This window comes from Saccopteryx bilineata, chromosome 1 (genome assembly GCF_036850765.1).
Source record: "Saccopteryx bilineata isolate mSacBil1 chromosome 1, mSacBil1_pri_phased_curated, whole genome shotgun sequence".
NCBI lineage: Eukaryota > Metazoa > Chordata > Mammalia > Chiroptera > Emballonuridae > Saccopteryx > Saccopteryx bilineata.
The window spans coordinates 128,659,977-128,718,812 of NC_089490.1; the positions used below are offsets into that span (position 1 = coordinate 128,659,977).

Consider the following 58,836-nt stretch of genomic DNA (forward strand, 5'->3'; position numbering starts at 1 on the left):
CTGACAAAATTCACACAAGACTATTGGGCATTCTTTGCCTACAACAGGGGTCCCCAAACTTTTTACACAGGGGGCCAGTTCACTGTCCCTCAGACCATTGGAGGGCCAGACTATAAAAAAACTATGAACAAATCCTTAAGCACACTGCACATATCTTATTTTAAAGTAAGAAAACAAAATGGGAACAAATACAATATTTAAAATAAAGAACAAGTAAATTTAAATCAACAAGCTGACCAGTATTCCTATTTATTTACTTTTTTAGATTTTATTTATTCATTTTTATTAGAGAGAGAGGGGAGAGAGAGAGAGGAAGAGATAAAGAGAGGACAGGGGGAGGAGCAGGAAGCATCAACTCCCATATGTGCCTTGACCAGGCAAGCCCAGGGTTTTGAACCGGTGACCTCAGCATTCCAGGTCGAAGTTTTACCCACTGCGCCACCACAGGTCAGGCTTTTTAAAAGTTATTTTTATTTATTTATTTACTTTTTTAGATTTTATTTATTCATTTTTATTAGAGAGAGAGGGGAGAGAGAGAGAGGAAGAGATAAAGAGAGGACGGGGGAGGAGCAGGAAGCATCAACTCCCATAAATTTCAATGGGAACTATGCTCCTGTCACTGACCACCAATAAAAGAGGTGCCCCTTCCAGAAGTGCAGCGGGGGCCGGATAAATGGCCTCAGGGGGCCACATGTGGCCTGCGGGCCATAGTTTGGGGACCCCTGGCCTACAGTGTCTATCTGTAGCACTTTTGCTTAGAAAGACTGACATTTATGGAGCGTTAGCTTTGTTTGAGACACTGTGTTCAGTACTCCTCTATATGGAGTCATTTGTCTTTCAAACTACACTTGTGTGCCAGTAGTTTATTGATGGTGGTGTGACACTTTGCACGTCACAGCTGAAGAAACTGAGGTAGAGATGACTCTGGTCTGGGAGGCAGCTGTCATCTCCGCTTCTGGTTATGACTCCGCCACCACCAGTACCATGACCTTCAGCCTCCCAGTTGTAGACTGGTGGTTTCTCATCTGTAGAATGGGACCCTCTACCATATTGTCTTGAAGAACTCTTCTTCCTCTGAAATACCTTGATTTTGTGCTTCTTTGTCTTGTTCCCAGAGAGCTAGATTTTGGAATTCCTAAAGCATTTTTTTTGTTTTGTTTCCTCTTTCATGGAAAACAAGTATGGCTATTATGATGAAAACCTCAGCATTTGTCTCAAGGGGCAGGACTGGCTTGCCTGCAGAATCTTTCTTGGGAGTTTATTTTTCTTTATTTTTTTAAGATTTTATTTAGAAAATTAACTTTAACAGAGTGACATTGATCAGTAAGAGTACACAGGTTTCAGATAAACTTTTCTATAGCATTTGAACTGTTGCTTATGTTGTGTACCCATCACCCAAAGTCAAATAATTTTCCATCACCTTATATTTGCTCCTGTTTACACCCTTCCTCATACCACTTTCCCCTTCCCCCCCATATCCCCTTCCCCTGGTAACCACTTCACCTTTATCTGTGTCCATGAGTTTCAGTTTTATATCCCACCTATGTGAGAAATCATACAGTTCTTAGCTTTTTCTGATTTACTTATTTCACTCAGTATAATGTTCTCAAGATCCATCTATGTTGTCGTAAATGTTACTATGTCATCATTTCTTATGGCTGAGTAGTATTCCATTGTATATATGTACCACATCTTCTTTATTCAGTCCTCTATTGAGGGACATTTTGGTTGTTAACATGTCTTGGTCACTGTGAATAATGCTGTGATGAACGTGGGGGTGCATGTGTCTTTATGTAACAACGTTTTTGAGTTTGGGGGGTAGATACCCAGTAGAGGGATTGCTGGGTCATATGGTAGTTCTATTCTTAATTTTTTGAGGAACCACCATACTTTATTCCTGTATGTTTTCTTTGAAGAAAGGTCCATTAAAGTCCTTTGCTCATTTTTTAAATTAGGTTTTTGTCTTTTTGTTTTTGAGTGGTAAGTGTTCTCTATATATTTTGGACTCTAGACCCTTATCAAAGACATAATTTTCAAATATATTCTCACTCTACAGGTGTAATATCTAAGAATCCTTTACCAAATTTAAGATCATGAAGATTTAGCCTTATGTTTTCTTCTAAGTGTATTACAGTTTTAGCTCTTATATTTAAGTTGTTGATCTATTCTGAGTTAATTTTTGTTTGAAAGTCAGGGTTCAACTTTATACTTCAGCATGACGGTATCCAATTGTCCCAAAATCATTTGTTGAAGAAACTGTTCTTTCCTCCACTGAATGCTTTTGGCACCCTTGTCAAATGATCATAGATGTATGGGTTTTACCTCCTCCCCTCAGTAAAACCATTTTTAAATACATTGTGCTGGAAAAGAAGGATGGTCCTAGGGACCTTATCTTCTTGGTGTCTCTGTTGGGGGAAGCTTCTGTAAGCATCTACTAATTGCTAAGACCAGCAGAGAATGAAGTCAATCCTTGTCCTTGGGGACCCTAGGTCTGGTGGTGATGGAGCCAATCACACACAGAGATCATCTCAATCACATGTGCAGATATCACAGTGGAGGTGAGCATTAGGCACTACAAGGTCCTAGACCCCTGATGGCGAACCTTTTTATAAAAATAGCCCACTTTTGCAGTGCTGGTCAACCTGGTCCCTCCCGCCCACTAGTGGGCGTTCCAGCTTTCATGGTGGGCCAATCGCGGCGCCATTAGGTTGCTCTGCTACCGCCCACCATGAAATATCAGGCTGCTATCCTGGCTGGAGCACTGACTGGGATGCTTTTGCCTTGAGAGTCCCTGGAGTCTTACCCTCTTGCCCATCTGGTCCTAGTCTTCTCATTCTGGGTGCTGCTGGAGCTTCCTGTCACAGTGCCGGCATGGAGGGCAGTGCTAGAGGAGGAGCTGAGGTGGTAGCTGCTTACACTGCTGCTGACGGCTAAGGAGGAAGAGCCAAGAGCAGGGAAGAGGGCAGCGGGGTCAGTCAGCAAGTGAGCCAGCCCCCTTCACCCCACAGCAACCCTCAGCATCAAGAAACACCACAAAGATAAATGAGAATTTATTGTGATTCCAGCTTTGTGTGAGGTGAGAATCTCCTGGATATTCTAGGACCATCGGTTTCCAAGGCCGTTTTCTCAATCCTTTCTCTCAATGACAGTGCCCCAGGGAGAGCTAGAAATGACATGGGTGGGCATGACTTCAGTCACTGGTTCCATAGAACAAAAGAGGACTAGGTTTCCTTTGAAGCCAGAGAACTCTCACAAGACAGTGGCAGAAACTCCCAGCTTGGGGGTGACTTCTTCTTATCCTGAGCTCCCCAGCTTTCTCATCCAGCAGAATCCCTACCCAGCCCATCTTTCAGGGATACTTACAGGTGCTCACAGAGGATGGATTCTCACCCATTCTCACCTGACATCCTGAAGGATGAGTGTTAGAGAAAGAGATAACCCCAGGGATGTGCCTAGATTCAGCTAAGCCTTGATGGACTCCTACTTTTATATGCATATTATCTCAATTTGTTCTCATAACAACCCATAAAATGGAGCTCATAATCCTTATTTTATAGATGATAAAACAGAGACACAGGGACGTTAAATGATTGACCAGAACCAAACAGCTAGTATGTGGCAAAGCTAGTAATTAAACCCAGGTCTGACTTATCCCACTGGCTCTTTCCACAGCACCACCAACCACCTGTGCTCCATGCCTTACACCTGACCCTTCCTTGCAGGAAGATCCCAAATGGCACTTCATCCCAGTGGGGAGCCACTCACAGCCCCTTCTCCCTTGGCACCATGACATCCCCATCACTCCCTCACCCCCTCACCGGCACTCCTCGCCCTCCAGCAGCTTGCGGTAGGTGGCGATCTCCACGTCCAGGGCCAGCTTCAGGCTCATCAGTTCCTGGTACTCGCGCAGCATCCGGGCCAGCTCCTCCTTTGCCTGGTGCAGGGCAGCCTCCAGCTCGTCCAGCTTGGCCCGGGCGTCCTTCAGGGCACAGTCGCCCCGCTGCTCAGCATCAGATTGATGCACTGGCCATCTCCAGATTGATGCACTGAATGACAAAGAACAGGGAGATCATCAGAACACAAAATAATTTTTAGATCTTACAGGTTAGGTGACCTAACCCCTTCACTTTACAGATGAGGCCCAAGGTGGCAACGGATAATAGCTACAGAGCCAACGCCAGAAACCTGGCCTCCTCTATCTTCTATTGCAGGTGGATATCTAATGTTGTCATGAAAAACCGTCAGAGCAGTTGCATTTCTGGAATGCTAGCAGACACTTCAATGTTTGAAAAGTTGTCTAGTGCCTGGGGTTGGAGGCCACCAACAGCTGTAGGCTACGAGTACGTCAGGTCCAGCAGAATCATGCAGAGACCCCAGCCAGGATGCCTCTGAGGATCAGGTAGCATGACAAGTACCCTTATAATAGGATTTCTGCCTGTAGGATGTCTCCCAGCAAGAACCCTACCTACCCGTTAGCACCAAGAGTGAGTGCTTCTGGACTATTCCAGCACTCGGTGAGGATGGTCTGTCTAGATGCTCCCCAAGTCTAGTATGAATGGGTCAGGGAGTCTCTCCTTAGAGCAGGAGGTTAAGGGCCAGAACTTAGACCCATGGCCACAGAAACCGGGCTCTGACAAACACCTCACAGCCCTGTGAGGACACACACTACCAAAGGAGACACAGTCCTCATGGCGCCTGTGAAGCAGTCTTATGCAGAGTCAGGAAGCTGTCCCGGTGTTTTCAACATTGCTCAGCCTGGAGGTTGTGAAGTGCAGGGAGGAAAGTCGACTCTGACTCTTCAGTTTGTTAATACTGCCACCAGAAGCGCTGAGCTGGTTCTTTGGGGAGAATACAGGAAAGATTCTCCACCCTTTAAAATGATTTCCCCACTGACACAGGGTTTAAGGTTTGCTGCTTCCAGATAAGACAGGATCCCTCAGGTGCAACCGACATGGGGCTGCAGCATAAGGCAGGGCACCCGGAGGCTTCATCTTCTGTCATTTGCTCTCGGTCACCGAGACCATTGCCACCCAGAGGGAACGTCGACGCACATGCCACACACACCACATGTATTGAGTGTTCAGTAGGAAGAGGAGGCGTAGGGCCTGCCCTCAGAGGGTCGTACCTGAAGGGAACATGGGCAGCTTCATTGCACACAGAAAACATCTGAGAAAGAGGGAGCAAGAAAGAGGCAACCTGGCTTCTAATCCTGGCTCTGTTAACAGCCAGCTGGGGACCCCGGGCCGGTTACTTCCCCTCTCCAGCCCACTTTCCTTAACTAAACTGTGGCGTCAGAAGAAATAAGTTTGAGGTCCCTCCCAATTGTGAAAAGGGTGCCTGCTCTGACCACAGGGGGACTGAGCAAGGGGGACATATGGACTGTGGATGGCCAAGGTGCTCCCAAGCCCAAGAGAGGACTATTTTCTTCTACTAAAGGGTAGGTTTTAATTTCTCCATCACAGAGGGCAAAATGGGCCCTGGTGTTCTCTGTAGAGTTGCTGCTCCTCTGCTTCCTCACATTGGTAGTCTCACACCGGATCCTCTGGAGGAGCCAGTGCAGCTCTGGCATCTTGTTCTTGGTCTTCTTAAGGTCGTCACTGTGCCAGCCGGCAGCCAGCTGCAGCTCCTGGATCTGGTTTCTCAGAGATAGGAAGTTGGTGATGAGACAGGACTGCGCCACCTCACATTCAAGATAGGGGGAACGTTCTGAGCAAACACCTCCGAAAAGAGCCAGGGAAGGAGGCTCCGGAGCAGAAAGTGATGAGGCCAGGACCTGGTATCCTTCTAGCTGTTGGATGGTGGTTCTGACCAAGAAGTTCACCTGCTTCTTTAAGCAGAACCTGTTTTCTGGGCCTCTCACTCCTTTCTCATCACCTGCCGGTAGTCTTTCCTGGGCTAGATAAAGGAAAGCGGCAGTTGGCATTTACTAAGCACTTCCAAAAGATAAGAAGAGCTCTGACCCTTTCCACTCACTTAGTACTTCTTTGTAGAGGCATCTTTTAAAGGCCAGGTTCTGTTCAGGTACTGGGTTACAGCTGTGAACAGGATAAGGGAGGTCCCTGCCCCCACAAAATGTACATTGTCTTGCAGCCCTATTATATGGACAGACAGAGGGCCAAGGAAGCCGAGGGCAGCACATAACCTTGGGGGAGTAGGATTTTTGGCTCAGGACTTGTAGCTCAAATCTTTCCCTTTCTGCTTGACCAGTGCTTCAGAGAACAGAGGCTGACATGGTCATAGATGGAGACAAGAACCTGTATCCTTGCTGTCTTCGGCTTTAACAAACAGGAAATGGCGTATTAGAATTGGCAGGACTGGAGTCCTGGAGAGCCCCAGGTAAAGGTCTTCTCAGTGATAGACCTTTATATCTATTCAGAATAAGAACTGAATAGGTTTTATTCCAAAGCATAACACCTCTTACCCAGAAGGCTCCTACAACCCTACTTTCTCCTCTTGGAAATCCTCCCACACTGATCAGAAAACATCTCCTGGCCTTTCGGCTCTCTGAGCAGCACCATGGCAGTCCACAAGAGCAAGCACCTTATGAAAGGCGGCAAAAAGGGAGCCAAGAAGAAAGTTTGATCCAGCTCTGGCTGGTTAGCTCAGTTGGTTAAGAGCATCATCCCAAAACAACAAGGTTGTGGGTTCAATCCCTGCTCAGGGCACACATGGGAAGCAGCCAAAAAAAAGAAAAAAAATGTGCATGACTGAGTGGAACAACAAATGCTTCCCTTCCCCTTCTCCTCTCTCTCTTCCTCTCCTTGTGTCTCAAAAAAAAAAAAAAAAAAAAAGTTTAGCCCTGGCTGGACACCTTGGTTGGTTTGAACATCATCCTGGAGTGTGGAGGTTGCCAGTTCGATTCCTCAGTCAGGGCACATACAGGAGCAGTTTTATGTTCTTATGACTCTCTCACTTTGCCTCACTTAACCCCCCCCCCCAAAAACTGCTCCATTTTGTAAGAAAGATTGGTGTGATGTAAAGGCTGTGTCCATTATGACATGTTAGAACAATACTAGTCACAAAGACTCAAGAAACCAAAACCACATCTGATGGTCTTAAGGACATGCTTTTGAAGTACCCCTAGCTGATCCGCAGAACGATGAAGTTGCATTTAGAAAATGTAAGCTAATTACTGAGGATATTCAGGGTAAAAACTACCTGGCTAATTTCTGTAACAAAACATACTCCATGGTCAAAAATGGCAGAACATGACTGAAGCTCATGTTGATGTCAATACTGCCCATGGGCATTTGCTTCATCTACTCTTGTTGCTTCTACTAGAAACACCACAGTCAGATTGGGAAGACCTCTGATGCTCAGTGTCTCCAGGTCCGCCAAGTCCTGGAGAAGACGATGGAACTCATGACCCGAGACGTGCAGACGGAGGAGTGGAAAGAAGTGGTCAATAAGTCGATTCCAGAGAGCATTGGAAAAGACATAGGAAAGGCTTGCCAATCTATTTATCTGTTCCATGATGTCTTTGTTAGAAAAGTCAAAATGCTGAAGAAGCCCAGGTCTGAACTGGGAAAACTCACGGTGCTTCACAGTGAAGGCAGCAGTTCTGGGAGAGCTACTCAGGATGAGACAGGTGGTAAAGGTGAACTGCCTGATAAATTGAGCCCATAATCCAAGATTCCATTTAAAATGAACACTTTTAATGGTGACAAATAAAAAATCCTATTTGTGATTTAAAAAAAAAAAGAGAGAAAAGAAAGAGCTCCTGGCATCCTCTTCCTCACCTCTAGCTACTAGCGCAGGCCACTGTCCTTTACAGCTGTTGCCTCCTCCTGCTCAATGGCAGCATGCTCCAGACCCTGGAAATACTTGGTTTTATAACAAGAACACCTCCACCAGAGATTCCCTGTCCTTCTCTGTTGGATATGCCCATTCATACCAGTTTTATGATTTATCCGTGATAATGGTCTCTGCCAAAGATTGTTTTTGGGTAGAATGTTGTTACACCATTAATATAACTGCTTTTTCATTAAGCACATCTACAAAGGTATCTCTCACATTACTGACTGGTGGAGATGTCCTCTTCCCAAGAAAGGAGGGGCTGGTGGAGGAGGAAGATCCCCACCTCACATGCCCACCTTGCTCTGGTGTAAGACCTCAGCCTCTGCCTTGCTCTTCAGGATGATCTTTTCATACTGGAGGGGAACCTCAGCAAGGATGCTGTCCAGGTCCAGGTTCTGGTTGTTGTCCATGGACAGGATGACAGAGGTCTCACTGGCATGAGTCTGGATCTGAGCCATCTCCTGAGTTGAGAAGTGAAGACAGAGTCAGGGTCCCAGGCTTCCCTCCTGTGCCCATCAGTCTTCTGGGCCTGCATTCCCTGGCAGAATGGGCTAACATGGAGGCAAGGAGTGCCTGCTGGAGATCTGTCTGTGGGAGCCGAGGGAGGAGCCTTACATTAGCAGGACACAACCTGTATGGGCAACAGGCGGTGGAAGGCATTTCCCACAATTTACAGAATCAAGAATTTGTGTTTTAGTAGAACTTCATGGGGTCATTTTCTCCTGCCTGTGAGTAAGGTCACTGTCATGGCTCAGACAAGGTTGTTGTCTATGTATATGGTCTTTGGGGACCAGGGCCTTACCCTGTCATGGCCTCCCAGTGCAGGGTTTTGCACTTTCCCATCAAAACAGGCTTTATGCTTATTTTAAATCCATCCTATTGGCATCTCCCTAAAAGAGCCAGGTGAAGTTCTCAGCTGGTAAGAGGCAGGATGGGGAGGGGGAGGAATGCCCTCACCGCGTCGTACAGATACTTGAGGAACTTGAGATCTTCCTCCAGAGAGTCTACTTTGGCCTGGAGCTGCACTTTGACAGCATAGGCCACATCTGCATCCTGCTGAGAGGCACTCAGAGCCATCAGTCAATATTACCCGCATCCCATCAGCTGTCCTGTCCTTGCCCCCAAAACATCTGATTTCCTATGTTTTGCCCAGAAAGGGAAGCATGTTGATGAGTAAAATCATTCAATGTTTCTTTTCTCTCAGACTCACTGAATCTTTAGGAAGAGGGAAAGGAGAATGAGGTCTGTTCTTTCTCTGTTACACCTGGAGAAAACAAAGCCCAGATAAATGGACTGAGTTTCCTCAAATCACACAAGAAGGCTGAGCTGAACCAGAGTTTCCCAATTCCTAGACCAGAATTCTCTCCTGTCTTCTATATCAGATAGGTGTATATCCTGCCTCTTCAACTTGCTGAAGACCTGATGGAGTCATAATTCCATCCCCATTCGGGCACCAGACCCCTTCAGAAAGCCTGGGTGGAAGTGCCGAGCAAAGTTAGCCAGGATGGAGGTGAAAGAGAGACCAGAATCCATAGGCTCTTCTCTCTCACCTTTTGAGCACCACAAACTCGTTCTCAGCTGCTATGCATTGGTTAATCTCCACCTCATACCTGCGAGCCAGGAAAGAAGACAGCAGAGGCCTTGGTCACAACGGCCAAGCAACCTTGACTTCCCTCTGGTCAGGCCACACTGCTCTAGATATAGTTTCCTCAAGACCTCCTAGAGGTGAGTCCTGCAGAGGCTGGTGGTGGCCGTGCTGTGTCCTGGAGTTAGCTCATTTTCATCCTACTTGCTGGATCCTAGGAAAATATTCAGGTGTCTATTAGGCTCCCCAAACTGGCCACTGAACCAGTCAGTGGATAATAATCTTAGGAACTTCTTCCTTTCAACCAGATAGGAAATTTTGAAACAAGGTAGGTCTTTCCTCCACAGCCAGAGAAGGGGTGTGAGCCCCTGACCCAAGGACTTGCTTCCTCCCCTTCTAAAGTGGCTCAAAAATTGGATACCCTCAGGAGCCTCTGTGAACACTACCCTGACCTTTGGTGGCCCATTCCCACCTCTTCTTGTAGTCCTCCACCACTTCCCATACATTCTGCAGCTCTGAGTCCAGCCGCACCCTGTCCCCCCACAGCATCTCCAGCTGCTTCCGCAGGGTGCTGATGTAGCCCTCGTACATGGGCTCCAGGTGGTTCCTGCAGTTGTTCAGGTCCAGCTGCTGCAGCAGCTCCCACTTGGTCTCCAGCATCTGGTTCTTCTGCTCCAGGAACCGCACCTGGAGCCATGGTGGATGGTGCCATGTCCCGTGGACATACACCATTGACTCCCCAGGTTATATATATTTTTCCTAAAGTTACTTGACTCAAGTCCTAACTCTCTTCATGGAATTCCATATAAACTAGACCCTTTGCACATGCTCATTCCACAGCTTCCTGGACAAAATCAATCACTGGAAAAGGAGAGCCCACAGCTTTCTTCTGTCTCCTGACCCAGCACCCAAGAGATGCTCTTCCTTGTGTCTGTACATGTTTCTTCTTTACCATGAGCCCTTCCCTTTAAACAGTGCTGCTTCTATTAACTCTTGTCTTCTTTAAACAGCTGGAGCTTCATTGACCCCCAAACTGGCCACTGAACCAGAAGACCTGTCCTCCAGAAACCCATCACTTCTTTCTTAGCCCTTTGAGTAGTAAGTTTTTTCATGCTTGCTGACCCCTGGGACTGAGTTTTTTTGAAAAATTGAAATTAGAGAGTGACATCAGAGAAATGGCGCCGTGAGGAGTGCTACTGATAAATCTCCCCCAAATTTCAACAAATTCTTCAATCAGAGACAGAAAAATCTATCCTTGGAGTGTCTGGAAGTCCCATACACTGAAAACGAAGTGCTATCAATGAAACCACCCTCAGATGCCATTATGGAAAAGGAAATTGAATATTATGGATACAAAAGAGAGAGATGTAGCACAGATAGATGTGGAAAAATCTATGGAGAAAAAATTTAATATATTGGAAACCTTGGAGCTAAATGACAGATAATTTAAAATAGAAATCCTAAAAATACTCAGAGATATACAAGAAAACACAGAAAGGCAATTTAAGGAGCTCAAAAAACAACTCAATGAACATAAAGAATATATTACCAAGGATACTGAAACTATAAAAACAAATCAAACAGAGATGAAAAACTCAATTCATGAACTGAAAAATGAGGTAACAAGCTTAGCTAATAGAACAGGCCAGATAGAAGGTAGAATTAGTGACATAGAAGACAGGCAACTTGAGGCACAACAGAGAGAAGAAGAGAGAGACTCAAAAATTAAAAAAAAAATGAGAAAGCCCTACAGGAACTGTCTGACTCCATTAAAAAGACTAACATAAGAATAATAGGTTTATCAGAAGAGAGAGAAAATGGAATGGAGAACATATTCAAACAAATAATAGACGAGAATACATCATAATGAAACTGGCACAAACCAAAGACAAAGAAAAAATTCTCAAGGCAGCCAGGGAAAAGAAGAATACAACATATAAAGGAAGGCCTATTAGATTATCATCGGATTTCTCAGCAGAAACTATACAAGCTAGAAGAGAGTGGACCCCAATATTTAAAGTCCTGAAAGAGAGGAACTTTCAGCCAAGAATACTATACCCATCAAAACTATCCTTCAAATATGAAGGAGAAATAAAAACATTCATAGATATAGAAAAGATGAGGGAATTTATCATAAGAAAACCCCCACTCCAGGAAATACTAAAGGGGGTTTTCCAACCAGATACAAAGAACAAAACAAAACAAAACCACAAGTAAAAGCTCCACCAAAAACACAATAAAACCAAATTTAAACTGTGACTACAAAAAAAAAAAAAAAGAGGGGGAGAGGATAGAGATTAATAGTAGCAAAGGATGATGGAAAGCAGAAGCACTCATAAGATAGTGTACTACAATGAACATGGTAGGTACCCTTTTCATTACTTAATGGTAACCACCCTTGAAAAAACCACCACAGAAGCACATGACTTAGAAAAGGTAGCAACAGAGGAAAGAGGTATGAAATACAACCAAACAAAAACAAATGATAGAAAAACAAAAGAGAAGAATCAAACAAGATACAAAACTAACAGAAAGCAATTTATAAAATGGCAATAGGGAACTCACAAGTGTCAATAATTACACTAAATGTAAATGGATTAAACTCACCAATAAAAAGACACAGAGTAGCAGAATGGATTAAAAGAGAAAATCCAACTGTATGCTGCCTACAAGAAACACATCTAAGCAACAAGGATAAAAACAAATTCAAAGTGAAAGGCTGGAAAACAATACTCCAAGCAAATAACATCCAAAAAAAAAAAAAAGCAGGTGTAGCAATAATCATATCTAATAATGCTCCCTACAAGACAGCAAAAGTACTCAGAGACAAAAATGGTCATTTCATAATGATTAAGGGGACACTGAATCAAGAAGACATAACAATTCTTAATGTATATGCACCAAACCAAGGAGCACCAAAATATATAAGACAGCGACTTATTGACCTAAAAACAAAAACTGACAAAAATACAATCATACTTGGAAACCTAAATACACTGCTGACAGCTCTAGATCGTTCATCAAGCAGAGAATCAATAAAGATATATTGGCCTTAAATGAAACACTAGAGCACCTGGATATGATAGACATCTACAGGGCATTTCATCCCAAAGCGACAGAGTATACATTTTTCTCTAGTGTACATGGAACATTCTCAAGAATTGACCATTTGTTGGGTCTCCTGGGCCACATTTGCACCTCTGCTGTGTGGCTCAACCTGAGCCCTATCTGCTAAGGGAGTTGAACCTCTTAGTAGGGGCCTTAACAACGGAACATTTACAATGTAGAAAAGGTACAAAGTGAGATTGTCAAGGCTGGAGAAGACTTGTGATAAATAAAAAACAAGGAAATACTACAGAATGAACTGAGCCTATGCATATTCCAAAGTGATGGGCTAGGGAGAGCACAGACTAGGGATGGGGTCCTGGCACCCTTCTGTGTGTGTCCCACACACACTCAATGAGTGCCTCTCCGTGCCCAGGTCTAGAGATGGTGATGATGATGGTGCAGGTGACAGTTGTGATGCAGAAGGAAGAAGAGGAGATAGAATGGGATTTCCAGACAACAGTGCTGTTGTGATGGCCACACACAAGTGCCTGCCCCTCCCAGCTGGTTCCTAGGGAATGCAATTGCACAGAATTTTCTTTGGCCTACACAGTAGGATCTCTGACAGTCCCCATCTTCATCTTGCTGGCTACCTTTTAGTGAGTACACTTCATACCCCAGTCTTTGAGTTCACTGGACTAATCAGTGTTCCAAGGCCCAAGGTTCCAAGGCTCTGTAAAGTGGGGGTTGAGAACTGGATGGTGGGCCAAACTGAACAGGTGCACTGTGCATCTGAGAGGCAGTGAGCAGCCCAGCGGGACTGTAGGGGAAGGTTTGACTTGGGGAGCGGAGGCTAGTGGGAGAAAGATGGTGGCTAAGCCAGTGCCCTTCTTCTTGCAGACAGTGTGGAATCATATGAGGGTTGTGAAGGGAAGAAATATCACTGAGCTAGTGCAGTGCTTTAGGTTAAAGTACAGGCTCCATGTTACAAGAGGAGACCTGTGCGAGAGACAGGACCCCAGGAGCCCTGAAGGATCTGAGTCCATTTGCACCATAATCTTCTACCACTGTGGTTGAGGATATTCTTGGAAGGTAAAAGTCCTGCTCCTCGAACACACTACATTGGAGATAAATAGAAAGCAGTGTGTAAATAATCCCAAGAGGACATGTCCAAAGTCATGTCTGCTTGGTTGGAGAATGGATCGTGAAGGTCATTTTTCTCTAGTCCATTGTTTGTTTGTTTTTTACTATTCTTGGGCCTAGTCAAGGGTATCAGCATTCTGTAGATCAAGGTCATCAATGAGAAGAGGAAGAAACTTGAAGGACTTTTGAACTAACTTTGGGGTGACAAGATTTGAGGACAAACCACAGTACTTTAGAATTGGAAAGGACTTGAAACTGAGTTCCCTGGAAATGAGCTCAGTGCGGAAGGCTAATGCTTTCTGCCTGTCTGAACCAGTCTGAAAGAAGCCTGTTTTTTTATCCTCATCCGAAGGTAGGTAGCTCAGGCAATAGATTCATCTGCCTTTCTCTCATTCCAACCCCTCCCCTCTCAGCGCTGTTCACCTTCCAGACAAGAAATTGTCTGGGTCTTGGAATATTGAGTCCCATGGTAAGTGGGGTTTGCACCCGCGCGGTAGGCCAGAGTCCGTTTCCGGTCTGGAGCCCTAGACTGACAGACTGTCCAGTTTCCCAGGATGACGGTTTGTCCAGTGCTACAACCTGGGCTGTTCTGGAAAACCTGGACAGCCAGCTGCCCTAACATCACACATTATATCACAGAGGAACAGAGTACCAGACTCCCCAGTATTTTGTAGGGGTCATTGAAATGACATCTTTCCAAGTGTGTAAAACTTAGTCGAGCAATTCACTGGTCACTCTTCATCGCTACTAGTCCCTCTTCCCTCAGCCCTGCCCCTACACACATTAACAAGAATTCTCCAGATTATTAAGAAAACAGGTAGCTGGATCACAATAATTTAAATTCAGTTTCACTTTCATGTAGATGCTGTGCTGAGTGAAATCCTAGACAGGCAGTCAGCATGCTCCACATCCCCCCTGGTGCCACGTTAGTGTGGAAGACGTTGCACAGTAAGCCTCTATTTGTGAACACTTATGAGAAGATGTTCAGTGACCTGACACCTGGTGGTGGTTTCCTCAGCACAGCTAGTCATAAAACTTTCTAGCGGCACTCCTTGGCATCTTCCTGCAAACACCCTTTCTGAGTCTAAGGGCTTCCCAGTCCTCTCGTCAGCATTAACAACTCCTTCCTCTGTCTCAGGAAGGGGCATGTCCACATTCTTCCTGCCTCAAGAGAGAAGCGTCACAGCAGTTTAACCAGCAGGCTGCAGGGCCCTCAGGGTGCTTCTGTGCTGGTTAGAAAGAGGCAGCCTTAGCCTGAGTGCAAAGCTGAATTTCTGGCTCCACTCACTTTTCACCCGGCCTAATGTTGGGCACAGCCCGCAGCAGCCCTGGGCGGCCGGCCTGAGTCTCAAGGACAGGCTCAGATTATACAGGTGAGCTGAGCTTTTGGCCAGAATTCTGCTGCTTTCTAGAGGAGGATCATAGAGTCCCCTGGCTTCCCCACTGAGCTCCTCCCTACTCCTCCAGGGCTGGCTGAGCTCCGTCCTTTGGTCCCCTGGGTCCTTTCCTCTCTGGGGAAAGCGGTAGTCCCCAGTTCTCTGCTCTGTCCACTGTTTACTGCCCTGCCCTGATTCCCTCTGGCTTAAGGACTTGCAGATTCTTTGCTGAGTGTCCTGTTGCCTCCAGCATATCTTGGCCTGTGCTCACTAAGCTCCTCCATGCTCTCTTCTCTCCCCATGCCGCCCACATTGGCTTCTCAGGCTTTATGATTTGACAGGTCCCTATTCCTTTAGTGTCAATCAAGCAGTCTTTTTCCCTCTTTTTTAAAATATAAGCTCTCTGGACTCTTTACAATCTCCACCCCTACCACCTGCCTCTAAGCTCAAATGCACAGAGGCGTGTCAGACAAGCTCAGTCTTGCTCTAGGAAGGACATGTTTGCTTCCATTTGCTTTTTTTTTTTCAAAATACCATCAGGCTCCTATTTCTGTATTATTTCATCCAACTCTTTACCTCAGACGCTTCCAGCCCAGGTCATTTTTGGAAGAAATTTGTAAGATATTTTCTGACCCTCCAACCCCCTTTGTTGCATGAATCCATTAAAAAAAAAAAAAAAAAAAAAAAAAAAAAAACAGAACAGAGAGGCAGGGGGAAGTGCCTTAATCTTTTCATCATGACTGTGAAGTTTGAAGCTTGATTCACCTCTTCCTTTAGCCATTTCCAAGGGAAATAAGCGGGCTGCACGAAGGATGGCAATTAAGTCAGTCATCACTAATGACATGCTCTCTATCTCCCATCAGAGCACCGTGCAGGGCCCTGTCCAAACAGGAGGGGGAGGTCATTCCCGCCCAACCCTGTCCCCTGGGCCTGGGGCGCGGGAACTCCTGCCTCAGCTCTGGGGGACCGGCCACCCCTCCTTCTTGTGCCCACATGAAAACGGAGCCTGCTAGACCCTGGTGACAGGATTAGGAGGGAGACTTAAACACTCAGGCTGGGCAGAAGCACGGAAGGGCCTGAGTGACCACAGGCAAGGTAAAAACTGTGAGGAAAACTTTAAAGTAGGAGGATGTCAAGAGAGAAATATAAAAAATAGGTGAATATTTTAGGAAAAGGGAGCTAGAAAAGACTGGATCAGTGAGGAGGGATGGATTTGTTCCAAGGGGAGTAGCTAAGAACAGAGCCGGTGGAGGATGAGTCCAGCAGGCTGGAGGCAGGGGCTTAGAGCGAGGACTTTCCAGTTCCACTACAGCCTGTGTGGAAGGAATGAGCCGCCTACTGACTGCAAGGAACCCCCTACTGCTGTGCTGAGGGGTCCTAAGTACCACCCTCCAGGATGTAAGCCTGCTATGCTTGGATGAAGAGGCTCAGGCCAGTGGGGCTTAAGCGACACTCGATGCTGGCACCTGAGGCTGGGATCAAAGTGTGAGCACTTCCATCCAGAGCTGAGACCATAGTCAACCCCTTTGAAAAGTTCTGTCTACCTTTCCCGTAGAGAAGAATGCCTTCAGACCAAGTCCCCATCTCCAGTGTCATGGGCCCCCACTGAGGCAAGTGGGACTTGGCTGCCATGCTATGAGACGTGACATGTGGCTCTCAGTTCAGAATTCTGGTTGTAAAATGAGCCTGCAGACCCGAGAGCGGGGGAGAATGATGAGCACCAGGATGCAAGCGGCGTGTCGGTGGAAGCCAGTGGGCACAGGGGCCTGGGGCACACCAGTGAACACAGGGAAGGAATCGCGGAGCAGCGTGCAGCAAGGGCAGGAGCTGCATGTCACAGCAGAGAGCCAAAGGAGAAGGTCTGTGAGGGACCAGCAGACATGGGAGAGAAACTTCTGAAAATGGGTGTAGGCTGGGAGGGCCAAGGAGAATTCAATGGGGGGAGAGCCTCTGGCCTGGGATTGGAATCGGGTGGGAAGCTAGCTTGTCAGCTGAGTCTCAAGTATAGACGTGGAGAGATCACTTGTTGAGAGTTTGCTTGGTATATTTTAACTTCACACCAATCCTGTGAGGAAAATATCACCCCCCCCCCATACACACTTTACAAATAAGGAAACATGGAAACAAGGAGACTGAGTGCCCAAGTCATGGTTATAAGTGGCAAAAGAAACAAGCCAACAGTGGGATTCAGATTCCCAACTGACTGAGTACAAAGTGTGTCTCCTTGTGCAGCGTGACTTCATGCCCCTTTTACCTCCTCCAAGAAGCCTTCCCAGGTTGTCAGTATTCAGCTCTGATCCCTTCCTTCCTCTGTAACCCCTTGGCTGTGCCTCTATGCCTGGATTGTCTGGAGAGAAAGATTGATCTCAGAGCCCTCCCACCCCAATACAACCAGGACAAGGCTTTACACACAGTGCGGGTGGGGTTGGGAATATTAATGAGGGATGAGGGTTCGAATTCCCAGGACCTCTGGATCAGCACCAACATCAACATCCTCAAGCACCCATTGAGGAAGAGTTGTCTGAAGGCCCCAAGTTTTCTGACTAGGGGTGAAGAGGTTCAGATGGTAGTAGCACCATCACCACCACCCCACCTGCCTCCTGTGAGAGGAGGGGTCAGAGAGGAGAAGGAGGGGAGATAGGAGCCCAGTCCTGGGCAATAGAGACACTAGGACTAGCCTGGGCATGCTAGGGAGTGAAACTGCTTCTCCTCCAGCTGGCAGCTTCGTGATGGGCACAGAGCCTGTCCAAAATCACCCCACACCTTCTCTATTGTGGAGAAGTCTCCTAGCAGTCAACACAGACAGAAGGTGCAGTACCTGGGTCTAATGGCAGAGGGCAGTGTATGAACAAAATACAGACACCATGGAGTTATTTTACCTCTTGGAAATAAGCAGTTGGTGACTAGATGGGAATGTATATCAATGAGCAGACCCAGTGCCCTCCGCCCTGCACTTAGCCCATCTCAGCCAGGTCTCTGGGCACAGTCCTGCTGTGGATTGACTGGTTGTGAAGCAGTGCATGGCTGGCAAGCACAAAAGGGTTCACAAATACACATTAATCACAATTATTAATCACAACTAACATCTATTTGCTGCAAACTGTGTTCTAGGCACTATAGTTCTCCTATTTTCCCTTTTCACATTCTTTATCTCCTCTGATGTGAGAAATTTGATAGGTAATGATGTGTAGTGGCTGGAAGCATGGACTGTGGTTCAGTTTCCAACTCTGCCATTTACTAACCATGAAACATTGGGTGGGTTATTTAAGCCTTCTGAGCCTCAGTATCCTCATTAGTGAGACGTGCATTATTGTAATAGCAATAATCCCCATCAGGTTACAGGGAGAGTTAATTGAGTTGCCAGACTGAAAGTGCTTAGAAGATTAGTGTTGAGGACGATATAGGAAAAGCTAGCATATAGGATGCACTCGATAAAGACCAGCTTGTATCAATTGTATTTTACAAGGACAGAATGCTGCACTAGGTCACATCTAGGCATTAGAAGATCCTGGATTTGAAACCAGGTGTGTGCTGGCTTAGTCAGTATGCTGGACCCAGGGGGCCCTCTGGCCTGAGATGGTACTGGTTTAGGCCTGTTGTCTGAGGATCCAGCTTAGCATGTGTCCAGAACGAAAGTGTCCCAGTTTGATTGACAAATTACCTAAACTGCATACATGTGGATGTATAGAAACACACATTTTTTAAACCCAAATGTGTATTATTATCATTTGCATGCCAAGCCATCAAAACATGTGTGCACCTTGAGCTCTCTCTCCCCTGTGAAGGTAAGCTAACTAAGCCACATATTCCTGTAGCAAGCGTATATTGAGTTTTGACTGTGCACCAGACTTGAGGACCCCAGAACAAGAGGCTTAGGGAGAAGTCGGGGAGGGGACAAACATGTGTGCAGCTAACATAAAATCAGGAAAACAAAGCAACCACTGTAATACAGCTGAGAATGGTGCTGTGTGCGCGCGGGGCTTTGAACTTCGGTAGAGCACTTAGACATCCAGGCCTCCATTTGCTCCCCTGTAAAGTGAAGGGACAGGGAAGGATTGTTGGGCCAACAGCTCTGTTTCTTTTCATTTGATGCTTGAGGACTCACTAGAGCCCACCCGGAGGGACAAGAAAATACATGAACATAGAAGGTAGTGTTTCAGCCAGGCCACAAAGGATGAGAAGGCTTTCAATAAATGGGGCATTGTTCCTGAGATTGAAAAATCATATTTGCAAAGGCCTATGGGTGTGAAAAGTCCTGGCCTGCTTGGAGAAAGATGGGAGAATAAGGACAGGAAATGATGTGGGAGAAGAAGGGCTCATGAGCACCTTGAATGCCACTCTCATTCTTTTTTTTCTTTTTCTTCTTTTTTTCCAAGTGAGTGGAGGGGAGATAAAGAGATAAACTCCTGCATGCACTCGAACTGGGATCTACCCAGCATCCCTTGTCTGGGGCTGTACTCACAACCGAGCTATTTTTAGCACCTGAGGTGGAGGCTCCATGGAGCCATCCTCAGCGTCTAGGGCCAATGCTCTAAAATCAATCAAGCCATGGTTGCAGGAGGAGAAGAGAGAAAGGGTGAGAAAAGGGGGAGGGGTAGAGAAGCAGATGGGCACTTCTCCTGTGTGCCCTGACTGGGAATGAAACCTGGGGCATCCACACGCTGGGCTAACACTCTACCACTGAGCCAACTGGCCAGGGCCACCACTCTCATTCTTGACAACTGGTCCCACCCTGATTCTGCTTCTTATCATGTTGCTCAGGTCAACTCTACTAACTGATTCTGGGAAAATAACGCTGTTGCAGAAACATACACACTTACCTAAAAGAGCACCCTTCTCACCTCACCTAGTTTTTCTTCATAGCAGTTTTCACTACTGACTGCATGTTACTTATTTATTTATTTGTTAGTTGCTTATTTTTACTCTCCGCACCAGACTGTAAGTTCCCTGAAGACAGGGTCTGCACCTGTTTGTTTACTGCAGTATTCCCAGTGCCTGAGCAATGACTGGCTCACCAGGGATTTACTCAGTAAGCCACTAGTATAGGTGCATAACAGACACAGATGCATCCACAAGCATCTGTTCGCTCAGGCCTCAGACTTTAGGATGGTAAAGAATTGGCAGGAAGAAAAAGAAAGCAGGGCTACTGTCAGGGAGCAGGATTTATTGGCAGGTGTGTTAGCAGGGAAGTGAGGAGGCAAAGAAAAAGAAAGACTGACCACCCTAGCAACGAGAGGCAGTTCATGTGGAACACTGGGTACTTTTTAAAAAGTGGATCGAGAAGCCGGGCCGAGACTTGAATGCCTGTCAGTCCTGGCATGACTTGGTTCCTTCCTCCTGGGGGTGTGAGTCTCTCTGTAACAAGGCTGATCATGCCCCTCTCACAGGGCCAGTGAGGGGAGCAGGGGCCCCAGAGCACGAAAGCTCTGAGTCTGCCCGGATGCACATCAGTAACAAATCTTAGCCATTTACTGGGAGCAGCTCTCACCCCGTGCCTCCCTGGCCAGACCAGAGAGCAAAGGTCTGTTCATGTCAGGCCAGGGACTCAGAGGAAAGCAAGACTTAGACCAAGAATAGTTAGATGGGCAGTGCAGATACTGACATCCTGGGCAGCAGATTGACAGTGAGAATCAAATGACATTGAGCGTTTATTGCAAGGGAAGTAGAGAACTGGACACGACCCCAACCAGAGGACATAGAGATTCCCTGGGCGGTGAGGGCCCAGGAAAGGCACATGAGGATATAGAGGGTGGTTCTTGGTCACAAGGAAACATGCTGACATGTGTCTTATCTCTGCATTTGGGGAAGTGACCCAATGAAAGATGGTGGTCCAGGAAGAGGTCATTGAGCACTCCATGACCAAACCTCCTGCACAGCAGTGTCACTCAGCTGAGGACAGCAGGGAGAGGGGGAGGGACAGGGATTGCCGTTACAGGGGCAGCACCTCCTGACTTGGAAAGGGGCTCTAGGGAGGAGGAGAGGAGATGGGTGGGCTCTGCCGCTTCTTGCCGTTCATCTGGAGGCCTTCTTTTTGGTTGCACAGCTGCTGCCTGAGGTTTTGGTAAGGGGATCCTTGAACTCGCTGCCACAGCTGCCTTTGGTTTTGACGTCCGCCACCCCAGGTTTGTAGCTGTAGCTGCTGGAGGCGCCGAAGCCCACGCTGAAGCCAGCCCCTCCTGCCCCAGCTCCGGCGTTGCTGATGACAGCTGAAATGGGTGAGAGAAGACCCCAGCCCCGTCATCCCAGCCACTCCCTTCGTTCTTTCCTCTGTGGCGGCTGCACATTGAGACAGATTCTCTCTGTTGTGCACTTTTGGTTTCCTCGGAGATTGTCATCAGCAACTGGTCATTTTTGATACACTTGGCCCCATGTACTGTATTTGACCTTTTCCTATCCGTCTGTATTGTTCTATCACTATTGGACTTTAAGCTTCTGCAGGCTCTGTCAGTGAATGTCCCCACGGTTTGGGCCACATGAAGAAAGGTCGTCACGGACGCTTCTGGGTGCTGTTGCTGAGGAAAGGGTTGCAGGAGTCCCTGCCTTCATAAGATAGCACCGCCCCTTACTCTCTTCAGCCTGCAAGTCTGGAGGAGGGGACTTCAGTGATCTTTTTCATTATTTCCTTTTACTGTAATTCTGGGTCTTTATTTGGGTCTGGCCTCAGTAGGAAGTGAATGTAGCCATTAAATATTACTTTTACAATAGACTCTTGAATGACTCACTGTTGAGTATCATTTGATTTTCTACAGGTCGTACTTTGTATTTCATATTATTATTTCCTCCACCCACTGCTTCTCCTTGGAGACTAAACCCAGCTTCCTTTATGTGCCCCTAAATCTGCCCTGAGCCCACTCTAATATTCTGACTTCTTTTTGGTGTCACGGAATTAGAGAAACTTAGACTTATGGTGGGTGACCGATGGCAGAACTGGTACTGTGGATACTTACAGATGCTCACGGAATTGGGATATTCACCAGACATCCTGAAGAGGGAGAAGAGAGCAGATAAACCCTCCACAAATCCATCTTTCCAGGGAGCCTCCTGTGAATGAGCTTCTCCTCTCAGAATGTCCCACTTTCCACCCCATCTCAGCCTCCTCCCATACACCTCAGCAGGACCTCTTAAGAAATGGAGAACTGAGATGAAAAATCTGCCACAAGAAGTCAGCTCTCAATCAAAGCGGCTTTGGGATTATCTGATGTGTGGAATAATTGTGCCCCCACTTCCCTCTAGCTACACTCTTGGTCTTACACAATTAAGAGGAATGACTTCACTTCCTCACTGGCTCCAGCGTTGCCAGAGTGACCTTGAAATACACGACTCTTGGAGGTCATCCTCCCCTCTCCCACCCATTCTTAAGAGAGCATCACAGAAGGCCCAGTGACGCTCTATTTCTCAAACCTTGCTGACATTAATACTTTCTCTCTTCCCACTTCTTTGAGATTTTTTTAATAACTCAGTTCTTCTTGTCTAATTTTAGTCTTTTCAATTGCCTCATGTCAAGCTCATTCTTTTAAGTTTTATCTCAGTAGGACCTGAACAAAACCAAACTATTTGCTTTCAACCTTCTTACTAATGCAGGGATAAACTGCTCCAGAGGAAAGGCATCCAGCCCCACCTGCACTCCTCGCCCTCCAGCAGCTTGCGGTAGGTGGCGATCTCCACGTCCAGGGCCAGCTTGGTGCCCATCAGCTCCTGGTACTCGCGCAGCATCCGGGCCAGCTCCTCCTTTGCCTGGTGCAGGGCAGCCTCCAGCTCGTCCAGCTTGGCCCGGGCGTCCTTCAGGGCACAGTCGCCCCGCTGCTCAGCATCAGCGATGGCCGTCTCCAGGGTGGAGCACTGAGGGGCAAACGAGTTCAGCGCTTTGAGTCAAAGCTCATTTCTGAGATTCCACTCAGACTTGAGTCCTCTCCTCACTTGGTCCTGACTGATAGTAAATTCTGACTGATAGTAAATTCTTTGAGGTCCTCCTGGTTTCTCCACCTTTGGACCTCACTAAAGGAGAATATGTTCTTCCCCTAACTCTAGGCACGGTTCACCCTAACCCATGCCGTGGCATGCAGTGCAGCGTCCTTACCATGAGAGAGAGGAGGAGAAGGGCACTGAGAAGGTGGGCACCTGGGCACATGGCCCCTGCCCTCTCCCTCCTGGTCTGTAACAGGGGCTATAAAATTCTCATGCCACCCCTGAAGTTTCTGGGTAGCTGACTTTAATTCTGCCTCACAGAGTAAAGGTTGTCTTGTGAGATCCTGTAAATCATGAAAGAGAAATTGAGGACTAATAAAGTTTCTGTGAATAAAATGTCTGTCCAATAAACCTGCCACACTGAGAATTTGGCCTCCAAACTTTCACAGAGAATCGTGCTACCTGGCAACAGCCTAGGAAGATAACTGACGGGTTTGACAAGCTGACAAGTATCTGCCTTGGGTGGAGACACACTTGCAGGAGGAGACTGCAGGTGGGGCTCTGTGGCATCCATGTGAAAGCTGCGGGGGACGTGTGGGTGGGTGGGGGAGCTTCCTGAGCCTCCTTGTCTTGACTGTGTGTTCTGGTCCCTTGGCTAAGGTTTTGGTGGCATCCAAGTATCTGGCTTCTCTTTCTGGTGTGTCCCCTTCCTCTAGAGTCACAGTTGCTTCATCCCAAAGAGAGCAGCTGATCCTGCGGTCATATAAAATTCTAGACTCTTGTCCAGCTGGGTCATCCTCCTCTAGCAGGCAACCCCCAAGCCATGCTAACCCCCACAGCTTTTGTGTGAGTGGCTCATAGCTTCAGTGACATCTAGGACCCAGCTGCCTTACCCAAAAAATCCACGTCCCATCCTTGGAACTGGGACGGGCACACCACTCACAACCGAGCCCTGGGCCGAGGCTAGGGCGAGAGGCTCTTCTTTTCCTGCCATTCTTTAAAATTCACTGCCTGACCCTCCTTCCTCCAGCACAGCTTCATCATGGGAAGCCTCCTAATGCCTCTCTTTTACCTACTGCATTGGGTCTCAACCCCAGTTCTGGCTTTGAAGGTGTCCATAATCCACCCCTTCTGACCCAGGACTGCCCTGCTCTCTGCTACTCCACCCATCTGGACCTGCTTGGGGCCATGCTTCTCGTCCCTGCACACACAGCATGCACACGCCCACCTCGGGTCCTTTGCTCCTGCTGGCTCCCTTACCAAGCCCCTTTCCCTCCCCTTTTCTGCCTCCCATTCCAGAGCAATCCCGCCTCCTGCCAGCAGCTCCAGCCCCTGGGACTCCTAGAGTACTTGTGGGCGTGCCGCACACTGGGTGGGTATTTCATCCTTTCATATCATCTCAGACTGTTCTCTCCTGATGAGTTATAAATGCCTGAAGGACTGACCCTTTTCCGTATTGGGTCCTATACAGATTGGTGCTAAATAAACCCTGTGAGCTGACTCATTGCATGGGACCCACCTGCTTCTTCACACTCCCTATCTCTGAGCGGATCCTCTGGATCAGCCGGTTGAGCTCTGAGATCTCAGCCTTGGTGAGTTTGAGGTCATCCCCATGCTGGCCTGCCGTGACCTGCAGCTCCTGGATCTGAGGTTGGAGGAAAAAAGAAGAGGAGCACAGGACAGTTGAGCATTCACTTCTCAAGGGTGTTCAACATGGGGGAAGGCCATATGCTATTCTCATTATCCAAGCAGTTAGACACAATCAAAGGAGGGAGAAGGGGCGAGAGATGGCAGAACGAAGGGAGAGGGAAGGGGAGGAGAAGAAAGACAATTCCTTCCTTCTGGATCGAAAGGCCCTGCCCCAGGTCAGCAGAATCCTCAGGTTCTCCAATGTGAGAGCCTTGGCAGAGCTAGAATTCCCTGTCCTTTTTCTTTTCTTTTTTCTCTTTTTTTTTGGGGGGGGGTGAGAATAGGGGAGATAATGAGATAGATTTCCACATGCTCCCCAACCAGGATCCATCTGGCAACCTCATCTAGGGCCAATGCTCAAGTACTGAGCTATTTTTAGTGGCTAAGGCTGATGCACTCGAACCAATGGAGCTCTCCTCAGCACTCAGGGCCATGTTGGAACCAATCAAACTTCTGGCTGTGGTAGGGAAAGAGGCAGAGAAGGAAGAGAGAGAAGAGAAGCAGATGGTTGTTTCTCCTGTGTGCCCTGACTGGGACTTGAACCCCAGGCATCTATGTGCTGGGCTGGCACTCTATACACTGAGCCACTGGCCAGGGTCACCTGTCCTTATTTGATAAAGTTAGGGACAAAAAGAAAAACCAAGACATCTGGATTATCCACAGAAATGGTGTCAGAATCTTGTCAGAGCCCTGGCTGGTATGGCCTCTGCTGTCAGCAAGGGCCACGGCGGGCGAAGGGCTAAGCTCCATACATGTCCCCAGTATATGTCAAGACTGTGGTTGGCCTGCCTGGGCCACAGGGAGGCATTTCCACGAAGCCAAACTTCGAGATAGAGGAGGTCTCCACCCAGCCTAAATACACATACATACACATGCACATACATACACACTTCTATACATGATAAGAAGGCAGCAGCTGTGATTGCTGGGCCTTGATACACCTGGCACGCAGCTCACCTTGGTCTGGTACAGGGCTTCGGCCTCAGCCTTGCTCTTCAGGGCGATCTCCTCGTACTGGGCTCGGACCTCATCAATGATGCTGTCCAGGTTCAGGTCCCGGTTGTTATCCATGGACAGGATGACAGATGTGTCACTGATGTGGGGCTGGATCTGAGCGATCTCCTGGGAGACAGTTAGGGAGTGGAGCCACTTAAAAGCTCCCCATGAGGAGAGCATGTCTCCTGATCCTCCCTGCTAGAACCCTCACTGTCCTCTTCTGCTTTCCTTAGCAGAGCCCAACAGTGTCTGTGCCTGCTGGGGGTCAAATGCATGCATTGAGGTTTTTGTCCATGTGGGAACACTCTCTCCACCATGCACTCAGGAATGCTCTCACCCTTATTCCCATTCTCTGCAGCAAGTCACCCTTCACCCATACAATAAGTCTAAACATCTTATATGTGGCACTCGAGTCCTCTAGGGAGTTCCCAATGATGTTCCTTTCTCTAGACTGCTCCTGGATAATTTTTTTTTCCATCATGGTTTTCTCAAAGTCCACCTCATTGCTCAGTACATAGTAGGCCCTCAACTGCACTAAGTGGAAAGGCTTCTCTGCCAACCTTTGATCCATACAACCATCTAGGCAATGGACTAGAAAATACTTGTAAGAGGGGCAGACCACACAAGGAGGTCACCAAGGTCCTTACCCCTTCATAGAGGCACTTGAAGAATTTGATCTCATCTGTCAAAGAGTCCACCTTGGCCTGTAGTTCAACCTTGTTCATGTAGGCAGCATCCACGTCCTGGAGAATAGAGAGTGGCCAGCTGCCCTCCCTTCTTCCCTTCCTCCCTCCCTTTCTCCCTCCCTCCCTCCCTGCCACAAGGAGCCTCAGGTTCCCTACTCTCACCACTCCCCTCACACCATGCTTCACAGGGAGGCCCCATTCCTGAGAGCAAACCAACCAGTGTGCAGTGTGCAATGGTGCACTGGAAGTGTGGCAAATGCCTCAGTCTGGGAGCATGCAAGGGATTTGGAGAGAGGAGCTGGAAAATTAGAATCCCAGTCACCCTGCCCAAAGGGGATGAAGGTCCCTTTCCTCAGCCAAGTGCTGAGGGCACCCTCTAGGCTTCCTCCAGTCCTTCTTGTTCTCACCTTCTTGAGCACCACAAACTCATTCTCAGCAGCTGTGCGTCTGTTAATCTCTTCCTCATACCTGTGTGGGCAAGAGAAAGAAAAGCGCACGGCCACTGGGATAATTCAGTCCTGCAAATGCTCACTGAGCAGTTAGTGATCACCTCTGTGCCAAGAGATACAAGCCAGTAATCTACAAACTGGGGTTCATGTACCCTGGGGTCATGCATAGCTTTCTTCAAGGGAATGTGACAAGGACAGATTTAAAGAAATCAATTTTCAGTTCCTTAATTCATGTGCAGTCTGCCCTAATTGATCTGCCTGGGAATTTAGCCATGAGAGGGACATAATGCAGATTCCACTGTCCATCTCCCTTTCACAGTTACCCTCTCCCTGAGAAGCAGAAAGATGCACCCCTCCTCTTCCACCTGGTATCTTACTACTGTGCATTAGCTCAGCATGCAAAACCTCACAGGCACCAACCAAAATGCTATCCCACCTTCCAGCTGTATGTTACACCTGTTCCTTATACATCTGTCTGCTCTAGGTGAAGCAAGATCTTCTAAATAGGTATTTAGCTGGGGTGAGATGTTCTTAATACAGACACATTGTGGATTGGGGAGGTAGAGTGTTGATCATTTCACTTAAAGGCCTCACTATCTCTTCCCTTACTATTGTCAAAGAAAGTATTATAGGACATTTGTGAGAGCAAACAAAACAATATTGGAAAGACATACTCAATGCCAGAAAGTGGCTTTTTTTCACACACTTTAACATGAGCAAATCTTCTCAGCTTTTACTCCATCTGGAGGCAGGTCACTGGCTGCCAAAAGAATAGAATAGAATAGAATAGAATAGAATAGAATAGAATAGAATAGAATAGAATAGATAAAATAAAATAGCCTGTTGGAAAGCTGAGGAAGTGCATGTTAGTGAATGGGACCAGAACATTTTCTGAAAACTGCCTGATTTTTCTCATTACACTGGATAAAATACAGAAAACAGAGTATATGATTTATCTCTGATTCCATGCCTATTATTCAAAAAATAATTGAAAACTTTTTTTATCAAATTACATTATGAAATAGTTGTTTTTACTACAATCAATATTTATCTTATATTATCTTAGAAACTATTCAGTCTTACCTTCCTCCTATTAACAGAAATAAAAGTATATGCTAGTTGCAGGCCAGTTAGTTTTTATCAGTTTACATCTTCCTATTTCATAAAATACATTAAAAAGTTTGGTCATTGTGGCTATCAAAATTAAAGACATTTATTTGTTATAAATAATTTTTCATTATTTACTTATAGAAACCAAACATCAGAGTTCAATGCACAAATACACATATTTTAAAAGAAAAATAATGCATTTCATAGTACTATTGATTTCATAAATAACTTATAATTTAAAAAACACATTACAATGGGTAATTGTAATATGAGACAGTGCATATTAATTTCTTATTTTAGAATTATATTATTATTTAATAAAACAATAATAAAATATTGATTAAATTAAATCAACACCATTTTAATCTTGAATGCTTTCAACAATCTACTTACAAGATGTATTTCTTAGCTGTTTGCTGAGTAGATTTTATAATAGGCCCCAAAATGCATATTTATATTTTTCTGACAGAAAGCAATTTCTTCTGGTTTGACAAGGAAAGCTGGCTTTTCAAATAAGTTAGATGGCAGATATTTTCTATAAACCGAATGAGCTAAGTCTGCAACTCTGGAGTTTTGGAAATGTGTGTGTGTGTACACATATATAAAAAGTGGAACTGAAACATTATTTTCTAAAAATAAAAAATTGGCAAAGGTATATTGAACACTAACAATGTTTTTATGTTTCTAGCCCTTTCTGGTCTATTGGATTTAGCATGAGGCCCTAAGGGACATAGTATGTTGTATCAACAGTGGTCATTTAATTGTCTTGGTAAAACTGTTGTTTTCAAAAACTTCCCAGAAATTTGAAAGGTAAATGATTGTATTGAATAGGAAACAAATCCTTTTTTGCAAGTGTTTTGCAATTTTTGTCCTCAATATAAATAAGGAATAAATGATTTGTCAGCTGACAGCTTCTTATAAAAGGAGTCTTAGTAATGAGTCATAATGAGATTTTGACACACAAACATTGACTGTAGGGTACTTTGTAAGTACTGAGGATAAATCAATGAACAAAACAAACATCCCTGCTTTCATGGAGCATAGAGAGAGAAACAAAAACTATAATAAAGGAATAAATTATATAGTATGTTGGAAAATGATAAGTACTATGAAAGAATAGAAAGCAGGCAAACTGGAAAGGCATTCAAAGAACTGAGTAATACCATTCTTGTAAAATTCCCTCCATTAAAATCTATTTGAATGAACAAAGTTTCCCAGCACTTAGATAAAAATGAAAAATGTCAGGACTAGAATCTTGTCTAATTCTAGCAAGAATAATATTCATAAATAAATAGATAAGCCACTTGGGGAAAAAAAAGTCTTGCTCCATTCAACTCAATAAGAAATTATTTCCAAAATTACTTTTTACTTTTTTTATGTTTAATGTTTAGTTAATAAAATTAGTAACAAATAGTTTGGATAATTCAACCCAAAATAAAGCTTTAGACATTTAAAAATATATGATCACAAGAAAAATTCTAAAATGTTAAGTTACAGGCAGATGTTGTGGCAGCTGAGCTGATCAACAAAAAACATGGAGGCATGAAATTCATCACATTGGGATGAAATTATGTGGGGAAAGTGGCATGAAAATTGAAGTTCTAATGAGGAAAGGATTAGGGTAAAATTTATGATGTTTAAAGCAGAGCTTGTTCACATCAACTGTTTTTGTATTTTTAATAAATTATTTCTTTTCTACTCTTGAGATAAAAGATTTTCCATGAAATACACTATGATTATTTATCTGCCTCACTGATTATCAAATGTGATAGAAATAATCAAATATACTGAATCAGAGCCAGTAATATCATAGAAAAAGAATTTTTGTGACTTTCCATTATTTAGATGAATGATGGTGGGTATTAAACTGCCATGACACCTAGATTCAGTTGGATATATTTAAATGAATTAATGTAGTTCTTATCATTTTAAATAGCAATATACATAAGATGTTTGAAATTATGTCTTTTGCAATGATGTAAAGTTATGATAAATTTTTTTCATCTTTTTTAATTGTGAGAAGATTTTTAGTATTGTGGATACTTAAAAATTCTTTTAGAGTGTTTATGAGAAAAATCTTGACCACTGTCAGAGTAGAAAAGGGTACTTAAGACCCAGACTGCCTGTCTTCCAAAATTTCAGTTTTATAGAAAAGTAAAAGCACCGAAAATTTTAACTCAAAGATGTCTTATTATTAGGTTCTTTTATGATGTATCATAGAGTGGCTGACAACCCACAACAAGGACAGATAATAATGAAATTAATTTTATAATAATAATAATAATAATAATAAAACCAGCCAATTTTTTTTTTACCCCTTACTACAGGCTAAACATCACGCTAAAGTCTTCACATGCATTATTTCATTTAATTGCCACAACAACCCCATAAAGTAGGTTCTATTTTATTAATAAGGCAAAGACTTGCCTGAGGTCATAAATCTAGTTAATAGTGAAATTAGGACCCAAATCCAAGACTGCTGGCATCAAGGAAATAATGCCTTACATTTGTAAGCCCTTTGGTTCTTCTGAGAGCTGTTAATACATTTCTATCTTGTTGTTCCCTCTCCACGGCTCTTGTAGGTGGCAAGGCAGGTATCAGTGTCTGATTTTTGTAACTAAAGTCCACAAGGATCAAGGGACTCACCCAGGGCCACTTGACTAGTAAGTGGTAATCCCAAAACACCTGGTCTTTTCACACTGAAAGGCTCAAAGAAAGTATAGTCCCTGGATGCCTCTGACTCTCTCTTCTTCCCGGAATCCTGCTCAAATCTCCATAGGGCTCCAATATTCCCATCTTACTTTTACTCAATCTCAGCTCACACTGAACTCATTCCCATGGACTAGGAGCTACCTGAAAGGGTTCTTTGAGCCCGTCTTCACAATCTATGTGCTTTTGGAGGTCAAGGACCATGTCACCTCCTCCCTCAGGATCTCCATGCAGGACTCAGGCCAGAGTTCTGATTTTTTTTTTTTGGGGGGGGGTTCAGAATAAGGATGAACAGGCAGATCAAGTGTGGAACAAGAGACATTACTCAGCTCTGACCATTTCCCCTCTTGAATTGTGGCAGAATCATTTATCCCCAGAAATCTTGGCACCTGGCAAACTGCCCAAATATCAGTTCACACTGAGCCCAAATGTGCCGTTGGCTCAACTTGGTGTGGGGGGACCATCTCTGGTTCCAAGTACATTCCCAAGTAATTTTTCTCTAATAATGGCATTCAGCAGGACATACATGCATCATCATAAAAACAAACAAACAAAAACAAAAAACAAAAAAAACTCATTTTTGCTTAGCTTTAAGATTTGTTCTAAGATTGGGGTGGTGTGTTATGTTCTGGGAACTCCCATGGAAAATCTTACTTGGGAGGAGTTGCAAAACCATTTGGGTTGTCCATCTGGTTTTAACACGATTCTCTTTCTCCCATTCCTCCATTTCCATGTTAAAATTTGAGCATACCATTTCCTAGGAAAATCAGAGGAACATTTTGGATAGCTCTCTTCTCTTCCTAAGTCTCATCCTGTCTAAATCTCTCTCTTTCCTCTACAGGAAAGGAAATTGCAATGGGATCAGCAAAAGATCTAAGAAAGCAAAAATGCTGGCTCCAAATCAAGACCCTCCAGGGGCATATTCTCTGCCTCTCCACTTACCTCTTCTTGTAGTCTTCCACCAAATCCTGCATGTTCCGCAGCTCCGAGTCCAGCCGCACCCTGTCCCCCAACAGTGTCTCCAGCTGCTTCCGCAGGGTGCTGATGTAGCCCTCGTACACGGGCTCCAGGTGCTTCCTGCAGTTGTTCACATCCAGCTGCTGCAGGAGGCTCCACTTGGTCTCCAGCACCTGGTTCTGCTGCTCCAGGAACCGCACCTGAAACCCAAAGGTGGTCATAACCTGGAATCCTCATTCTGTTGCTCCTCAAGAGTGGAGAGAGAGCCTTGGAAATCAAATGCAGTCATCCTGGAGTAGGACTGGAGCGCGAAAGAGCAGGACTCGTTAAAGAGTTGATTTAGCCAAGGGAACATGCGCATCTGGGCCTCCAGAACAAAAAATAAGATCCAGTCTAAAAGAAATCAGAAGTGGATTTATGCAATGCTGTAACTGCCACTGTGAGTGATGTGATTAAGGGAGCTTCTTTTGTTATAAATTCTGGTGTCTTCAGAGTGAAGGGAAATGGGAAGCAGGGCAGAAACAATGATAGGGGTAGCATTAGAAAGTCACTCTGATAGCATGTTTTTTCTAGTGTGCAGCCTTTTGGCTCTTGGTTTGTTTCTTTGGTTTTCAAAGTGGGTTATCACAACTTGACAAGGTTCCTTCCTACTTGACCAAAGATTTCACATTTTTGGACTAAATAAACTCAGGCACTCTGCTACACACCAGCATTCTCTCTTCACCTATCTGTCAGCTTGACAGAGAGAAGAAAACATGCTAGGGAAGAACAGACAGAGGAAGAAAAGGACACCCGTTTTCTGGGACAGTAGCTCTGTTTCTTCCACTACTGCCGTCTCCCCTCAATCACGCCCTTCCTCTTCCTGGACATAGCCAGAAGGACACAGTCTACTGCTGCCTGCTCTGTCAACTAGAGCACATTTCTTAGCTTCCCTCTGTCTTAGTTTCCTCATCTGCATAGCAGAATGATAACAGAATCATGGGTTGCATGTTATTAAACAAGAACCATTGACGCCCTGGCCGGTTGGCTCAGCGGTAGAGCGTCGGCCTGGCATGTGGGGGACCCGGGTTCGATTCCCGGCCAGGGCACATAGGAGAAGCGCCCATTTGCTTCTCCACCCCCCCCTTCCTCTCTGTCTCTTCCCCTCCCGCAGCCAAGGCTCCATTGGAGCAAAGATGGCCCGGGCGCTGGGGATGGCTCCTTGGCCTCTGCCCCAGGCGCTAGAGTGGCTCTGGTCGCGGCAGAGCATTGCCCCCTGGTGGGCAGAGCGTAGCCCCTGGTGGGCATGCCAGGTGGATCCCAGTTGGGCGCATGCGGGAGTCTGTCTGACTGTCTCTCCCCGTTTCCAGCTTCAGAAAAATACAAAAAAAAACAACACTGAGATAGCACCAGACACTGAGGAGTATCAGCTATTGTTAGTATTATGTCCCTTATCATTCATGATCTAAACCTTCTGTCCTCAGGGGAGACAAGAAGAGCCCATTCCTTATTTCCTCTCTATTCATTGTGGTCAATACCTCTGACTCTCCAGAGGCATCTTCCTTGTTACCCCAGTTTCTGGGTCTTTTTCACACATATACGCAACTCACATATGTCTCTGGACATGCCCTCCTCTGAATCTTCTTTCAACCTTCTGGATAGTTTTGAACACTTCCCCTAGAAGCCTCCCTGTCTTACAAGTTTATCCCACTTCTTACCTCCAAGTCCTTCTCTATTCACCAAACATCATGTCTTGTAACACCTGCTGGCCTGTGTCCCACTAGTGCCACTGTCCTGGATGTGTGTCCCCACTTCCTTGTCTGACATTGAGATCCCTCACAGGACTCATTCCACGAATCTCTTGCCCAGACACCAACCCCCTCCCCCAGAGTTTGATTAAGGTTGGTTGAGGCCCCAGGTGCAGAAGAAAATATTGGAGCCCTTGTCATTACAAAAAAGTGTAAAGTTGGGTTTTGCGGGCCCCTTCAGAAGTCAGGGCACAGGGCACATGTCCGATGCGCCCACTGTTAAATCCGCCTTTGCTCGCCCCAGGGTCTTCTTCTGCAAAGAAGGAATGAAGCTTTGGTTTCTCGAGAATGTGTGCCTGGTACTGTCCTAAGCACTTTATACACATCCAACACAGCCTCATTACAACCCTAAAAGGTAAGAGCTATTTTTGCATCCATTTCATAGATAAGGAAAGGAAGGCTCAGAGGGACATCTAACTCCCCCAAGTTCCCATGCAGCTGTCAGTGACAGAGCGAGCATCCCTGTGTACAGTGAATATCAATGCTCCAAGACCCACCTTGTCGATGAAGGAGGCGAACTTGTTGTTCAGAGCCTTGATCTGCTCCCGCTCCTGGGCGCGCACTTTCTGGATCTTGGGGTCCAGTTCCACATTGAGGGGAGCCAGGAGGCTCTTGTTGATGGTGACCTGAGGGATGCCACCTGGCGGGCACACGGACGGACACGCGGGCTCCAGCCCGGCACTGCCAAAGACAGTGCTCATAAAACCCCCCAGGCGGCCGCCAGTGCTCCTGCAGTGGCCGAGGGCAAAAGCACCTCCCCGCCCAGCGGAGGCGCTCAGAGCCAGGCGCTGACCACCGCCCAGGCTGAAGAGGCTCCTGCTGCCAAAAGCGGTGGTGCCTTTGATGCCAGCCTTGAATGAGGCAGAGCTGCTGCTGACCCGGCCTGAGATGACCGCTGAGCAGCCACTGAAGCCCAAGCGCTCCCCACCAGTGTAAGGGTTTAGCTGGCGGCTCATGGCTGCGAGGATGCGCTGTGCAGCAGCTTGATGCAGTGCGGTGTGGGAGGCAGGAGAGGAAGCAGAGGGCGGCTGGACCTTCTGCCTCACTCACCCCTTAAATACAGCAGGCCTGACAGTGTGGAGTCACCCTAATTTGTAGGTCGGAAAGATCATTTAGGCCACATGGGGCCTCTTGGGTTCTCCATTTGGGAAATAACCATCCCTTCTGTAAGATTTTTGTCTCTTTCTCCCTGAATTTCCCATAAATGCCCTATAAAATGTCCCCAAACCCTGCATTTGCTTTGCTCACCTTCTGCATTATAATAATTTGGCTGCCTTATCTCCACTTGCTGCCCTCCAATTACTGGGGTTATCATGCCAAGATCTCTGGTGGAAGCTTCCTGTGGGTCTGGCCTCTCTGGGAGTGTGGGGGAAGAAAGAGGTACAGGGAAGCAGATGTCCAGGTTGGTTCTGCTTCGGGACATGACCAGGGTCAAGAACATTCCAGACAATCGTTGTTAGCTTGTTTCCTGCTGCTTCCGTAGGCTCTGGATGAGGGTGGTTCTGTCCTGAGTGCTGGAAGGAAGTCAGGAGCGTTGAGACTTCTGACCTACCTGCAAGGAACTCTCAGTCTGTTGGGGGAAGCAGAACACAGTGACAGACTTAAGGTTATTGAGAGCCTTGGTCCAAGTGCTGGGGTGACTTTGGGCCAAAGTTGAAATGTTTCTCAAAAAAAGCATTTCTGGAGTAAGAGTGGAGATACTAGCTAGGGAGGCAGGAAGAAGACGGCCTGGGGCAATAGCACAAGAAAGCTTTAGGAAGATCCAACCCAAGGAACCTGTGATCAGGATACTTCCTGCCCTAGCATCTCTGATTCTGTATCAATACGTGACCAACTCTTAGGAACAAGGCCAAGAAGCAGACATGGATTTAACCGCAGGCGCATTGGGGCACACACCCTGGACCCCGACTTCTGAAGGACCCCGCAAACCTCAACTTCACACTTTTTTTCTAATGACACCAAGTTTGGTTACCTGTGTGCAATTTTAACATTAATAGTACATAATATATTTTATTTAAAAATATGGTTAACATGTATTTTTATTTTCCCTGTCTCTTTCTTTTTTTAAGAGGCCCAATATTTTCTTCTGCGCCCAGGGCCTCAAACGACCTTAATCTGCCTCTGTCAAGAAGAGTTGAGGAAAGCTCTTTTAATCTGAAATTAAGAACCAGATTCTAGATCTTTCTTCCATATAAACTCAGAAGTGTCCTTCTTTGATCTAACCCAATTTTCTTTCCTCCAACGTAAGGTGCCCGCAATTCTTCTCTTAGAACACCCCCTTCCTGTTCTATTGCTCTGGTGTCCATGTGGCATTCGACTTTATCACCATACTTCTGATCTGAGTCTGAGTATGTGTCCCACTTGCCCCATCAGATTGACAGTCCATCAGGATTTATCTTTCCCTCCCTTGCTCCCTCCTTGCTAAGCCCAGGCCTTGGCATCAGGGACATTCAGGATAAATGTTAAACAGACTGGCACTTAGTTTAGGACAAGGCTCACTGCTCTGCCCTCTGTTATAACCTGGAGCCTGGACTCCCGAAGGGATCCTCATAGAGTAGCCAGAAAGCACCCGGAGGTAATTGGGTGACACAGCCTTCCCTAAACCAATCACAGAGGATAATAACAACTGAGGTGTTTACTCCATGGGGAACAAGGCTGTGGGGGCACTGGTGAATGACCGAGATGGCACCAGCCCCAGATGAACAGATAGAGGAGTCTGGTGTCCTGTGTAGGGAAAATGGCAAACTCTCTGTGCTATCTGAAAAGAGATGCTATATAGTTCATTCTCTCTCAAGGGGGAAGGGGCAATGTCAGTAAGCCTGAGTAACCAGCTGGCTAAAAGCTCAAGGTTATGTTTTCCATTATTTCATGAGATTTTCCCCTTGACCCATAATTTTAGCCAGTTTTTTTTTTTCAAACACAAGAAAGAGTTTATTAATTCTGATCATTGATAATAAAAAAGTAAAAAAGGATTTAAATTGAAATAGGAGAAATTTGCATAGGATTGGCTGTCAAAGGGAGCCGCTAAAGTCTCCATTTTTCTGGAAAGATTCTAAGAAGCTGAGACACCCATCCGTCTGGGACCACACTACTTCTGCCAAGGGTTAGGGAACAACAGGTAAGATGACCTTTTCTTATCTTGCCATGAAGGGTTGAGTAGTTGGATGAATCAGGAATTCCTCAACCCCAGCCCACTGTACTCACAGATTATATATAAGTAGACAGAAGTGACACATCCAGGTTTCAGAGGCATCAGATACGTGGGCAGATCAAAAGTTGTCTGAAGCCTGAGACAAGGACTTCTCATCACACTTGCCTCTGATGGCAGCTTAGTGTGTGACCTCAAACCTTGGTGACCCCTTCTGCCATTAGTTCTGGGTCAGCAGAGCTCAGCAACATAAGGTGGAGGAAACCACTCTAAGCAAGGATTGACAAATTGTTGCCTGTCATATTTGGCCTCTTTTGCCCTGGAATGCTAGTTCTTGGGAAATTATTACGTATCATGTAGGAAAAATATGTAGGGGTGGATTCCATGATGGGTTAATAAAAAAGTTAAGTGACTTATTGCAGAAATTCTTAGATCTATTCATATAATCAGTGCTTTCTGCTGCATGAAAGGTGTTGCTAAATTCAGTACTTTCCATGCATAATGACTGGAAAGTGGGATTGTAAATAAGATTTATTTATTTTCTTCTTTTTAATAGTTTTCCATTTTCTAATATCACCATATAATATATTTATAAGTCACTTATTTTTTAAAAAAAAATAGAGAAGAAAGAAGAGGAAGATTATTCTAGTATCAGAAATAAAGGAATATACTTTAAGAAACACTGAGCAAGTTGTCTTTATTTCACCATTAAATCAACTTCAATTTCCCTAATTCAAACATACTTACAACATCTAAGAACAGAGAGGAGATCTAAGCATAATAAATATACTATGCAGTCTGATCTGGCTTTTTGGCAATCTGCCCAGGGTTGCATTGTCCAAACCAAAGGGAAAGTGTTTGTCTAGACTCGAGAGCATGTGGCAATGCCATCCTAGCACTGGTCAAGGGAGAAAGAATTCTCAGGCTGGTGACCAGTGTCTATATCTACATTGAGGAAGGCTGTGTAGACTGGCCAGAGACTGCCAATGCTGACCATGTGTCCTTGCTCTTCTCCTCATTTTCCAGACTCTTTTGGGGTTCAGTGGGGGAACTGGGGCAAACTAACTGTGAATGGCACTGACAAGTGCATGTTAACAGCCCCTGTGCCACCTCCATGCTTGTTTCTCCTTATTTCGGTAGCCTTGCAGGCCATGTGGGCCATGTGGTAGGGCTACGAGACAGAGCAGCAGAGGTCCCAGAGACTTCCACTGGGAGAGCCATGTGGGAGGCCTGCCCCAGCCTGCCTTGGACTGTGAGTGAGAAATAAGCCTCTTTTTTATTAAGTTAAACCACTGAGATTTCAGGGTTTGTCTGTTAAGGCTTTCACTGTTAATTGTCTGAATCCAAGCATAGAAGTGAGATGGTAGAAATTCTCTTTATGTTTGGTTCATGATCATCATATTGTCTTCTGATCTCTGTTAGACCTTCTCTACTTCTCTTCTCACTTGGCTTCTTGAAAGAATAGTCTGTCCTAGTAATATGGAGTGACGACAGTAACAATGGTTTAATAGCATACTGTGTGCCATTCACTGAATTAAATAATTATCAAACATTCTTTCATTAAATGTAATTTTTACGACAACTTTATGAGGAACTACTATGATTAACTTCTTTTTACAGAAGAGGAAACTGATGTTCACAAAGCAGAAGTATCTTGCCTAAATTACACAGTTAGTAAGTGCCAGAGAAAGACTCAAACCTGGGTTCATCTGACACCCAAGGTGTTAGTTTCTCCCACAAGCTCTACCACACAAAGTCTCAACCCTTCAGGCCTTTTTGATGTGGCAGCTTCTTGCCTCCCCAGCTCCAGGTGTCACTACACCCTCCCTCTCCACCTGCCTCCCCAGCTCCAGGTGTTACTACACCCTCCCTCTCCACCTGCCTCCCCAGCTCCAGGTGTTACTACACCCTCCCTCTCCACCTGCCTCCCCAGCTCCAGGTGTCACTACACCCTCCCTCTCCACCTGCCTCCCCAGCTCCAGGTGTCACTACACCCTCCTTCTCCACCCGCCTCCCCAGCTCCAGGTGTCACTACACCTCCCTCTCCACCTGCCTCCCCAGCTCCAGGTGTCACTACACCCTCCCTCTCCACCCGCCTCCCCAGCTCCAGATGTCACTACACCCTCCCTCTCCACCCGCCTCCCCAGCTCCAGGTGTCACTACACCCTCCCTCTCCACCTGCCTCCCCAGCTGCAGGTGTCACTACACCCTCCTCTCCACCTGCCTCCCCAGCTCCAGGTGTCACTACACCCTCCTCTCCACCTGCCTCCCCAGCTCCAGGTGTCACTACACCTCCCTCTCCACCTGCCTCCCCAGCTCCAGGTGTCACTACACCTCCCTCTCCACCTGCCTCCCCAGCTCCAGGTGTCACTACACCCTCCCTCTCCACCTGCCTCCCCAGCTCCAGGTGTCACTACACCCTCCTCTCCACCTGCCTCCCCAGCTCCAGGTGTCACTACACCCTCCTCTCCACCTGCCTCCCCAGCTCCAGGTGTCACTACACCCTCCTCTCCACCTGCCTCCCCAGCTCCAGGTGTCACTACACCTCCCTCTCCACCTGCCTCCCCAGCTCCAGGTGTCACTACACCTCCCTCTCCACCTGCCTCCCCAGCTCCAGGTGTCACTACACCTCCCTCTCCACCTGCCTCCCCAGCTCCAGGTGTCACTACACCCTCCCTCTCCACCTGCCTCCCCAGCTCCAGGTGTCACTACACCCTCCTCTCCACCTGCCTCCCCAGCTCCAGGTGTCACTACACCCTCCTCTCCACCTGCCTCCCCAGCTCCAGGTGTCACTACACCTCCCTCTCCACCTGCCTCCCCAGCTCCAGGTGTCACTACACCTCCCTCTCCACCTGCCTCCCCAGCTCCAGGTGTCACTACACCCTCCCTCTCCACCTGCCTCCCCAGCTCCAGGTGTCACTACACCCTCCTCTCCACCTGCCTCCCCAGCTCCAGGTGTCACTACACCCTCCTTCTCCACCTGCCTCCCCAGCTCCAGGTGTCACTACACCCTCCCTCTCCACCTGCCTCCCCAGCTCCAGGTGTCACTACACCCTCCTTCTCCACCTGCCTCCCCAGCTCCAGGTGTCACTACACCTCCCTCTCCACCTGCCTCCCCAGCTCCAGGTGTCACTACACCCTCCCTCTCCACCTGCCTCCCCAGCTCCAGGTGTCACTACACCCTCCTTCTCCACCTGCCTCCCCAGCTCCAGGTGTCACTACACCTCCCTCTCCACCTGCCTCCCCAGCTCCAGGTGTCACTACACCCTCCTTCTCCACCTGCCTCCCCAGCTCCAGGTGTCACTACACCCTCCCTCTCCACCTGCCTCCCCAGCTCCAGGTGTCACTACACCCTCCTCTCCACCTGCCTCCCCAGCTCCAGGTGTCACTACACCCTCCCTCTCCACCTGCCTCCCCAGCTCCAGGTGTCGCTACACCCTCCTTCTCCACCTGCCTCCCCAGCTCCAGGTGTCACTACGCCCTCCTTCTCCACCTGCCTCCCCAGCTCCAGGTGTCACTATACCTCCCTCTCCACCTGCTTCCCCAGCTCCAGGTGTCACTATGCCCTCCTTCTCCACCTGCCTCCCCAGCTCCAGGTGTCACTACACCTCCCTCTCCACCTGCCTCCCCAGCTCCAGGTGTCACTACACCCTCCCTCTCCACCTGCCTCCCCAGCTCCAGGTGTCACTACACCTCCCTCACCTTCCACCTCACACCCCAGCAATCATGACCTGTTGTCAGCATGCAGTGCTTCTGGCTACAATGCCCACTCGCTCTTCCTGTCTACTTGGTAAACTTTATCCTCTGAAAACTCTGTATATGTTACCTCCTCTGTATACCTTCTGGGACCTCCCTGAAGAACCCCACTTTCCTCTGTGTTGCTTCACTGCCTTCTTTTGCTGTCAGTATCTCACTGTGTGGCAGTTATATTTCTTGTAGTTATGTCTCCATTAAAGACATGGGCCAAGCTTATATATTACTTGTATCCTCAACACTAACACCTGCCAGGTTCATGATAGATGATAATAACGTTCATTGAACTGACTACAATTTCTTCACTAGTCCCAAGAGTGTATTACCCAAGATGAGTCATTCGTCCAGCAGTTCTCCTTCGAGCAGTCAATCAACTGGCATATTATTTATAATATGTTCACTTTAAAGGTTGAATTTTGTAAATTGCTTTGCCAGCAACTAAATAGGTCTTTGGGTGAGCTAACAAAATTAAGTTTTTGGCTTTAGTTTTTGTTTTTACTTGAAGCACATCCACAACACAGCTCTGTAGTTGATTCATGTTTTTTTTTTCCCTCTCCTTTGGCAACAATCAGCTTGTTCTCTGTATCTGTGGGTCTGTTTCTGTTTTGCTTTGTTTATTCATTGTTTTATTTTGTTAGGTTCCGTATATAAGAGAGATCATAATGGTATTGTCCTTCTTTGTCTGACTTATTCCATTCAGCATAATCCCCTCTAGATCCATCCATGTTGTCACAAATGGAAAGATTTTAGTATTTGTTATTGCTGAATAATATTCCATTGTGTGTATACATATATACTATATCTTTTTTATCCACTCAACTATTGATGGACATCTAACTTTTTTTCATTTCTTGGCTATTCTTAGTACTGCTGCATTGAACATAAGGGTGCATATAGCTTTTCAAATTAGTGTTTTTGTTTTCTTTGGATAAATACCCGGAAATGAAATTGCTGGATCACATGACAGCTCTATTTTTAGTTTCTTGAGAACTCTTTACTGTTTCCCATAGTGGCAGCATCAAGTTACATTTTCACCAACAGTGTCCAGGGGTTCCCTTTTCTGAAGTTTTTGAACCAAAAAGCTTGAGGATGAGATTCTGTTTCCACTAACCTTTATTAAGCATAAACTTTGTACCAGGCCTTGCACAAGGCATCCTCATATTGTCTCACCACACTCTGGGGTGTTATTCTGCCTGTTTCACAGGGAAAGAAATGAGGCTCCACAGGGTTAGGAGCTGTGCTCCTGGTCCCCAGTTACTTGCAGAGTCTGAATCTGAATTCAAAGCTATTGCCTTGAAGCCAAGGACTCTCTGGACCCACTGTGACCCTGTTCAGAAGCCGCTGTGGGCCTCCACCTGAGCGTGTGCCAGCCTCTCCCCTGCTCTTTGCATCCTGTTGCATCCTGACAGCCTCATTATGACCCGGGTCCCTGTGAGAAATCTCTGAGCCCAGAATGTTTTTAAAGCTGAGTGATGTGTGTTTAACAAAGGTGGCCCCATGCTTAAACACAACTCAGACACATAGACTTTCATATCCATGTTCAACCCGCTGAAATCTCACCAAGGACCAAGAGAACATCGGTCATTACATTAGAGAGAATCTACCTTTGGCCTTTTCCAGAACAACCATAACTTGAGCCCCAGACTTCTGGAACTGGCTTTCTGCTACCTCTTGACCAGTTTGAAATCTTGCCACAAGTATTGGCTCCCTCTCCCTGCTGCTAACATGAACGTTCTTAAAGATTGGCCATTCACTGGAGCATCAACCTGAAAAAAGCATGACTTAGGTGCATCTGCTGGTGATGGGGAACAAAGATAAATTCTGAGTATCACACATTCAGTGGAGGGAATGGTGGCTCTGGCACTTGATCGAGGAACTCTTTCACTTGGAATCTAAAGATATTTTGGGACTCTATAGAACACACTGGACCTCAGATGCCCCAGGTTCCAAGTCATGAACCTCTACATCTAGAAAAGCCGTGACCTGAGATGAGGGTTCCCTTAAGAGAGAGAAACATCCTGCCCCTTTGTGAGTTTGTAAGTTTATTGGTGAGATGAGAAAGCAGGGGTGAGATCTGAACAAGGACAAGACCCCCACATTAACAGCACAAATCCCTTCATTGATAGGACCAGCTGGCAGGGGTACCCCCAGCTATAAAATCTTCAGGGACCATGTAAGGTACAATGGATAGCCAGCTGTTTCCCCTGAGCCGGTGCTCCTCTCAAAGAGAGAGTTCTCACAGGCCTCTCAGTAAGAGAGCACCTGGCCAAATAACTCCTTACACCAGGACGTGGAATGGGCAGCAGGAGGGCTGGGGTTACTCTTGAGAAAAAACTTTTCTCTGCAAAGAGGAGGATTCAGGAAGCAGAGGCTGAGTGAGGAGGTGTCTTGACACAGAGTTGAAGGATGGGCTAGGATTCTGCTTCTACATGAAGGAAGACTAAGGCAGAGAAATGGAAGAAAGGAGATGCCAGTGGCAAAGAAAATCAAGAGGAAGTGTGACAGAGGCATTTCCTGGGGAAGGGACTTGAGAGGAAACCAGGGCACAGCATCAGCTGTCGTTCTCTTCATCTGCTGGTTTTCTTGGTGGGGGAGCTCAGAGCTGAGGTCTTCCCTGAGGGGTCCTTGAATTCACTCGCACTCCCCAGCCTGGTTTTGGCCTCCCCACGAGGGCTGCAGTTTCCACTGCCGGTGATGCAGCCTCCAGACAGCATGCCGTAGCCGACAGAGCTGGGCCGGTAGCCATAGGTGCCCGCTCCGCTGAACCCGAAGCCGGTCCCTGTGCCTGCAGTCCCAGCTGTGGAGCTGCTGATCACTGCTGAAGAAGGTGGAAGGGGGAACGATAAGTGTGTGACCCAGGAGAGAGGTGTCCCTAAGTCCCCTTCAACCTCCCAGTCCCAACTAACTTAAATGTCTCCTCCTTAACCAAATACTTCACATCAACCATGGACCTGAGTTTAGTGACACACACTTAATTCCCGAGCAGCTCAAACACCAGGAGAAACAGCTCAGATCCCACAGGACCCTAAATCAGGCACCCTCTTCTTTGAACCAACAGGAGTAGCAAGGACTTCCCCTGAAGAATAGATGATGCTCAAGCAAAATCTTGTATTTAACTTTAGAAAACAGTCTTGGTTTTTTTCAAAGGATTTTCTAATTGGTTAATTTAGGGAGTTTTTAGCTGGCTGACTTAGACTGAGCTGAACCCTATAGGGCCATCATTAAAACTGGTTGTGCACAGCATGTCTGAGCTTGGTCTCCACTCTTAGTGAGTAGGTGCGACTCTTCCAGCTCGTGGCCTCCAGGCCTGCATCCTGTGGGAAAGCTGAGGCTGTTGTGCCAGCATGGGAAAGATATCTGGGGGGAGGGGCCAGAATGGGATGGGGACCTGACTCCACGGCAGGAGAAGCAGCAGGTTTCAGCAGGGGAGGCGATTATGGCAATGGAGCTTTGCCAGACAATGCCAGGCTGCTCCGTGCAGGTTCTGGTGGCAGGCGTCCATTTGCTGTGTGATTGTTAATGGACTGAAAATATTTCCTCAGAGGCATGAAATACTCACAGATGCTCACAGAGTTGGTGTATTCTCCAGACATCCTACAGGGAGGAAAAAGCACAGTTGAATCTCCACCATATGGAATCTGACCTACCCTCTCCACATACGTGGAATCCGACACACCCTCTCCACAGCCTGAAATCCTCACCGGGCTAGCTCATATTCAGGCACGAACTGCACTTGTGTGTATCTAAGTACCTCCTCCTCCATCCTCAGTCTACTCTCCCCACTGCAGAGATGTATGAACTTGGAACCTTGGAGCCCCCAGAAGCACTTCCAGAGTCCTTCTTGCCAAGTTTCTTAGCCCACTTTTTCATCCCTGAGAGGTTACCACCTGAATAAGGGTATGTGGAAATGTGAGCATCAGGAGTTGCCACTAGTGGACCAACCTCATGATTTAGTAACTTTTTCTCTCCGAGCCTTGTGTATAAAACAGTGCTAAGTTAGAATGAGGCTGTTTTTAAAGTCGATGCTTCATGTACCACCCTTCCAAGTATTGCTATGACCATGTACAACTCATGCAGTTATGTAGCTACTATTAATTTATTGACTCCGCCTTTTGTAACAAAAATGCTTTTCTCTTAAAAGGAAGTTTTTTATATCACCTTGACAAATAGATGACCAGTAGCTCTACCTGACCAAATAAGAACAAAACAGTAGCAGTAAAAATAAATATAATAAAAAGTAAACAATTAACTGTAAAGGAAATCTGTCTCATCTGGTCATATGCTGCTTAAGGCTATGTTTGTCGGTGACTGAAAAGCATCGTCAGCCCTTCCAACAGCCTGCCCCTAACGCTCTGGGAAACTGAGTCAGAGGATTTCAAAAGTTCTTCTAGCTTTAATATTCTAAGATTCCCTTCCATCACCCACCTGCACTCCTCGCCCTCCAGCAGCTTGCGGTAGGTGGCGATCTCCACGTCCAGGGCCAGCTTGGTGCCCATCAGCTCCTGGTACTCGCGCAGCATCCGGGCCAGCTCCTCCTTTGCCTGGTGCAGGGCAGCCTCCAGCTCGTCCAGCTTGGCCCGGGCGTCCTTCAGGGCACAGTCGCCCCGCTGCTCAGCATCTGCGATGGCCGTCTCCAGGTTGGAGCACTGAGGGCCAGGAGGTAGCAACCCCCTGAGTTCTAAGGTACTTTAAACCTCACTTCACACCCCCCCCATGTGCTCATAGTAGTTGGGTCCTCCTCTGTCCTGCTCCACATACTAGAGCAAAGTTGCATCCATGGGGTCAGAGCTCTGTTCACTTGGGACTGGGAGGGGTGTTATTCTCAGCCCCTGGGCTCTCTGAAAAGATCCTTCTAATTGTTCTCGGACTTCAGGTGGGGACTAAGTATGGGGAGTGAGAATGGGGGCTCTATTTAAAGAAAGGAGTTCTGAGATGGAGAGCTAAGTGAAAGAGAAGGAGCATGGGAGAGTATGTGTGATATGGGCAATTCACTCCTCCCTTGGGGGTGAGCCAGGAGCCCCTATATTCCCTTCACCTGCTTCTTCACACTCTCAATCTCTGAGCGCAGCCTTTGGATGAGTCGGGTCAGCTCTGAGATCTCGTTCTTGGTGTGTTTAAGGTCATCCCCATGCCGACCAGCCGCTAGCTGGAGCTCCTGGAACTAAGGGGAGATGGGTCAAAGCTGGGACCTTGACTCAGCACCTGGCAGACTGTGTCTTTGGAGAATGTAACAGAGGTGAGTAGGGTCCCCAACTTCACCAGGCCTATAAGTGGCCTCCCATTCAATTAATGGATTTACTTATTTTCCTTAAGCATAGTTGATCTCACTGATGGTTAGATTTGGCTATAAGGATTGTTGAAAGTCCCATACCCTCCACACTTAAACTTTATAACACACAACTCCAATTATGATAATCCTCTATTTATAGCTTTTCAAAGTCAAGGTCAAATTCAAATTCCTAATATAGCATCAAGGTGCCTTGAGATCTGGCACTCACCAGCCCTGCCAGACTCATTTCACACAAGCCCTGCCCATCATCTCCCTGGCTTTCCACCTGGGCCAAACAGTTTCATGTTCCCTCAATATCCCACATGCTCTCAAGTCTCTGAGTCTTTTATAAGTCTCTCCCTCCACCTGGAAAATCTTGTTCCCTAGCTGGCTCCAACTCAGTCAGTACAGAATTATTTCCTGCAGCATGCCTTTCCTGATCCTTCAGTTGGGTGCACTTCTGTCCCCATAGCCTCTGCCACACTAGTCCATAGGTCTTACCACATTGTACTATCATCACAAGTTTCTGTGTATTTACCATCAGACTCAGAATGCCTGGAGGGCAGAACCTTTTTTAAAATTTCTGAATTCTTAGTACCTATCACAGTTCCTGACTGGTGCTCAAATGAGGTTTTATTGATGAATGAATGAATAAATGAATGAATGAACCAAAGGGGGAGCTGATTAGCTGCCCATCTGTATTTTCTATGGCTTCCTTCCCTTCACAGTTCAGCTGGACCCTAGGCTACTGGCCATCTTGCTGTGCATGGAGGAACATTTTGTGCATGTGTGATAGGGGTATATTTGGCTATACCACAACACCTCTGGTCATGAATTTTGGGTCATCTACTAGTTCGGAATTATTCCTACCTTGATGTCATCTATTGGATAGTCAACAGAGAGTATCCTATTTCTACCCCAGAATTTGGCTTATGAAAAACACAAAAATGTATGACAGTCAGACTTCTGGTGGTTGTGGATTGCCTGTCTCTGTTCCTGGGTGCTTTGCCTTGCTACTTGTCTCATATTTGGTCCTAGCATGACTGTAGATTCAGGATTCCTCCTAAAGGTGCTGGAACCTTGGAAGACAGGGTTCTCCTATGTCCCTGTGTTTCATCTTTGGAGATAATCTTGGGACAAAAAACACTAAGGCAGGAAGATGCCTTTCTCTTGCTTCTCTGCAAAGCTGTGTGAGCACAATGGCTCCCCCACCCCACACTCTGACAGGGACAGAGGCATTAACTCCCCCAGATCTGACACCAAGCAGTCTCCCGAGTGGTTAACCTACAAAGTCATCCCTAACCTTGGTTTTCAGGAGTAATGTAGAGGGATTTGGGAACTGAGGACTTAAGTGAAAACATTTATCAAGAAGCCCTGGCCTATGGTGTATCCCAGGTTTTTAAAAAGCCTCCTTTCTTCTCACCTCTGCAGGCCAAATCTTCCTGTCTCTAAGGTAGCAAGGAAGCAAGGAGTAGAGAATATAAGGTCTCAAGATTGTGGATTTCCCTTGAGAAGGAGCTTGATAAACAGCAAGGAACAATTAGGAAGTTGTCATCTAGATCTGAGAAACCACATTATCTAAAGAATTATCTCCCCACCCATTAAAGAAATTAAGATCTAAGGAACTAAAACACCTCCTTAGTTCTTGAAGTTGGACTTGAATGAAAAGTAGTAGTTACCTAGTTTCAGATCACACTGAAGAGACCCCCTAATTTATTGTAATTAACAAGGAGTTGAAATGCTAACCACCCATATCTTCTTCCTTCCCAGACTCAGTTAAAAACTCTGCCTCCAGATGTTGTTCCTAACCTGCCCCACCTGATCCTAGTTCCCTAACCTCTGTCTCCTCTTTGTTCATGACTCTGTTTGTGCCACATTCATGTGCATCAGCTGTGTGTCCTCCCATGGCTGCCATGGTCTAAGTGGTTCTTAAGGACAGAGCTTCATTTTCTCTTCCCTTTGAGCTTTCCACAGTGCTAGGGAGTGTGTCATGATCCCAGTCAATGCGTGGGTCATGGTCGGTCATGGGGCTGAACCAGAGGCCCTGAACCATTTGATTCTGGGGAGGTGTGCAGCCTCACCTTGGTCTGGTACAGGGCTTCGGCCTCAGCCTTGCTCTTCAGGGCGATCTCCTCGTACTGAACCCGGACCTCATCGATGATGCTGTCCAGGTCTAGGTTCCGGTTGTTGTCCATGGACAGGATGACAGACGTGTCACTGATATGGGACTGAATCTGAGCGATCTCCTGCATGAGAAACAAAGAAGCATGAAATATCTTTTGTGAGCAGAGCAAGGTGCCAAGGTGTTGGTCCTATCCCAACGAGAGAGCCCCAAAACCTCCCAAAAGATGCAGCTGCATACTTCAAAGCTTATCAAAACGGAGCTCACCAGCCCAGAGGTTCCAACCTCACACCTAAATACTGCTGCGTGGGTTTGAAGCAGCCCACGCAGAACACAGTCCCCATGTCTGTCACCCGAGACTGGTCAGAAGTAGGGAAGGTAGAGGGGAAGCAGCCTGGACCCCACACAAGAGGCCCTAAAGACACAGGAACCCACAGATGATTGGCCAGCAGGCTGAGACTTGAAGCCAGATGGTCACAGAGGCAGTAGAAAGGGTTTGAGGACTCTCCACCTCCATCCCTAGGGATTCCTGCTCAAGACCTAAGGAAATTCCTAACGCGGCAGAGAGAAGATAGACAAAAATGAGAATGAGTTCTGCTGAAGGCTGGTGGGAACCCCTTAAGGACCCATGGCTTCCTGGAGGATGTGAGAGCAGGAGACTGGAGGCCAGGCTGGGACTGATGGCACACATCATTGGGAGATATGAGATAGATGTCACTCTTGCCTTTGATCTACAAAGCTCCCAGCATCCAAATACCGGAGATCTCCTGAAAGTTACTGATGAATAAATAACTGCTCATTCACATGTGTCCTTCCAGATGACAGAGCTGGGGTGGGTGGGGGAGCCTTACCCCTTCGTACAGACACTTGAAGAACTTGATCTCTCCTTCCAGGGCATCCACCTTGGCCTGCAGCTCTGCCTTGTTCATGTACGCTGCATCCACGTCCTAAGGGAATCCAGAGACCCCTGACATCACCCTACTTCAAGCTCAGTAGTGTTCTCCTGGGAACTGGCACCCCAGCACCAACTCTGTGACTAGCACCTCAGGGAATGGAATCAAGAGCCACAGGGTAGGAACCTGACTTCCACCCAGGACTCACTGTGAGACCTTGAACAGGTTCCTGGTTCCTCTGGAACTCCTGCCCCATTCAAAAATGAAGTCTTTTTACTGATTCTATTTCTCAAACAGAAAAGTATGGGAGAGAGCCCTCTCCTCCCACATACCCCACAGTCCACCATCAGTAGTCAGAGCTGAAGGCAGAGCTGGAAGATAAGCCAGTAACTCCTCTCAGAGAGTGTCTTGTTTCCAAAACCAAAGTGGGCATGAGCTGGAGATTGACTATCCATATCTTGGCTCCTGCCCATTTACATAAAACACAAGGACTGACAAAGTGATGTGTTCTAGATAAACATCAAGGTTTCCCAACATTTCCCAAGCAACAAATCCCTCCATCTGCCCTGGCATTTCTGCTCCAGGCCCTTGTATGGAGCACAGATCTCAGTTTCCTCTCTGATGTCACCTCCCCTGTCCTCCACATTCCATTCCCTGGGTGACCAAGGGATATATACCCCCTCCTTACCTTCTTAAGTACCACAAATTCATTCTCAGCAGTTGTGCGCTTATTTATTTCCTCCTCATACCTGCAGGAAAAGTGTCACAATGAGCAGGACAAACACACACACACACACACACACACGTGTGTGTGTGTGTGTGTGTGTGCCCGCGCGTGTGCATGTGTGTGTGTGTGTTGGTATGTGCGTTTTCATGTGAAAAGAGAAAAAAGATGCCCATGTTGTGTATCTTCTAATAAATATTGTTTTACACCTTTGCAAATCTGTCCAACTCACTAAGGCTATTTGTACAGCATGTGGGCAGGCTTTGAAGCAGCCCCCTCCCAGGCCAGATGACCAGGTGGTTCAGGGTCTTCATTTCCTTTGCTGCCTGGATAGTGAGTAGGTGCTTCTTCCTTGCACTCAGTGTCCAAACCATAGGAACAAGCCACTGCTCCTTTCAATCATTATTCTTGTGTGATCCAGCTGTCTGACACCCCTACCAGAACTCCACCTATTCCCAAGCATGAGTCCCAAAGAAGCCAGACTGTCCCCTGGGGAAGGAAGAAGAAGCATGGCCCATATGTCCAGGACCTGAGAGAAAGGAGAACAGAAAGACAACAGAGATTCCAGCTCCCTAGTCCCAGCTTTCTGCCATGCTGGGGAGTCTCCTTGGAACTTAGAGGCAAACTGAGTAAGCACAGGGACAAGAGACTGTGGAGTATGCACACTTGAGCTCTCCTAAGTGGGGAAAGCAGTGCCTAGGAGGTGATCACCTGTCAGGACAGTCTTGTTACTTTCCAAGAGACTGACTGTTCCTTGTCCAGCTCTCCCGGCTACCCAGAGAAGGCCCTTATCTCCCCTGAGCAGAGGAGTGAAGGGTTGATCTCTCCTACCCGAGCTCAGTGTTCTTAAGGCCAGAGGCAAATACCCCAGTACTCGCTGGGAAAGCCCAGCCCAGGAGATGGCCAGCCTGAGGGCAGGGTCCCTGCTCACCTCTTCTTGTAGTCCTCCACCACCTCCCGCATGTTCCGCAGCTCTGAGTCCAGCCGCACCCTGTCCCCCAGCAGCGTCTCCAGCTGTTTCCGCAGGGTGCTGATGTAGCCCTCGTACACAGGCTCCAGGTGGTTCCTGCAGTTGTTCAGGTCCAGCTGCTGCAGCAGCTCCCACTTGGTCTCCAGCACCTGGTTCTGCTGCTCCAGGAACCGCACCTGGAACCCGGATCAACAGACCAGTCATGGAGAGAGGCTGTGAGGTTTCCTTTCCTGGATGGTAGCTGTGTTCTCTTATGCTGCATTAGCTTAAAGAATTAGCCTCGGCCCTTAGAAAAAGCCACTCATGCCCCTCCCCATGCAGGCCCTTTGACTGAGAGGCTCTTTTCTGGGAGCAGCCCCTTAAGATCAAGAGAGGCATCAACATCTTCATTTCCCTTTAATCAAGATCTGTCTAAACCTGCCTAGACCAACGTCGGTCATCAGCCTGCGCCATCTCTCTAAGCACGTCCTAAGACATGTAAACTGGCCTGTGCTGGCCTTCAGGCGCCTGGGAGGCTCTGCTCAGGCCCAGTGGCCTGGCCTGTGCTCTGCCTACTCTCTGTCTCCTTGGTCATGGCCTTTCCTAGCCCAGCCAGAGGTCAGTGTTCAGCTGATCTGGGGTCTTGGCCCCTCCTATGGTTGCTTTCATGTCCAACTCTCCCTGATCTCAGAGCATTTTCCCAGCATTCTCGAGTGCCAGCTCATAAATACCATGCCATTCCTTGACAGAAAACCCTCTGGTGGTTCCACATCACCTACAGAGTCAAGTCCAAATTCATTTTTATGATCTTCACAATGTGCCTGCCCCTCTTCCACCACTCACCTAACACCCATACATACCCAAGGTGCCCCCCTCTCCAGACAAGTCCTTCATGCTGCATGTGACTGCTGCCTCTCCCTACCACTGTCTAGCAAACTCTTACCTAGGCTTGACCACCCTCCCTCACTGTGATTTTTGGTTAGCTTCCCCTACTCCCCGAAGCCCAGGAAGTCTACTTCCCAAGACAGTCCTACCCCTTTGTTCCTCAGCAGTTCTCAACCTCAAGTGTGTATCAGGGGCTTGTTAGAAATGCACACCCTCAGGCCCCATCCCAGAGTTTGTGGTTCATTAGGCATGAGGTGGCGCCTGATAATGTGCATTTCTAATGAGCGCCAGGTGGTGTTGACGCTGCCAGTTCAGGGATCACTTTTGGGAACCTCTACTCCAGTGCACCACTAATCCCCATGGGCCTTGCCTTGCCTTATAGTTTGGATGTCCTCCAGGCTATGAATCTGTCTTCTGACCGGAATCTGAGCTGGTCTGGGTCCCATGAGAGATGGAACTAAACCTTATGGCATTCTAGACCTCCCAGGCTGCTGTAGGCCTCTCCTTCGTCTGGCTTTGAAGCTTCACAAGCCATCACTCTTCTCCACTCAAATCACTTTTCCCTGCCTCCAGCAGACCTTCCCAGACTAAGCTGTCTAGCTCCTCCCTCCGCTCTGACCACCGTGATCTCTCAACACTGATATCAGGGTTTGTCCACTTCTTCCCTGCCCTGTCCTCAGCTGTGTCTGCATCCCTGGGAAGTGTCCTGCCATCCTTTGCCTCAGATACGGAGCCCCCAAGGGCAGTGAAGGTGGAAAAAGGAAGGAGCTCTACACTTGGCTTTCTCCAGGAAGACCCACCTTGTCGATGAAGGAGGCGAACTTGTTGTTGAGGGTCTTGATCTGCTCCCGCTCCTGGGCGCGCACTTTCTGGATCTCGGGGTCAAGCTCCACGTTGAGGGGAGCCAGGAGACTCTTGTTGATGGTGACCTGAGGAATGCCCCCTGAAGGGCACACAGATGGACACACAGGCCCCAGGGCCACACTGCCAAACATGCTGCCCGCAAAACCGCTGGCCCGGCCCCGGCCAAATCCATAACCTCCGCTCTTCCCACTGCCACTGGCCACATTGAAGGAGATGCTCCGGGAGCCCCCCAGGCTGTAGAGGCTCCGACTGCCGAAGCCCCCGCTGAGCCCTTTGCCCCCTGCCCGGTAGGAGGATGAGCTGCCCCCTGAGAGCACGGCTGAGCAGCCACTGAAGCCCCCCTTGGCAGCAGCGCCGGACTTGTAGCTGAATTGACGACTCATGCTGAAAAGGTCAGAGAGCTGGAATAAGAAGCTGAGCTGTAACTCAACAGCCCGCGACCTTGGCCTACCCCTTTATAGGGCTCGAGAGGAAGCGACTGCTCTGATTTATCTGTTTAGTTTGCCTGGGAGCAAGAAGTCATTTTCTCCCAGCAAAATCAGAGATAGGTAAGTAACTTGAAAATCCCCAAAGTGATGGGCTTGCAAACTTTGCTCATGTAATTTGAGCCTTATCTAATTAACTTGGTGTACTTAGCACAGCTAGATTATCTCTAGAAAGATCTTGGCTGGGGGGTTTGTCACAGCCTCAATTGCCCTTCCCCAGGAAGTGGAGAGGGGAGGGGTGGATTCCAAGGGTGCAGAGGGGAGACCTTTAATTGACAGTGTCCTCTGTGAGAGATCTGATGACTGCACCAGCATCAGATGGGCTGCTTCAGGATGGCTTTTATGTGGTCAGGAAGAGGCTCTGCGGTGTAGCTTCTCAGGGTTCCTGGAGACAATTCTTATGGTGGCCAGAACCATTAACCAGTTGATGAGCCAGGTTTCAACCCAGCCCTCTGGCCACCAACCCCTATTGTGGCCTCCCAGGTAGGTCTGCTCCTCTCTTCTGGCCAGGTTGTCCTGCACGCACTGACTTTGCCTTTGCCTCTTCCCACTGCCCTCACCCTTGCCCGTGAAGTAATGGTATTGACACCATTCATGATGGCTGACACTGGTGCAGTGCTTTTACAACATTAAAACAGCTGCTGATACATAGAAGCTCATTTAATCCACTTGACCTGGGGAGGAGCTATGATGTTCCACATTTTACAAATGGGTAAGTCAAGGTTCAGATAGTTAAGGACAATGGACATTTCATGAGCCTATTTTTTCTATGAATCCCAAATGATGCAAATGCCCAACAAAACCTAGGCTCCTGCCTCGAAGACTCCCTTGGCTGATTTCTGTCTCCACACTCAGAGGGGCCTTACCATGCAAGCCTTGTGCTCCAGTTAGCCATCCACTCACCTGCTTGTTTATTCATACATCCACTCATTTAACAAACCAATGTTGAGGGATTAATCTGTCCTGGATACTGTGGAAGGCTTCAGGGTCATGAACTGATAAGACAGAGACCTAATTCACAACTCTAAGGGGAGGGCAGACATCTCATTTTATTAGCTCCTTGACATTACCAAAGTATTCACAATTCCCAAATGTCAAATATATTCACAGTACACAATTTCTTCTGTTAAAAGGCAGTTATTTCACTAGCCAAGGTGTTTGAATGAACAGCGTGCCAATCCTTCTTTTCTATTCTACACAGAGATTAAGGCGCTATTCTGCATTAGACCATATATTATAACACGATAACATTATGCCTCAATACTGCTGTACCAAACAATTTACCAGATTCAACCTTCCCTTCTTTTTCATATAAAACAGCATTTTCTAGTTAAGAATAATAATTTTCTTAGATGGTCTCAATTTCACTACCACTAATGGCACTTGGCAATCTTTTCTTTTTTCATTAGACACAAAGGATTTATCCCTTTGCAATTTCTTCATAGTCACGAGTTCAGACCACCAAAGTTGTGCTATGATGATGCTGTTGAGTGTTCCAGCCAGAATCACTCCCTAATTAGTCTTTTCAGTACACCAGAGACAAGGTAGATGTGACTCAGATCTGTGTTCCTGCAAAACTACGAACTGCTGCCTCAGGCCTTACTATCACTCCCTAAGGACTGAAAGCAAGTGTTCATACTACCAATGCCAGTGTCAGCTTGGAGCTAGCCCCTAATCCCATATGGCCTTTACTACCCTGGCCTTCCCCTCTTGTGAAGCTGCCACAGGGCACCCCGGGGAAAGTTCTCTGCTTACATCTCAATGCAGCCACTACTATCTGCCCCGCCTCCCAGACTGTGCCACTACTCTGCTTTAATTCAGTGTCTCTACCTATATTCCAAGTGTGTGCCAATCTTCCCTGGCAAACTGAAAGTTCTTGAGGACAACTGTCATCCTCCCTCTAGTCCTCTTTACTCGCTGCCCAGACCCACGGAGGCAAGGGAGTCTCAGGAAGTCTAAGAGAGTGCTAAAAGACTCTAAGGCGGTGTTTCCCAACATGGGGCCCACGCCCCACAGGGGGGCAATTCGATAGTTAAGGGGGGCAATTTGAAAATGGACTCCACACGACTTTAACTCTTTCGCCCCGGGCCATTTAAATGCAATGCTAGATATCGGTGCCAAATTTAACAAAAAATGCAATTCTTAAATAATTGCAGTAAATAATTAAGTATAATTTCGTTTGACGAGACCAAAATATCAACTGGGTGATTGGCGTCGTCAAGTAAACTTCGTCCTGGGTTCACCGTGGAGCGTGCCGTCTGCCGCGGGGAACCCCGGATGTTTTAAAAACTCACTAAACAACGCAGTTATTCTCACCTAATTGGCCCATTGCAACTTCTGTAGTGTTTTACATCATTCAGTTGGTGTTAATTTGAAATAAGTGTCAGTCAAAACTGTTGTAAAAGCTCGTTGATTTAATAAATATACATATATATATTGTATAGATATAATTGGTAAGTATTTGATTTTATTTTTATCAATATTAAACTCTTTATTAGGTACTTCTTGCATTGGGGCTAGAAAGCACTAATATTTTATAAATATTATTGGGGCTATAATAGTGCATGCACGACAATTTTAATTTTAGAAGCATAACTTTCCAGAAAATTTTGTCAAGTGGAAAAAATATAGATACCTTTTGATTTGCAGTGGTAGTGTAGTAAATGTGTTATATACATTTAAATAAATATGAATTTTTAGTATACGTTTACTCTATGTCACATTAAATATATTTTAACACATATTTTAATATTAGTTTTTAATTGATCTTATTTTTATTTCTTATAGCCCATAGTAAAATGAGTGGTGCAAGCAAGAAAAAACTCGTCAATATTCGGAGAAATATTTAAAATTTGGGTTTATACCCACTGTTCACGATGAGCGGATTCCTTTTTGTCTTTTATGCCAGCAATGCTTGACCAACGAATCAATGAAACGAGGTCGTCTTGAGGCACATTTGAAGGCGAAACATAGTGCTCATATTAATTCAGATTTGAGTTACTTTAAAACTTTAAAGAAAAATTTTGAAAAAAGAACAACATTAAAGTCTATTTACTGCTCATACTTCAACTAATAATCGTGTTCTTGAGGCTCGTTATCAAATTACTTTATTTATCACTAAAACTGGAGAAAATCACACTATAGGAGAGAATTTAATAAAACCGTCAATATCAGCATTTCTTAAAATGGTTCTTGAAAAAGATGACAAAGATGTAAAAGCTATGCCAGTCAGTGACAATACTGTTAGCAGAAGAATAGACGAAATGAGTTAGGATATTGAAAAACAACTTATTGAAAAGCTGAAAACAAGAAAATTCTCCTTGCAAATGGATGAATCAACTTTGAGAGACAGCAAGGCAGTATTGATAACTTACGTAAGATATATTGATAAAGGACATTTTGCTGAAGAAATGTTGTTCTGTAAAAGATTAGAAAGCACCACTACCTCCAAAGGTATATATAATAAGCTAAAAAACTACTTAGATGTCAATGATAATACCAATGAAAAATATAACATCTTGTGCTGCAGATGGTGCTCCCAATATAATGGGCAAGAAAAATGGCTGCTTAAAATTGATGAAAGATGCAAATCCAGAAATTATTCTTGTGCATCGTGTTATTCATAGGGAAAACTTGGTAGCTAAAAACATCTCGCCTGTTCTGAATGAAGTATTACATACAGTAATAAAGTGTGTTAATGCTATTAAAGCTAGTGCCAAATGTGAGCATCTTTTCAAGCTATTTTGTGAAGAACAAAATGAAGACCATGTGAGACTTTTACTTCATACTGAAGTAAGATGGCTATCTAAAGGAAACTGTTTGAAAAGATTTATGGAACTGTTTGATACTCTTAGTGATTTTTTAAGCGACAAACCTGAAATGAAGTATCTGTTAACAATAGATGGTAAAGCATTTGTGAGTTATTTAGCCTATATCTTTGAAAAACTAAATATATTAAATAAGCAACTTCAAGGAACAAATAAAACTCTTGTCGATGCAAAAGCAAAGATATTAGGTTTCGTTACCAATATTGAGTTATGTCAGAAACATATTAACAACAAAAACTTTAAACAGTTTCATTGGCTCCAAAAATGTGAAGTAACTGATACCGCTTTACTTGTTATTGTCAATCATTTGAATATTCTATCGGCTGATTTAAAAGAAAGATTTTCTGATTTAAAACAAATTGATTTCCCAACATGGATGATGCAGCCAATGTTAGTGGATTTGTCTGATATATCAAATATGCCGTATCAAGAAGAACTCACAGAATTGCAAAATGATGAGTCAGTTAAAGCTTTATTTAATATCAAAGGAGCGATGGCATGGCTTTGTGAGGAAACAGAAATCAAATACCCAAATTCAACCAAATGTGCAAGAAAACTATTGCTACCGTTTCCATCTTCATTTTTAGCTGAATGTGGATTTAGTGCTGTAAATGATTTACTGGTAAAAAAAAGAAATCGGCTGGATATAACACAACGTGGAGACTTGAGACTAAAGCTAACCAAATTGGAACCTAATATAAAATCTCTGTGCAGCAAGCATCAAGCGCAAGGATCACACTAAATTAAAATAATAAATTAATATAAAAAAATCTGTATTAAAATTATTTGGAATTTAAATTTCTGTTTTTCATTATATGTTTTGAAATTTTACTTACTGTGTTTTGTTAACAATTTCATAGTGATTTCTTCTTAGAACCTATCATTTATGTTTATTAAGTGAACAAATCAATTTTTTAATGTTAAAAATTATGTATGTTACATAGGGGGGGACATAAAAATTTTAGAAAGGTTAAGGTGGGGCATGGCACAAAAAAGGTTGGGGAACACTGCTCTAAGGGGTGCCCTGAAATCATTTCCCTTAAAGAAAGGATCCTTAGTACCTGTCTTTAAAACTTTCTTAAATGACTTTTAATTTATTTATTATTTATTATTATGATTATTATTTTTAGTGAGAGGAAGGGAGGCAGGAGAGACAGATTCCCTCACATTTACACTGACCAGAACCCACCTGGCAAGCCTACTAAGGGGCGATGCTCTGCCCATCTGGGGCCATTGCTCCGTGCTGAGCAACAGAGCCATTTTTTTAATGCCTGAGGCAGAGGCCACAGAGCCATTTACTGTGCCTAAGGCCAACTCCCATGAACCAATTGAGCCATGGCTGTGGGAGGGGAAGAGAGAGAGAGAGAGAGAGAAGGGAGAGGAGGGTGGAGAAGCAGATGGTCACTTCTCCTGTGTGCCTTGGGTAATCGAACTCGGGACATCCACAAACCAAGGCAACGCTCTACCACTGAGTCAACCAGCTAGGGCTTAAGTGACTTTTTAGAAAGTTGGCCCTTACATTTCACACCCTGCCACTGCTCCCCGGGGGAATATTAGTGCCACCTTACTAATCTTTGCCCAATTACTAAGTTAGCTCCACCTCCCACAGAGGGGCAGTGCTGTCATAAGCCTTCATCCAGACCTCTAGGACAGGTATCACTGATGGGTTTAGCACAGAGACAAGAAATTAACCTCCATCATCTCCAGGAGCAATAAAATCATGTTGTGAAAGAACATTTAGTATTTCTCATCCTGAAAGATGAAGCAGACATACTTTATCTTATACACTTACTACAACTAAAAACCTAGATATAAACAAATGTAAGAAGACTCTAAAAGGTTAAGAGAAGGCACACCTCAAGAGCCAGGGAAAAACATGGTGGTCAGTTCTCTGGTTTTCGTTCGTTTTATATAGTCCAGACTTAGAGCAAAAGAAAGCAGCAACTTGGAAGGGCATGGGCTTTTTTAAAAAACCCTAACAAAAGCCCAATCTCTCTAGCCAAAGTTATAAGAGTAGGGCAGCCCAGCAAGACAGACAACTTATGGGCAGCAATCACTGTACTCCAGCCTACATCTCAGAAAGCAAGGCAGCCCCACCCCATTCACTCCATCTAAGGCAGAGCAGCAATCGTAAACTCCATACTCACCAGTGTTTCAAAACATTGATAAATGAAGGAAAACTAAGAGAATATGCTGCCAGCGGACCTGCCTTATGAAAATGGCTAAAGGGAGTTCTTTGAGAAGAAAGGAAATGATAGAAGATGAAATGTTGGGACACCAGGAAGAAGGAAAGAACATGGTAATAAAAAATAGGGGTAAATATAACACACTGGCCTTCTCCTCTTCAATTTTCTAAATTATGTTTGATCATTAAAGCAAAAATTATGACACTATCTAATGTGATTCTAAATGTATTTAGAAGAGATATGTAAGAAATTATATGATAAATGAAAGTGGGTAAAAGGAGGTAAGAGTTAAGGTTTCTTCACTTCACTTGAACTGCACCAAGGATGAGAGCAGCAGACTGCGGTGGAAATGGGTGAAGCAGGGGACACTCGCTACTCCGGTGTCAGGTGTCAGCTTCCAGGGCTCCTCATCAGGGCGGGTTCGCAGCCCCCAGTCTGGCCCCTTGTTCCTGACATGCACGTGCCTGGGAAGGCACTTTTATCACTGTTCTCTGATG

The 58,836-nt window shown here is 46.2% G+C and overlaps 3 protein-coding genes across 4 annotated transcripts; all 3 read right to left on the reverse strand.

Moving 5' to 3' along the window:
- Window positions 1–2,736: 2,736 nt before the first annotated feature.
- Window positions 2,737–10,114, reverse strand: LOC136319325 (keratin, type II cytoskeletal 74-like). Its single transcript, XM_066252628.1, is given in 8 exon segments — window positions 2,737–2,930; window positions 3,364–3,395; window positions 3,819–4,018; window positions 5,486–5,632; window positions 8,094–8,258; window positions 8,755–8,863; window positions 9,348–9,407; window positions 9,855–10,114. Coding segments are annotated over 8 exon segments (1,167 nt in total).
- A 10,844-nt stretch (window positions 10,115–20,958) lies between these two features.
- On the reverse strand, window positions 20,959–34,190 carry LOC136329482 (keratin, type II cytoskeletal 72). Of its 2 annotated transcripts, XM_066265692.1 has the most exons (9): window positions 33,732–34,190; window positions 31,433–31,647; window positions 26,630–26,690; window positions 26,184–26,279; window positions 25,498–25,662; window positions 24,371–24,496; window positions 22,565–22,785; window positions 21,894–21,928; window positions 20,959–21,152 (listed from the first exon to the last, which is right to left on the reverse strand). In XM_066265692.1, exons 1-9 carry the CDS (start codon window positions 34,188–34,190, stop codon window positions 20,959–20,961), a joined length of 1,572 nt encoding a protein of 523 aa, XP_066121789.1. The 2 variants fall into 2 exon arrangements, with proteins under 2 accessions (XP_066121789.1, XP_066121798.1); XM_066265701.1 differs by lacking the exon at window positions 24,371–24,496.
- An 8,338-nt stretch (window positions 34,191–42,528) lies between these two features.
- LOC136329458 (keratin, type II cytoskeletal 73) lies at window positions 42,529–52,224 on the reverse strand. The gene is made up of 9 exons (XM_066265642.1): window positions 51,778–52,224; window positions 50,075–50,289; window positions 49,108–49,168; window positions 48,378–48,473; window positions 47,486–47,650; window positions 45,171–45,296; window positions 44,561–44,781; window positions 43,695–43,729; window positions 42,529–42,953 (listed from the first exon to the last, which is right to left on the reverse strand). Exons 1-9 carry the CDS (start codon window positions 52,222–52,224, stop codon window positions 42,703–42,705), a joined length of 1,617 nt encoding a protein of 538 aa, XP_066121739.1. The 3' UTR covers window positions 42,529–42,702.
- Window positions 52,225–58,836: the final 6,612 nt, after the last annotated feature.

Excerpts from the sequence above, each read along its gene's own strand:
- LOC136329482 (XM_066265692.1), bottom strand. The coding sequence starts at position 34,190 with ATGAGCCGCCAGCTAAACCCTTACACTGGTGGGGAGCGCTTGGGCTTC. Across the intron at positions 24,497-25,497 it reads AAGCCCTGTACCAGACCAAG|ATCCAGGAGCTGCAGGTCAC; the intron begins GTGAGCTGCGTG and ends CTCCAACCTCAG. Across the intron at positions 22,786-24,370 it reads TAGGGAGTGTGAAGAAGCAG|TGCTCCACCCTGGAGACGGC; the intron begins GTGGGTCCCATG and ends TTTGCCCCTCAG.
- LOC136329458 (XM_066265642.1), bottom strand. The coding sequence starts at position 52,224 with ATGAGTCGTCAATTCAGCTACAAGTCCGGCGCTGCTGCCAAGGGGGGC. Across the intron at positions 50,290-51,777 it reads TCGCCTCCTTCATCGACAAG|GTGCGGTTCCTGGAGCAGCA; the intron begins GTGGGTCTTCCT and ends TCCGGGTTCCAG. Across the intron at positions 49,169-50,074 it reads GTGGAGGACTACAAGAAGAG|GTATGAGGAGGAAATAAATA; the intron begins GTGAGCAGGGAC and ends CTTTTCCTGCAG.